Below are 72,089 nucleotides of genomic sequence, written 5' to 3' on the forward strand. Positions count from 1 at the left end.
TACCTTTTGAATCAGAGTTACTTGGGAACTTTTACACCCCTATTCATTAAAAACAGACAAACAAACATAAAAATGAAAGCACCATTACTCTATGGAATGTCAGTACATATTAATCTAATGAATAAGAGTATTAGACTTTTTCAAGAGTGTGGGTACAAATCTAAGGGAAGTTGTAAGTAAGAACTTTGATGACTCAGCAAAAAGAACATGGGTTTCTTTAGGGAAGACCTAAGGATCCTTAACAAATGGGGTGATGAATAAAAGGTGATGAGATAGTATGCACAAAACCCATTCCTGGGACTGATTTTATCTTTTGCTTATTCCTGTTATATACATCCATACATTAATGAAGATAACCATGGAACGTAAGTAGACAAATTATGGAAATATGCTATCAAATGATGATGATGCATCTTTCTTAGAAGAAATTTCTTCTTTAGTTCTATAGTTAAAATGAAGTTTATGCTCAGCATTTACATATTTGTAGAGTGATCAGAACTTCAGGACTCTAACTGTAGTCATTAACTTCTTCCTATTTGAAGGAGGGCATTTGCAGAATGGAAGAAAGAGTAAACAAATCATGTCAATCACCTCTAGCTGTGCTCTCCAAGTGCCATTCTAGCCATTCTTGCTTTTTTTTTTCACTTTAAGTATATCATATCAAGTTACAACTGCCATACCATGCATATCAGAGTTTAAGGTTTGAAGGTGTAATTGCTTAAATTCTACATATAACTATAGCCCTATATGTGTGAGATTTACTCTTAACTCTTCGCACAATGTGTTCGTTCCACTTACAATGTCAGGAAAAAAATTAAAAATGATAAAATGCAAATCAATGGGAAATCCTAAACATATCACAATTTTTTAAATTTTTTCTTATCCTAAAAAATAAAAATTAATCAAATATTGATAGAATATCCAAGAATATAGTCTTTTCATTATTTGCAATTAACTACCGCATTATAAATTTCCTAGCTACAAAAGGTGTTAACATGGATCAATGGCAGCAATCCCAGATTTAAAAAAATGTTGTGTTGTTATTTTTCATTCAATCATCTTACATTTTAACATGGAATATGATGTGATAACTATAGGGATTTTGTCTAAATTATATAAACTGGAAGGCTTCCCAAATTAAAATGTCATTTAATATTTCCCTAGGAGGAAAAGCTGAAAGTTCTTTTCTCTTTCTTCTATTTTTGTTTGTAACATAACTCATGTTCAATAGTCATTTGTGGTTGAATAGATATACTTGGAAAAGAATAATTGGCCAAAGTGATTTCTAGATCAGTATCACTACTGTTTTAAGTAGCAAAGTATAATATTGCATATATTAAATAGTTTCCAGGAAAGACTACTGATAACTGAGTGTCACCAACATTCTTGGATTCTCTAATGTTTCAATTCATAAGTGAACGGATGGAAGATTAGTAATGGTTTAGAAGCTTGTTATTCTAAGTATGGTTTATCACATTAGTTTCCTCATGCTTCTGAAACAAGTTATGATAAATTTACTGGCTTAAAACAACACAAATTATTATCTTACAGTTCTGGTGGTAGGAAGTTTGAAATGGGTCTTACTATGCTGTCAGGGATGTGTTTCTTTCCGGAGGCTCTAGAGAAGAATCCGTTTCTTTGTCTTTACCAAATAGGTTCCCCATATTCCTTGACTTCTTAACCCTTCAATCTTCTACGTTAGCAATAGTGAGTCCAGTCTTTCCCATGATGCCATCTCCTTCTTGTTCTGACATTTCTACTTCCCTCTTCTCCATTTTAGGATCCTTGTGATCACATTGTGCCCATGTGGGTAAATCCAGATAACCTCCGTCATTTAAAGTCAGATGATTAGTAACTTTATTTCCACTTGTAACCTTATTTCCCCCTTGCTAAATGACATAACACATTCATAGATTCCAGGAATTAGATGTATACATCTTTAGGGGGTCATTCTGCCTATTGCATCTGTAAATAGCATAAGCATCAACTGTGAGTTGGCTAGAAATGCAAATTATTGCACCCTATTCAAGTCCTAGTCATTCAGAATCTTTGAGGATGGGGCCCAGGATTCTGTTTTACCAAGATTTCCAAGTCATTTTTAGGACTAAATTTTGGGAAATGATGGTTTAGGAGACACACATGAAGAATAAGTGACCTTCTTTGTCTAATAAGAATTAACATCCTAAACTAGAAACATTTCAAGATATTCCCTTATGTATTTTGGATCTTTTCCTAGCTCTTCCTTCCTTGCTTTTGCATTGCTGAACAGTTTACTACCAAATCTCTAAATGAATTGTTGTTGCTGTGTCCCTTTCTCTGATCACCCTCCATTCTGTAGTTTATAGACATTTTATTTCTATCCTCCTTCTCTTCTCACCCATTTCAGGGACATCATTGCTGCTATTACTTCTCTCAAACCAAGATTACACCATGCCTATGCTTCTGGAAAATAAACAGTATCAGGGATTTCTAATCCAGAGTCTGGTGATTACTATCGCCTTTCTGGATATTGGTTTTGTCATTTCAATCTCTACTGCCAGAGAGCTGTAGTGCATTTTATGAATTGTAGCTGGACATATTGACATTTTTTCCTGATAGAAATATCCCAGAAACCAGGTAAAATCATAATTCAAACAATGTAAATGTTTGCTTTAAAAAATCTGTTATAAAAATTATACCATTTATTATATAAACAGTGACCTATAAGATTGTTACAACAAAGATCAGTTTTAAATGAAACTGAAGAAACAAAATTGCTTTCCCACTTTGCCACTTTTCTCTCATCATGTTATCAGATATTTACTATCTATAATTAATTCCATATTAGGCAGCATTATTTTTCTTAATTACTCAGGTAGAGACATTGATTTGAATCCTTTCTCAGAGATATGTTGATTTGAATTCTTTCTCAAAATAAATTGGTATCTCTGTGACATTAGGCAAAAGGTTTAGTTAGGGTTGGTAGGAATTTAAGAGGCAGAGACCAGCCGATGTTCATGTAAAGACTTTCCTGTCTATAAATTATTTACTAAATGTAGGGCCAAGTAATATTTCACACTGATGCTCTTGCTGACTGAAAAGGAAATCCCAAAATATTCATAAAAGTCCAGAGCATCTATCCTGCTTAGCATTCTGAGTGAAGGGGTATCTGTCACAGCCTGTGCTGAACGGATTCCCTGCTTACATTATGAGGCAAACACATTTATGACTCAAACCATCTGCTATGTTTTTTCTTCAAAAACTTTGGGGCCTGATGTAATATCTAATAAAGACAATAATCACATAGTTCAGGAACTATTCCTAGATTATCTTTTGGGGAAAAAAATAAGCTTGATATCTAACCAGAGGATCTTTAGCCCAGAAACACATATCATGGAATATTTTATGTAAAACCAACAGAAGTGTTTAGTCATTTTACCCCATCTAATCTCCACTGGCAAAAAAAGTTATTCTGTTGTCTTGAATTTTCCTGAATCTACATCATGTTTCTTAAATTTCCTTTGTTTCTATTCTCCAGTATATGATATAGAACTAATGTAACCTCATGCAGTTATTTTGAAAAGTAAATGAAATAATAATGTACATAAATTCTTTAAGGTTATATGTCATATGGCAATTTCTCAAATAGTAATCTCAGAGACAATATATCATTATTGTCTCTATTTTTTTTATTTTTGTGTTTTGAAATATTATTTAATTTTAAAATTATATATATTTAAGATGTACAACATATTTATTATACATATACATAGTGAAATGATTACTACAGTTAAGCTAATTAACAGATCTTCTCACATAGTTACATACAAATGGGCAACAGGTACATGAAAAGGTGATCAACATCACTAATCATCAGGAAAATGTAAGTCAAAACCACAATGATCCATCATCTTAACACTTATTAAAATGGCTATTATAAAAAATTGAAATTAAAGATAAATAAAATTTAGGAAGTGTTGGTGAGTATGTGGAGACAATGAAACCCTCATACATACTGTTGGTGAGAACATAAACTGATATAGCCATTATAAAAAACACTGTGAAGGTTACTCAAAAAATGATCCAGTAATCTCTGTTTTGTGCATATACTCAAAGGAAATGAAATCAGTCCTTTGGAGAGATATCTGTTTTTATTATATTAACATGGCAGTCTATTTAATCATGTGATTTCAGCCATTGGATTCTTATTTCTGTAGAGATTTTAGACAATTAGATAAAAGAATAAAATAGGAAAATTTAGGAGCTGAAATCATTGACCTTAACCAAAACTTTAACTCCTAATATCTCCATTCCTCTTGTTTTCTAATTTTTTTAACCTTTATTTTTACTTTTGAGAGACAGAGAGACACAGCATGAACAGGGCAGGGGCAGAGAGAGGGAGACTGAATCAGAAGTAGGCTCCAGGCTTTGGGCTGTCAGCATGGAGCCTCACCTGGAGCTCAGATTCATGAACCTGGAGACCATCACCTAGGCTGAAGTCCCAGGTGCCTGGTGCTGTTAACTGAGCACCCAGGCGCCCCTCCTCTTGTTTTCTAAATTGAAACAGGAAAACAACACAAACAAAAAACAAAGTGATCAACCTTTTCTTTTTTGTAACACAATTTGGAGACTCTTCCTTAGGTGCTTTTTATAACACGGTTTTCCCCTTTTCATTCCAATTAGATCTCAACTTCCAGCACTGGGGGCACTTTTGTCCAACACTTTTTAACTACTTCTGTTAGTTGATGTCATGTTTCTTCTCACCACTCCTAGGAATCAAGCTTCTAAAATGTAGTTTGAATGCTATAAAACACAGCATGCAATTGCTTAAACATGAAGAACAATTACTTTCTCATGTAGTGATCTGTAGGGTCCAAAATATGTGTTTAATTTTAAAGAATTCAATGGAATGTGCTTGTTTAAAAAATGTATTTCTTTCTCAATGATAAGTGCATATTTCTTTTAAAAAACACACACATGAAGAAAATATCATAGAATAGAGCCATCTCATTTGAATATCTATTTTGTCATGTCTAACAAGTAACCATACTCTAATTTTGTGCTTCTCTAACTTGTTTAGGGTATTCTATGACAGTAATGTGAACTCTGTGGAAAATAAAGAGTAATATTCAATCCTGAATCACCATGGTAAGATAAATAATATAAATGAACCTAAAGAAATACAAGTTTATTTATTATCTATTATCTCGTGATACATATTTATAAATAAAACACAAGCCAGATAAAGTATGTCTTCATGTAAACCAATATATTATCAAGTGAATACACTAAGAAAATATTTTTTTCACAAAGACATCATCAACATCAACGGCAAATAATCAATTTTTTAAAAAGGTTCTTCACTTTCAAGCTACTAAAATTTGAATGAGAAGTTCATATTTCAAAAGAAAATGAGAAAATGTTTTTGTCTACTCTACACATTCATTCAAAATAAAGGGTTGTCAATTAGTATGTGTATGTGGTAGCTATTCTCCCTGCTATACTGTGTGATCTAGGTGGGTAGAGATGATTTATTCCTGTTCACTCCTCAGTCTCACCACCAGAAAGAGTAAATGGACTGTTTTTAACTAAGAAAATGGGTAACATTTTCTTCTTTCTCACTTAAAGAACTGTAATTACTTACCAGGATTCTAAAGTTTTAAAACTATTCCCTAATCTAGGCAACTCTTTGGCAACCTAGGCCTTGGTAATATGTCTAAATTTCTGTGTCTTCCTTTCTTTCTCCACCCCAAATCTATCTTCACAATTTTCCTTTGATTTAGCCTGTATCTCTCTGTATTTTGTTATGACAATTAGTCAACCTATTGTAGCTGTGACATCCTTTTGAATAGGAGACTTCTTTAAGCTTACGGTGACAAAGTAAGGTTATATAATCATCATAAGTGAAACATATATTTTCTTATTGACAGGTTTTGTAATTATATATTTTTACATAAAAAATAAATCATTAAATCACATTCCCTATTTTTTTTTAATTTTTTTTTAACGTTTATTTATTTTTGAGACAGAGAGAGACAGAGCATGAACGGGGGAGGGTCAGAGAGAGGGAGACACAGAATCGGAAACAGGCTCCAGGCTCTAAGCTGTCAGCACAGAGCCTGACGCGGGGCTAGAACTCACGGACCGCGAAATCATGACCTGAGCCGAAGTCGGCAGTTTAACCGACTGAGCCACCCAGGCGCCCCACATTCCCTATTTTTTTCTGCCATAATTATCTAATGCATTGTCCATGGCTTGACATTTCATAAGAAATGTATTTTTTAAAGCATTACATTTTGATATTGGATTTCTGCAACAGTAGATTGATATTTGTCAGATTCTGTGTCACATCTCCATAAGACAGCACATTTGCTGGCACATATTCGATCCTCCATAAACATTCGATTATTGAATGACTTTCATTATTTTCCCATCAGTGTATCATTTAGGACAACCCTTCTGTGCACTGCCACTCTCAAACAGAGGGATGAGGAACAGCAGGATATGGTTGGGGAAAAGAAGCCAAATCTAAAAATCTGTTAGGCTCAGAGTGTTCTGGAAGATTCCATTGGTAGGCCTATAAGAAATTAAATATGTAGAACTAAATATGTCTAAAAAAAGTATTAGGTGGCGAATGTTGAACTAAGCAGGAAAGAAATTCAGTTTAGGAAAGTCAGGAAAAGTAAAATGAAACTACCAATCTGTCTACTCCTCTGTTTTAGTTTACTTGTGTGTTTACACTGACCAAAATCACTGAGATTTGTAAAAGGGAAAAATAGTCATCAGAAAAATAAACTAGGGGTTCCTAGGTGGGTCAGTCAGTTAAGTGTCCGACTCTTTATTTCAGCGTGTGGTTGGTGAGTTCGAGCCCACCTTGGGCTCTGTCCTGAAATCATGGAGTCTTCTTGGGATTCTCTGTCTCTCTCTCTCTTCCTGATCCTCTCTAATGTGCATGCACGTGATCTCTCTCTCTCTCTCAAAATAAATAAACATAAAAAAAAATAAAAATAAGGGTGCCTGGGTCGTTCAGTTGGTTAAGCATCCGACTTTGTGTCAGGATCATGATCTCTGCATTCCCGAGCTGGAGCCCCGCATCAGGCTCTGTGCTGACAGCTCAGAGCCTTGAGCCTGTTTCAGATTCTGTGTCTCCCTCTCTCCCTCTGTCCCTCTCTCTCTCTCTTTCAAAAATTAAAAAAAATTTTTGAAAAGTTTTTAAAAGAAAAATAAAGCAAGATCATTTCCCAAATTATATATTTGGGTCTGTCAAATTATACTTTTAGATCTATACTTTTAGGTAGGAAAAAAAAAAGTCACATAAATGACTATATCAATGCAAATCCAGTTACAGAAATGTAATTCTTCATTATATTGTGATTTTTAAATGAGATTTTGTGAAATTTTGTTATGGCTCTTCATAAAGATAACAGTTAGGGTAGTAACATTTATACTGACAACATTTTTTTTCCATTAAAACCGATTTATCTTTTAGGGTTTTTTTTGTATTAATGCAGAGTAATGAATAACAATCAAATGTATGCCAGTAAAAGAATTACTATTAGGGATTTATTATACAATCCATGTTAGTCTTCCATGATTATCTAGTTTTAAAAAACCACAGGGTGAAAATATATTAAAACAACATTTTCAAGACATTGGCAATGAGACAATGGAGGACACTGATAGCTGCGAGATGGAAAACAAACAACATGAGTCCTACAATTTCCCTAAGGTATTTCCCCTTTAGTACATCAAGATCTTAAGGCAGAGGAACAAAAAGCAGATCATAAAACAGGGAGGAAAACTCAAGTCTGGAGCCTGACAAATTCCCAAAGTGAGGCTATGTCACGGAGATTGTAGGGAGGCAAGGGTACTTGAGTTTGCAAGGCAGAGCGCCAGAGAAGAGAGAAATGAGCAGAGAGAGAAATCCAAAGATCTATAGCAAGTCTCCCTTGAGTAGTTAGAAGCATATAAATCAATGCAGGCATGTGAGCCAACTTCCTCAGTTTGGGGAAAGAACATCCATAAAAATTAGAGAAGATTTTAGGAAAGCTTGTGATCATGGCCCCAGGTAGGGCATTCAGAAGGATCTCAGAGGGGAGTGATTAGACATAGACTACAGCCTGTTCTGGTCCCACCTGACAAACTTTAAAAGCAAATCTCTAAAGAAGCAGTTTCCAGGTAACTTAAGTACACTTCAGAATAAAGTTCAATAGCACTTAAAAGGGAGAAAAAAAAATGCTCTGTAACTAACAAGGTGCAAAACTCATAGTATCTGCCATCTAACCAAAACTTACTAGACATGCAAAAACAGCAGCAAAATATATCCCATTCTACAAAAAACAAAACAAAACGAAACAAAACAAAACAAAACAAAACAAACCACATACACACACACAAAAAAAACAAAAGCAAAAAAAAAAAAAAAACCAAATAAATTAAAACAAACCAAGACTGAAACTGATGTTAAAACTGTTTTAACCTGTTCCATATATTCAAAACACTAGACAAAGATTGAACATGTTTAGCAGAATTATGGAATATATAAAACAAATCAAACAGATAGAGATGAAAACTACAATAATAGAGATAAAAGTATATTGGTTGAGATTAACAGCAAATTAGAGATTATGGAAAAAAAGATGGATTATCATGAAGATGTAGTGATAGAAACTAGTTCAAAATTAATCACAGAAAGAAGGAAATAATGAAAAAAGAATCAGTTAACAGTGGGATATCTTCAAATGCCCTGTATAATTGGAGTTTCAAAAGGAGAAGATAGAGGGAGAAACAAAATATATATTAAAAAAAGACCAAAAAAAGTCTAAATATGATCAGAATCATAAACTCACAAACCCAAGACTTTCAAAGAAACCCAACCACAAGAAATGTGAAGATAACCACACCACTGATCAACATTGAGCTTCTATTACAATCCCTAAACCAGCAACTTCTCTATGTTTTTTACTAAGAAATCCCATTAGGCCTCCTTAATCAACCTTTCCCAACCACAATGTTTATATATATTTTTTAACTATCATCCTGTTTGATAGAAAGTTCATATAGATTTCTTTTTCTTATCTAGGTTGAAAGATCTTTCAATTGTTATTTTCCGCTATTTTGTATTATGGTTAAAGGTAGTAGCTTTATGACCAGGATCCTGTATCTTTCCCTATTTTTTTTGTAGTTTCATGTTTTAGCTGCACTATTTTTTGTTTTTGTTATGTATGAGATCAATCTTATGCACTGTTTTAGATTGTCTTGACCTTATTTATTTTGGCTTTTTTACATTAGATAATCTATTCACTTCAGGTCTTTCTGCTTCCCCTAAGATATTCCAACTCTCCAGCTACTCCAATCATTTGCAGAATGTGATTAAACACTGCAATTCAAGGACTGGGATCTGGCTTCATGGCAGCTGTGAAGGGAAAAGTGATATCACCCCAAATTCTAGGAGCATCAATTCCCTGATGAGCGACTGTCAACCAATGGGAGCAGGAGATAAAAGGGAACTTCAAAGGGGTGCATGGGTGGCTCAGTCGGTTGAGCTTCATGATATCATGGTTGGTGAGTTTGAGCCCGTGTCCATGCTGACAGTGCAGAGCCTGTTTGGGGTTCTATCTTTCTGCCCCTCCCCCACTCACCTGAGCTCTTACTCTCTCTCTCCCTCTCTCTTTCTCTCTCTAAATTAATTAAAAAAACAAAAAACAAAAACATGTCTTCTCCATCATGATGTGTAAAGGAAAAGCGCAAGACTTGTTGTTTCTCTACCCCTGTCTAGTGATGTCCCACTTGGCTGAGCAGACATGCTATGTCTCTTTGTGAAGCAGTGGTCACCTGGAATGCATCACTTGTATGGTTTCCAGTCCATTCAAGACTGAACTCTTTTCTTCTTCACTTTCACTGCTTAGGTTTTGCATCTCCCAAGAAAGCACTGCCACTTGGGCTTTGCTTCAGGTCAAAACAGTGTTCAAAGCATATTTTAAAGTTTTAGTGTGTGTGGGTGTATGTGTGTCTCCCATCTCTGATTGCTTTAGATTTATATCCAGTTTTACACCTTTTACGTCTTTACATTTTACAAGTATTGAAATGTATTACATCAAAAATGCAATACTTTTTGGGGAACCTGGGTGGCTCAGTGGGTTAAGTGTTTGACTTCCGCTCAGGTCATGATCTCACAGTTCTTAGGTTTGAACCCTGTATCGGGCTCTGTGCTGACAGCTCAGAGCCTGGAGCCTGCTTCAGATTCTGTGTCTCCCTCTCTCTCTGCTCCTCCCCCATTCAAGTTCTTTATTTCTCTCTCTCAAAAATAAATAAACATTAAAGAAAATGCAATATTTTTCAAGGTATGGATTTAATATACAGTCATTTCAAAAAAATTTTTAAATAAAAAAGGAGAAGAAAATAAAACTCAGAGTCAAATAGTATATTTTAGGTATATTTCCTTCCAGTCATTGTATCTGTGTGAATGTATGTGTGTATGTGTGTATTAAATGGAGATGTATTTCCTGATAAAACTTCTATTATTCAACTGTATAGCTTATTTTTCTATTTAACAATATGTGGTAATTATTACATGCTATTAAATATGTCTTTAATATATGATTTAAAATTTGATTTCATAAAGTGAAGATGGCCTTAATTACTCATAATTTGTGTATCAGATTTTATATGTGTGTATGCACAAAGCAGTTCTTGGCAAAAGTTTCAAACTTTTTTTTACTTTTTTCATTAGGATAATTTCTCTAAAATTGGCTTACTTGGTCAACGATTAAATGTTATATCTATTCTTCAAAATCATTTATTTTTGAGAGAGAGAGACAGAGACAGAACATGAGCGGGGGATGGGCAGAGACAGAGGGAGAGAATCAGAAGCAGGCTACAGGCTTTGAGCTGTCAGTACAGAGCCTGATGCAGGGCTCAAACCCTTCAACTGTGAAAGCATGACCTGAACCTAAGTCAGACACTCAACCGACTGAACCATTCAGGTGCCTCTATTCTTCAAATTCTTAATACTTGTAAAGTACATTTTAAAAATATTTTCAGTTTATAGGTAAACATTCTATATAATATACATAGAGGAATAAGTATATTTTAGGTATATTATATATTTCATATAATATTTTATCTTATTATATTTATTATATATTTATATCCTTATTCTCTTAAGAAGGTAAATTTCATTTTACATGCTTTTTGCCACAATAAGAATAATCAACCAATCAAAGAGAATGAAATCCACATTCACTTCAAATCCCTTGTATTTTTATATTTTGAAACATAATCAGACATAATCACAGGTTATTATTTACAAGTAAAAAATAATTTTAGAAAAGAGAGATCTGATAATGCTACCTAGCCAAATGGCCCAATATTCTATGAGTATAATGGGATAATTTGATATCAATTTCCTCCTCAAAATATATATGCAGGACAGCATTGTGTAACACTTACACAGTATTCTTCCAAAAATGGAAAATCTACCTAATTATTAAAAAAAATTCAGATAATTTGAAATGCCTATTATTTCAAGCAAATTGTTCTGTGCTTTTCACAAATGTCTATTTCATGAGGGAAAAATAAAAGCATAGGAACTTCTCTAGTTTAAAGACCAAATAGACCTAACAACTAAATACAAAATGAGTAATCCTGGATTGTATGCTAGATTGGGAGGAAAATTCTCTAAAGCATATTATTAGGATAAGTAGCAAAATTTTAGTATGGATTGTAAATTAGAAAATACCATTGTATCTGTGTTATGTTAGATGCCTGTTAAATTTACTGTGCTTTTGAAAAAGAATGACTTTGGCTCAGGGAAAGATCTTAAGTTCATAGAAATATTTTCAAGTGGGATAACAATATTATTCTTCTATTTGTTTAGAGAGAAATAGATGAGATAGATGATAGATGATAGATAGATGGATGGATAGATAGATAGATAGGTAGATAGATACAGATAGAGCAAGCATATGTAACAAAATATCAACAACTGGTGAATGTAGATAAAAGGTATACAGATTTACTTGGACTATTTTTTTCAAACTATTTGTTTAAAAATAGATAAAACAAATAAAACTATCTAGACATTGTAAGCCACAAATATCATTATATTATATACACTGATTCAAAACAATGTTCTTCATCACAGAGTTACTGCTAATGTGGAAGATTACTGGAAACTTCCCCATGATACTATTTAACAGAGCAGAGAGAGAAATATAGAGCAGCGTCTTAACCTTGTGATATAGATATAAGTGGTCTAGCATGGACTAAAACTTACTAGTACTATATATACATATAATTACAGTGGAGAGCAGCAAGAATTTTATTCTTGAAAGGAAACATTCAAATTTGCAAATATTATCAAATAGACCTTCTGATCTATATTTTGACAAAGTTTCATTATGAGCATGTTATGACAGCTTGTAGGAGCATAGGCTATTTATGCAAATGTTGCAAGTACCAAAAAATGCCCTGGGGCTAATTGTGTCCCCCTTTTTTTTTTCAATTTTAACTTTTTATTTAAATATGAATATACATACAGAAAAGCATATATAAGTACATAGATGATGAATTTTTACAAACTGAGAACGCCTGTAAGAGCACACAGATTGGGATATAGAATTTTACCAGCACTCCAGAAGCCAGCCCCCTTATTACCAGAGTCACCACCACCCCTCTCCCACCCCAACACGGATAACCACGTTCTTGATTTATAACATGATATATATATGTTTTGCTTGTTTTGGTACTTTGCATCAATGAAAGGAAATCTCTACACTTGACTATCAAGGGCTGGAGCTAGCCTGGCTCTAACAGCTTGCCTAAGGTGCTTTCCTTTGAATGTATTAAAATATCATTTTAAAATGTCAAAATTGAATCAAAAGTTCCTCTAAAGATATATGCGTTTCCCTGGCTATCCCACAATAATATGTAAATTAAGAGGCCAAAAATATGTGTGGTCTTGATTATTTTTTCTTTGCCAGTATCATGGAGTGTATTTTCCACAGCAAACCTACTGTAGTTGTTTTAACAGTTAAAATATAAAAAGACCACTTCTATGTTATTATATACCATAATAAGGAGTATAATAAACATTATCACACTGACAGAAATAGCAATATTCAGATATAAAAGGTTTCTGATAAACCATGAGATAACAAACTGTTTAGTCCATGTGCTTCCAACCAAATTACTTTTACATATTTTCATATTTAAAGTTAATTACATTTATAACTCATCATTGAAAAGAAAAGGCTCTGAGAAAATTAACACGTAGACTTGACCAATGAATCAGAACATTTGGATGCTGACTTTCCATATTTATTTACTATTTGATGGCTCAGTTTCTCCAGTTTTGATGCCTTGTATAAGATTATTGTAAGAATTTTTAAGCTTTATGTAAAGTCTTTACAGAGCTACAGAGTTGTCTCAAATTCAAATATTATTATTAGAATATATTTCTCTTATAAGTGATTGTCCTTAATTTATGAACAATTTATAGAAACATATAAGACTGAGAATATTGCTAACAAACAAATAGAAAGTAATCCTTTAAATCAGTAACAACAGTTCACAGTACATGGAAGTATAAATAATTATGGAAATAGAAAATATTTAATATATATAAAATATATAATATATATAAGCCTAAGATGGATTTCATTCTTTTTGATTGATTCATTATTTTTATTGAATTTTTTTTTCAATTTTTATTATTTTATTGTGGCAAAAGACATGTAAAATGAAATTTACCTTTTTAATAGAATTTTAAGGATACTGAGGCACCTGGGTGGTTCAGTCGGTTGAGTGTCTGACTTCAGCTCAGGTCATGATCTCACGGTTTTTGGGTTTGAGCCCCATGTTGGGCTCTGTGCTGACAGCTCAGAGCCTGGAGCCTGCTTTGGATTCTGTGTCTCCCTCTCTCTCTCTGCCCCTTCCCTGCTCATACTCTGTTTCTCCCCGTCTCAAAAATAAACATTCAAAAAAGTTAAAAAAAAAAGAATTTTAAGTGTTAAGTACACTATTGCTAGTATACATTGATGTACAGCAGATCTCTAAAATGTGTTTGTGTTGCATGAAAAAAACTCTATACCCGTTCAAAAGAACTCTCCATTTTTATTTTCCCCCTCCCTCTGGAAACTTCCATTCTACTTTCTAATTTATGAGTTTGACTACTTTAGATGGCTCATATAATTGAAATCTTAGAACATTTATCCTCCTATGACTGGTATATTTCTTCTAGCAAAATGTTCATATTTCATCCATGCTGTAGTGTGGGATAGGATTTCCTTTTTAAAGGCTGAATAGTATTCCACTGTAATATATATTTACATATAATATATATGTATATATGTATAATTTTATTTATCCATCTGTTGATGGAAATTTACATTGTTTCCTCCTTTGTTGTGAATAATGCTGCAGTGAGCATGGAATGTGCACATCTCTTTGAGATCCTGTTTTCAGTTCTTTTGGATAAATGCCCAGAAATGGGATTGCAAAATATATGATAGTTATATTTTTAATATTTGAGGAATCTCCATACAGTTTTCCACAGCAACTGTATCATTTTATATTCCCACTAGCAATGCACAAGAGTTTCCATTTCTCCACATCTTTTCAGAACTTGTTATTTTTCTTTTCTTTCTCTGTCTCTCTCTTTCTTTTTGATAATGGTCATCTAACAGGTGTGAGGTGATAGTCCAACATGCTTTTGACTTGCATTTCCTTGATGACTAGTGATGTTGAACATATATTTCTTTCGTATGTCTCTTGGCTAACTGTATGTCTTCTTTAAAGAAATGTCTACTCAAGTCCTTTGCCCAATTTTTAATTGCGCGTGTTTTTTGTTTGTTTTTAATGGGGTTATTTTATTTTGTTTTTTTTATAGAGTTCCTCATTTATTTTGGAAATTAACCCTTATCGGATATATGGTTTGCAAATATTTTTTTCATGCTTCATAGGTTAACTTTCACTCTGTTGATTCTTTCCTTTGCTGTGTGGTAACTTTTTAGTTTGATGTAGGCACACTTGTCTATTTTTGTATTTCTTGCCTGTGCTTTAGGTGTCATCGCCATGAAATCATTGTTAAGATCAATGTTATAAACTGTATGATTTTTGCCTAGGAGTTTTAGAATTTCAGGGCGTATGTTTAAATGTTTAATAGTAGAAGCAGAAAAGGGAACAAGAAAGACAACACAGAAGAGAATATCCATGAGATATAAACTATGAGGGAGCCAGGAACTGACAATTGGCACCAAGGAAGGAAGTAGGAACTCAACTGACAACCTGAAAAGAATTAGACACCTTTATCCTAAAACTACGTAAGAATGGGATTTTCCAAAAAAATGACTAAGACTAGAGGTTGACTGTGCCCAAGAACCTCCAGGAAAGAGTCCAGACTGACCAACACTGCGATTTTTCCTTGTAAGATTCTAAGCTGATCAGTCACTTTGACTTCTGACTGACGTAAGTGTGATAAAATAAATGCATGTTATTTTAAGCCACTACATTTGTGGTAATTTATTCTGCAGAAATAGAAAACAAATAGATATTGTGTATATGTATATATGTATGGATGTATGGAAGGATGGATTTATATGGGATTAGAAATTAATTTTCCTTCTCTCCATTGGTGATTTAAGTTAAATTGGGCATTATTAAATTCTCCAGTCACAAGATCACTTTGTCATAAATTCTGCCTGAAACAGTTGTTTATGTATTATAGCCAGAAAATATTTTGACTTTATTTAAGCTGTTCTACCGTTTCCTAATTAATTATCTGTACAGACTACCAATCCTAACTTCCAATGCCTTCACAGTTGGGGTAAAATATTAAAAAGAACGGACATCATTGGTGTTTTTCTCAGCTCTATTGGGTTTTTTGTCAAAATCTTTATTCTTTTTATGCCATCGAAACCATTTTATTCCTTGTATATGCTGGAGGCACACAACTAACTTTCCTAAGCTGCTGCATTTAAACTTTAATTTGATTTACTTATATCTTATATAATATTTAATTACATAATTAATTTTGACCACTAGAGAGATGATCATTCATGTTCAATCAGTCATTTAGAACTCGAAGTCATATGTATACATTTTTCCCACTTTCCTGATTATTTTCAGATATCTGTAACTGTTTAGCAAAGGAGATGGGCTTCCCAGAATTCAGAAAACAGAAATTAAATTAATATAGTTTCTAATGAAATATGATCGTAACTTAAACATACTGTTGCACAACTGGATAACAACAAGGATAAAATGATTATTTTCAACCTTATTTATGAAAAATAAAATCTGACACTTTAAAATTATGTTTACATATTTTAAAATATGAGCTAATAATATTCTTGTATAACTGTGTATAAATATTTTTTCATTTTGTGTTTTGACACTGTATTTTTTGCTTTAGTTCTTAGAAATAATGCAATATTGTAATGATTTTTGTTTCCCATTGATATGTTTTAAGTATTTCCTATATATCTGTTTATATTCAAAGCAATCTTTTAGAAATTCATGTAGCATTTTCCCCCCTAGAGGTTTAATGCAAGACATTTTTATCTTTAGTGGTAAATAGATCTGACAACATGTTTAGCCACAAAGCCAAGAAGATTAATAATATCTGTTAAAGGAAAATTAAAAACATTCTTTTCCATCTAAAAAGAAAAAGTAAATTACTGCAACAAATACATTAATGCAGTTAATCCATTACATTTATAGATTCCATTATGTAAATTTATTAGATTTTTATCCAACATCATTTATTCAGAATAATGCAATCTTATAAGCCATAAATTGAAGCTTGCTAATGGATTCAGATATGTTTATATTTTTTAAGCACTGAGGAGTAGAAATGCAAATACTGTTGGGCCACAAGTGAGTCAGATCATTCATCCATGAATGAAGACAAAAACTCATCAAAGGCACAAAAGATGATCAGGTGTACATGAATATCGGCATAGATTTTCAAGGGAATGCTACCATCTAGTATAATCTGCATTCAATGTTAATGAATGGGAAAATGTTAAAAAATACTTTAGTATTGTGTCATTCATTCAGCTTAGTAACTCCCAACTTTGTGTGAATGTTGGTAGTTTTGGTTCAAAAGAGAAGCTCTCAGGTTATGTCCTGACAATTTATTTTTTTCTCCCGATTTGTTTCTGTTTTCCAAAATTAATGCATAAGATAATTACAAAATTTCTAAGAGCAATTGAAGATCAGAGATAAAAGAAAAGAAAACCTATTATTGATTTTCATGCTTCAGTTAGATCCCACCAGCCATTAACCTTGTAACAATCCTCACCTATATGCTAAGTAATTAGTATGGTCTCCAAATCCTGAAGCCCTTATTCTGAGAACCATTTTATTTACATGGAGCCAATAGTGTTGATTTAACAGTTCTATGTGATAGTTTAATATTCTAATTATTTACATTATTGATAACTAGAAATTATATATATGTTTTTTCAATGAGTATGTATTCTCACTCAAAATTTGCACTGTTTAGAATAGTATTTCTAAGTTTAGAATGCCTGTTAGAAGAAGTAATCTATAAAAATGCTTCCATTTATAAGATTTTTATTATAAATAATTTTTGGTAGAGGGTTTGGAGTAGGATATGAACATACTTATGCTAAAGAATATCTCAATAAAAACATAATGCCACATATATAGTTCTACTTGAATCAGTGCTATTTTCATAGGTCTACTGTTAAACATAACCTCATAATAAAAGTTGCCTCTTTCCTTTGAAGACTATCTTACATAAGGAAAGTCCATGTTATATTACAACCATGGAGAAATTTTCAGTGTGCATTGAGTGGACAGCTAAATGAGCTAATTTTCCTTTTAATTAGGTGACAAAAGAAAACATATCATTATTTCATTTAAAAAGGAAATCTCTCAATGACTGGTAGCAGCTCTAAATATGTAAATTAGTGATGGATCAGAAGCCAAATATATGTATGTTTTCATATGAATACATAAATAAATTGGTCTTTAGTTTTCTTATCATTAAAAATATATATTAACTAAATAATTATGGGTAGAAGTGCAAATACACATAGTGTAAATGAACATTTAAATGAATAAATACCTAAAGATGCACCTGTGTTAAATAACTCTTGCTTTCTGTGCTGATAGTGCTCTTGCCATTAGGTGAACCTTCCTAAAATCCGCTGGACTTGAGAGGAAGCAGAGTGGCCATGGTGGGCAAGCTGAGCTGATTTTCCAGAAAAAGGCTAAAATCACAAAGAAGATTGTTCTGAGGCTTGAATGAGTTGAGCCCAATTGCAGATCTAAGAGAATGCTGGCTATTAAGAGATGCAAGCAGTTTGAACTAGGAGGAGGTAAGAAGAGAAAGGGCCAAAAGATCCAGTTTTCACCTTCGTATTTTGTTACCTTATGAAAACAATAAAATCTTGAGGTTATGTTCACTGCAAAAGAAATATATCTTAATGAATATATGCACCCTTTATTCAACACACCCTATTCACATGTGGTCACTACAAGTTCTTGTCCCTACTGAAAAATGAAATAATATGAAGGAAAAAAAAAAGAAATAGGAATATAAGAGTTGCTATGTAAGTTCTAAAAATTGTGGAACGATGTCATTTTATAGAACATAAAATTCCTAGTAAGTCTAATGTAAATGGAAAATATTCCAAACTACATAAAGATCCTGAGGTGCAACTCACAAATAGTCTTTATTAGAACTTACTATTGCAATAAATTGGCTGGCCCTAAGAGGATTCCCTTTGGGGAATGTAGTGTAGTCCCAAATATGTACCTTCCTAAATCGGTAACCTGGGATACATTATTTACCTTAATTTCTACCATGGTATTAAAAATTGGATCAATGGTAGTATTCACCTGTGTTGGTATGAATCATCTGAGGAGTAGGATCAAGACCATTTAAATATGCAAAGATGTTAGAGGGAAACTGAGGAGAGAGCTTCGTAAGATTGGAACAGCCATCTAAGAACAAGTGAAGTCTGACCCATAAAGAAGGAAAATAAAAGACAGATTTAGTAGAAGGTTTGTAAACTGCTGTGTAATGGAGAAAATTTCAGCAAGGCTGTTGGGGAGTCTTTAAGCCAAAAATAATCACCAGGGGTACGTTAGGTCTCCCAGGAATGGGTCTACAGCAGTGTCCCTGCTGAACTCAGTTACTGCCTGGGAGCCGCCCGAGTGAAGTATGGACTGAGTACACATCCAGAGATGGGTTTCAGAGCATAGCAGCTGAGGCCTTGGGTTAACTTTTCTCCCTGTAGTCAAGGGTCTGTGAGGTGCATTTCTGTGGCCACTTCATTACCTCATAGAGTTATGAATTTTACAAAAACAATTTTATAAAACGCTTAAAAGGTTTTTGAGACCATGCTCGATAAATGCTTGCTATTATTTGAAACTGGAAAGAACCTGCCCTCAAGTAGTGAAATAAACTGCAGTTCACATGTGGATCCTTAGAGCTATGAAGGTTCACAGAATTCAGAATTGCTAAGCCAGAATGCCCAAGTACAAACTGAGGAATGCAAAGGGCACATGCAGCAAGGAACGAGGCTTTCTTTTTTCCTTCTTTTTCCTGACCTAGCAGTAGCATCAGGGAGTTGAAGATCAGCCTTCTAAGGAAGAAGATCAAGGGAAAATTGAACATTTCAGGTTGCTCCTGATACAACACATTCACTGATTATAGAGAATAAACTGCACTAAGGCAGTATAAGCACAGAGCACCCAGCCTCCAGGGGTGTGTGAACAGAGCAGTCTTACAGGGCTTTTGTAAACAAGTGAAGTATATAATTTGCAAATTCTGACAGAATTAAAAATGTAAATTAAGTTAAAACAAATACCTTATTTTTATATGACATACAAGATTTTATACTTAGAATATGACTCAAATGCAGAGTCCTCCTTATGTATACACCTTTCTCAGGTTCTATGCTGCAGTATTGGATATTAGACCATAAACGGACTTAACATTTCTATTGATGCATTTACGTTCAAGGACAGTATTTTATACCTGTTCTATGATACTTCAGCTATAACATACTATATTCAAATTTAAACCATGCTCAAAGACTTGCATCATCAAACTTGAATGAGTGTAGATGAGGACGGGAGGAGCACTCAACAATGAGAACAATATAAGAACTTAAAATTGCATGCCATTGTTGAGACAAAAGGACTGTTCATACCACACAGCACGGAAAAGTTTCAAGAGGTAAAGACATCTACACATTTTCTTTCTATAGCTACAGACTGCCACATGTGTTGCTGAGTATAATTTTTTAAATTTTGTTTTTGGGGTGCCTGGGCAGCTCAGTTCATTAAGCTTCCAACTCTTGATTTTGGCTCGGGTCATGATCTCACGGTTCTGATATGGAGGGCTGTGTGGGGTTCCGTGCTGGGCACGGAGTTTGGTTGGGATTTTCTCTCTCCCTTTCTCTCTCTGCCCTTGCTTTGCTCACTCTCTCTCTCTCTCCAAATAAATAAACATTTAAAAAAGTAAAATAAATTTTATTTTCATTTTGGAAATACTGGAAATTACCAGGAGTAAAATTTCTGATCAAGAAGCACTGTGACATCGATGAAAGGCATTGTAGTCATGAATCATTTCAACAACTTAAACTTTCTGAGCCTCAGTTTTCATACTCATAAAGCAAAGTGGAAATAACTTTCTCATTATAATGCTCTTATATTAAATTTATAATATATGTAAAATATTTACCACATATCTACATCAAAGTAAGAAATGATAAGAAAAAACCTTGAACTCATATAGTAGGCTATCACAGAAGGAGGCAGAATGTGTGTATTGATAGGAGCTTCCAGACTGGTGAAAGCATCCATGTGTTGGGACAGTCACCCACCCCAAAGCTACAGGGAGAGAAGATCCTATGCTCTATATCCTTCTGAACCTTGCCCTGTGTACCTCTTCCTCTGCCTACCCATCTATACTTTTTATAACAGCCTTTATAATAATAGCAAACATAAGACAACATCTATGAACATAAGAAGAGAAATCTCAGATTCAAATGAATACATGAGCTATTCAGATAGCAAGCGAAAATAACACTTATTTCCTAATGCTGAACTCTGAGATCAGTGGAATCACAGTTTTAGTCATATTTGGAGATGATGTCATATTTATGGAAGAGATTAACAAATTTTTATGATATAGATCATGTTTTAAATTTATCCGGCTACCTCAACGTACATATGAATACCAATGTATGTCAAGGAGGATAGAACTGAAAGTGTACTGTGTTTACCCAGAAGACAATAAAGCTTTTGAAGTTGGGGACATACATATAATTCTCAGGGTAAGCTTAAAAATTTTTAACTCTGTGGCAAATATTTATACAACATATGGGTTCATCCAATTCTGAAAGTACAATCTCATTCATGAAACTAGTGAAATAAAAGATTCCATTATTTAAATTGTGTACTAAATTCACTGTATCGGGGCACCCTGGTGGCTCAGTCACTTGGATGTCTGACTCTTGGTTTCAGCTCAGGACATGATCTCACAGTTTCTGTTTCGTGAGTTTGAGCCCCGCATTGGGCTTTGTGCTAGCAGCACAAAGCCTGCTTGGGATTCTCTCTCTCGGCCCCTGCCCTTCTTGTACCGTCTCTGTCTTCTCAAGATAAATTTAAAAAATTAAAAAAAAAATGTTCAATGTATCATACGCCTCATCACTATAAACAGTCCTATAATTTTCTAACATTAGCATTTTACTAAATTTTAATTAGTAAGGTTATGTTTTCAATTATTAACAGATGATTACATATGTTGTTAAACAGTGAAAGTTTTGTAAATATATACTGACTAAAATCCAACTTCTGTTGATGCAGGAATTGAACTGATCCAACTCAACTCATTTAAAGTATGTCTACCAGATGGAAGCAAAAGGATTTTTGTATATCTAATTTTTAGATGTTTACAAATATTCTTCATACTTACATATATTTTATTATCAAAGCACTGATGATAAATCATGTTCATTTAAGAAAGAAAATATTCAGAGAGGCAGGATATATTTCAGGCTTGTTTATTTCATTGAATATTAAATCACTGGAAAAGTGTTAAGTCCTGTTCAGAAAACCTATACTGTCCTAATAAGCTCTGCATTATGCAATTGAAATTTTGGATAATGACTATTTCTCCAAAGTTTCTGCTTAGTTATTTTATTTTTTCTCTTTTTTTTTTCATTCCTTTTTTTTTATTTACAAAGAAGTAAGTTACTCAAACATGAAAGTAAGGTAAAATGGCAAGTGATTATGTAATATTTTGAAGTGTATTTTTTATAAGCTTACATTCCACTCATCTAATTATCGCAAGAGATATCTCTGTATTTAACTGATGGTTTCCAGCCCCATAAAGGTAGAAACTAGCATATTGAAAAAAACTATGAGTTGTGATCATTTGTGGCCTATAGAAATGATAACTTACAGCACGTGATTTTTTAGCTCTGTAGAAAATTAATCTATCATTTAGCTGACTTGACTGTCTTACTTGTGCATTCTTTCTTTAATGAGTTCTTCAAACTCCTATTAGCATGATTTCTTGTCTTTCTGCTAGTGTCTTATTAGTAATTAGAGAAAAACTTTGAAACTGAGCCAAAACCCAAAACAAAATCAAGCCAAAAGTCTTTCAATATTTTGCATTTACCCATTTTCCATTATCTTCTTTCCCTCCCTAACTCACCTATATTTGTTCCTTCTTTTTTTCCTTCCTCTCTTCCATCTTTCCCTTATTGACTCTCCCATCTTCATTTCCTATTCTTTGCCTTCAATCCTTTCTCCCTTCAATTTTTCCTTTCATTTTTTCTACATTTACCCTTTTTTGACCAAACTGCATTCTAGATTATTACCAATTTTGTAAGCACTGATAATATTTGTATCTCATTATAGCTTTATTATAATGCACCATAAAATTCTGCACAAAGGTCTTAGTTTTGATAAAGTTCAATTTACCTATGTTCTTTTGTTGTCTGTGCTATTGATCCAGAAATTATTGCCAAATCCAATGTCATAAAACTTTTTCTCTGTATGTTCTCTTTAAGAGTTTTATTTACGGTTTTGAACCGTTTGGGGTTAATTTTTGTATGTCATGTAAGGTAAGGATCCAAATTAATTCTTTTGCATTTGTATATACAATTTTTCCAGCACTGTATGTCGAAAAGACTGACATTTCCCCATTGACTGTCCCTGGCACTCTATATTACTTTGAGTCACTGAAGTCTCAAATATGGTTTGAAGTTACCTTAGTAAGTAATGTGTCTTATAGGTCATAATGATGAATCACCCCAAATTATAAATATTTATGTTATAAAATAGTACCTCAAGGTTCTGAAATATGTAGTTTACTTTGAGGCTTCGGGTTCGATCATTTAACCGATTTCATTTTCCGTTTATTTTTCCGAGATAAGTGAAATTATTGATCGTAAACTTCCATCCTATAGATCACACAAAACCAGATTAATGTGGATTGTGAAATAAGAGAAAAGATATCATACTAAAGTCGATAGTCATTTTTAACTGACACAGACTTAAGAGTCTTTAGTAGCATAAATGGAAAACCTGCACAACACAGCCATGTCAATTTATGAAAGGTTACACTTGTTTGTGTCAAGTGCCTGAGTCTCCCTCTTATATTTTTGGTTTGCCTGATTTTAAGAACCAGCATATTTTAGAGGTCTCTACTTCTAAGACCTTGTTCTGATAGAAATAGTTTCCAACAGACTGGAAGAAAATGCAGGTGACTGACATTTACACAGTAAATTATTTCAACTATTGCTGTTTCTTTAATCACACACTACATGTCTGCCACTTCTAATAACAGCTTGGTGTCTGGCAGACATTCTGTTTTATCTCTGAATTTCACTGCTTATGTGATCCCTCGTGAATAACTTAGTCTAGTCATTATGCACATTTTTAGATTCATGCTCACTGTAATTTCATTGCTTCCACGTGTCTCTGTTCAAGACTAACTGGCACTGATGCTTGGTCTAATCTGACCTATGTGTTCCCTCTGCTTCTGTTAGAGTTTCCATAGACCAGGTACCTGCCACATTTATTTGTAGATATTGCTCCTTGGTTCAAAAACAAAATCAGAAAAGATCTTTCTTCTGTCTTTCGCACAGCTGTATTGAACATAACTTTGTGTTTCTATTTCTGAATTATTTCATTCACTGAATTGATGGTCTCTTATATTTCAGCCTAAGAGTCACAACCTGTGTCTCTATTAGACTTTTTCTTTCTCAATTCCCTCTCTCTCTCTTATATTAAATCAATAAAAAGTGGTGTATTTTATTAATCTATTTACTTTTAAATGGTGCTTAATATTCCATCTTCTTAATTTACAGTTGAAAAAATATATGTATATTTGCAATATAGTGATTCAACACTCCTACAACACTCATGCTATGACTGTAACCTCTTTCACTCTAAACTATGAACTGCAATATTCCTTCTATCCTTGCTCTATAAAAACTTGCCACCAAATGCTCTATTCAAATTTAATGATTTTTTATTGCATTCCTATACACCAATAATGAAGCAACAGAAAGAGAAATAAAGGAATCAATCCCATTTACAATTGCACCAAAACCCATAAAATACCTAGCAATAAACATAACAACAGAGGTGAAAAATATATACACTGAAAATTATAGAAAGCTTATGAAAGAAATTAAAGATGACACAAAAAATGGAAAAAATATTCCATGTTCCTGGATTGCAAGAACAAATATTGTTAAAATATTTGTTCAAAATATTTTTTGGTCATAATAGTTATTGGTCAAAATAACTATAACAATAACAATAGTTATTGGTCAAATAACAAAATTGGTCAAAATAACACCAGCATTCCTCACAGAGCTAGAACAAACAATCCTAATATCTGTATGGAAACAGAAAGGACCCCGAATAACCAAAGCAATCTTGAAAAAGAAAACCGCAGCTGGAGGCATCACACTCCCAGACTTCAAGACATATTACAAAGTTGTAATCATCAAGACAGTATGGAACTGGCACAAAAACAGACACTCAGATCAATGGAACAGAATAGAGAACCCAGAAATGGACCCACAAATGTATGACCAACTAATCTTTGATGAAGTAGGAAGAATATCCAATGGAATAAAGACAGTCTCTTCAGCAAGTGGTGTTGGGAAAACTCTACAGCAGCATGCAGAAAAATGAGCCAGGACCACTTTCTTACATGATACACAAAAATAAACTCAAAATGGATGAAAGACCCAAACGTAAGACAAGAAGCCATCAAAATCTTCAAGGAGAAAGCAGGCAAAACCTCTTTGACCTTGGCTGCAGCAACTTCTTACTCAACACATCTCCGGAGGAAAGGGAAACAAAAGCAAAAATGAAATATTGGGACCTCATCAAAATAAAAAGCTTTTGCACAGCCAAGGAAACAATCAGCAAACTAAAAGGCAACTGACGGAATGGGAGAAGATATTTGCAAACGACATATCAAATAAAGGGTTAGTTTCCAAAATCTGTAAAGAACTTATCAAGCCCAACACCCAAAAAACAAATAATCCAGTGAAGAAATAAGCAAAAAACATGAATAGACGCTTCTCCAAAGTAGACATCTAGATGGCCAACCGACACATGAAAAAGTGCTCAACATCACTGATCATCAGGGAAATACAAATCAAAACCACAATGAGATACCACCTCAAACCTGTCAGAATGGCTAACATTAACAACTCTGACAACAACAGATGTTAGCAAGGATGTGGAGAAAGAGGATCTCTTTTTCACTGCTGGTGGGAATGCAAACTGGTGCAACCACTCTGGAAAACAGTATGGAGGTTCCTCAAAAAATTAAAAATAGAACTACCCTATGATCCAGCAATTGCACTACTAGGTATTTATCCCAGGGATACAAGTATGCTGTTTTGAAGGAGCACATGAACCTCAATGTTTATAACAATGTTATCGACAATAGCCGAAGTATGGAAAGAGCCCCAATGCCCATTGATGGAAACACAATAGAGTATTACTCAGCAATCAAAAAGAATTAAATCTTGCCATTTGCAACTACGTGGATAGAACTAGAGGGTATTATGCTAAGCAAACTTAGTCAAAGAAAGACAAATATCATATGACTTCACTCATATGAGGGATTTAAGATACAAAATAGATGAACACAAAGGAAGGGAAGCAAAAATAATATAAAAGCAGGGAGGGAGACTAAACGTAAAAGACTCTTAAATATAGAAGGCAAACAAAGGGTTGCTGGAGGGGTTGTGGGAAGGGGGATGGTCTAAATGGGGAAGGGGCATTAAGGAACCTACTCCTGAAATCATCGTTGCATCATATGCTAACTAACTTGGATTTAAATTAAACAGTAATAAATTTTTTAAAAAATTAATGATTTTTTCCTTTGTGGGAATAATTCCTTGCAGTCAATAATGACTGTATCCTTTGCAGAATCTCTAAAACATGCATCTTTCTTATTGAATAATTTAAATATTATATAAGTTTGGTTTTTTAAATACTCTGTTAGAACTCATTCATTCTTCCTAGATAAATCCACCTACTAATTTTATATGTCAATCTGTGTTATGTATCAATCTGTGTTTCTTCTAGTCTAATCCACCTCTTAAAATTAATGGAGTAGAAATATAAGGTTAGCGAAAGGTATTTTTTGGTAGTTATGAAAGCTTTAAAGTCATGATTTTCTAATAAAAGTCAACGAACTTCTCAAAATATTACTCTGTTTGTTCATTTATACTCAGTTAAGTTTCAAAGCATATGAAAGTTGTTTACGCCAAAAGTTATACTTTTGGTATAAACTATTCATTCAAAGTTAAAAAACGAACATGCATCGATTCTTCCTATATCACATATAGGAGTTACTTTGAATTGGTATTTATTAAACAGTTTTATTTAAAAGAAAAAAATTAATTTGAATTGATTGGTTATATCAGAAAGCATTAGCCTCTTTTCTAGCTTTATGTCTCATCAATAAACTTGAAGTTTGAAGACAGAAAATATTTATTGGTAAGGAGTTTTATTCTATCACTATCTTGTGAGTGTCATATTACTTTTCCCTCTGAAATATGATGTATCCAACCACATAATGAACTAGGAAAATGGGTCAACAATTTTATAAGAAGCAAATAATTCTAAAGTAAGCTATCTATTTTTAAGTTAATGATATTTAAGTCCCAAGATTGTCAATGGCTACAAGGAATAGAACATACTATAATGTTATATAAATAGTGAATATTATCGTTCAAAAGAACATTAGGGCTTACCCAGGGGCTTCCTTCTTACTGCGGTGTACTGCTACTCCACAAAGAGACAGGAAGTATATAAAAGATAAGGCTGCTGGGAATCTTATACTCTGAGAGTCAATCCAAATGCTTTGAGCTTTGAATTAAACTGGAAGTCAGTTATTGGCAGCAAAGGAAATCTTTTGCATGGGAAATCCATTTAACATTTAAGAAAAGAAATAAAAAGTTACTGATTTTCATAGTAACAATTCTAAAGCTATTCTTTAAAAAATGAGTTTTTTTTTTTCATTTATAAAACTGAGTCACCATCTATCAGAAGGGAACTTAAAAAACTATTTGAATTTCCAAAAATATTTTTATAGAAACAAGTATATTACCATAAATATTATATCTATATATACAAACATATAATAGTATATCTAAATTCACTTTTTTAATAGTTTTTTTTAAATGTATGATTCCAGACCACAGATAATTTGAACACAGTCAAGATATATTTAAAGGAGTCAAAGACAAATTGTTCCACAGTGGACATACCAGTCCTACTGGATCAGTATTTACTGGGGAAACTCATCAGGTCCGGATAAACCACAGGTGTGTGGGTTTCCAGTTTTTCTTACATTCCCAGACATTCTGCCATATGTAGTAGTGGCATCTCACACATTATAAGGGAAACCTGACACTTGGGCAGTGGGCTTTTTAACAACATGCCATTTTTAACTCTAAAACTTGAAATTCTTTTTTTCTTTCAGTTTGCAATGTTGAGCAATGGCAAAGATTTGTAAAAAGAATGTTTTCGTCCTTGAATGTGGCTGATTGAATTGCCATGATGTTTTTAGAAATGATTTGCTAGAGGTACCAAAGCGAGGGTTTTTTTTAACTGCTTTTTAAAATTTATTTTTGAAAGAGAGAGAGAGACAGAGAGAGACAGAAAGAGAGAGAGAGAGAGCATGAGCAGGGGAGGAGCAGAGAGAGAGGGAGAGAGAATTCGAAGCAGGCTCCAGGCTCTATGCTGTCAGCACAAAGCCGGAGCGGGGGCTCGAACTCACAAACCGTGAGATCATGACCTAAGCTGAAGTCAGACACTCAACTGACTGAGCCCCCCAGACGCCCCAAAAGAGAGGTTTTTTTTAAATTTTTTTTTAACGTTTATTTATTTTTGAGACAGAGAGAGACAGAGCATGAACAGGGGAGGAGCAGAGAGAGAGGGAGACACAGAATCCAAAACAGGCTCCAGGCTCTGAGCTGTCAGCACAGAGCCCGAGGCGGGGCTCGAACTCACGGACCGTGAGATCATGACCTGAGCCGAAGTCGGACGCCCAACCGACCAAGCCACCCAGGCGCCCCCAAAAGCGAGGTTTTTAACACATCACTTATTTTATATGTTTAGTGACTAGAATAGTGGCTTAATCCAAATAATAATGGGGTAATATATTTTTTTATTCTGATATTTTTGATGTCTAAATTTTATAGGCTGGCAATATATACTGGACTGATTAGCAGAAAAGGAAGCACTCAGCATATTTATTTTAAGAAATAAGAAGTGTATCTAGTTATAAGAAAAACTATTCTGATAAACCCCAATGACTTTAGTAAGAGCCCTTATAGAGCTGATGGAAGAAACAGAAATGACCACCAGGTGGCAGTAGCACATACACAAACTTTCTTGGGTGATGCTGGGACAGCATGCATGGAGAAAGATCTTCATAGCACCAAACTGTCCAGAAGCTACGGCAAGGGCCACCACCCAGAAGGTGAGTAGGTCAAGGAACTCTGGGCAAGAGGGGTATGGAAAAGGGGCCTTGTGTGTCTAAGTGATGTTACCTGGCAGCACGATAAGCATTCTTTAAGTCAAAGGACTCTTAAAGGTAGTGGTGGTTTGGGGACCTTTATGGCACGCACGACTCCTATCTTACCGATGGCTAGCAGATTCTGGCACCATAATTTTGTGGGGTATGCAGAGCAATCAAGTTCTTAGTGGCTAAAATGTTGCTTCTTTGGACTTTATTTAAAACAAATACTTGTGTAAAAACTTGGCACCAGTGGGCTTCTGAGCTGACAGTTCTCAGTGTGTTGTGAACGAATATCGCAGCTTATATACAGAAGCCATCTTTGGCCATTTGTGTAACACACTGAAGTGTATCGCCTAAAGAAGACGCTCTGTAAAAATTTCATTTGCGTTCATTTGTTGAACGCATTCCGCAAACCAGCCACAGAGTTTGACCTGTGACTGGGTTCCCTTAACTTAGAGCCTACTCTTCTATCACTATTCTTCCTTCAAACACTGTTAATAAAGTTAGTAAGTTTACAGAAATATTTCCAAATCTTTAATTTATAAGTTTATTCACCTAATTCAACTTCTGATTTTTGAATGCTGAATACCAGTCTCTTTGTGTCATGTAAGGAAAGTGATAATGAATAAAACACAATCTTATTTTCCACAGACTTCTGAACATGGTGAAAATATTATCAGTTAGTCAACCTTCGATATTCTCAATGGGATAGATAGATAGATATATAGATGCATTCTGCAGAATGTTTAAATTTGGGATATTAACTTTATGAAGAAGGGAAGTTTGTATCTAAATATCATCCACTGATGTGTGTTACAGATGGTTTAGCAGAAAGAATTGAGTTAAAAGTTCTCTTTAACAAAATGTGAATTCTGATTAATTAATTAAGGAGGCCATTAGACCAACTTGCTTCTAATGCCATGGTGACCTCTGTATGCAAGCCAAAATTTAAACCTATAAATGCCTCCAGGTTACAGAATTAAAATGCTCCGGACAACCAATCACAAACAGCCAACTAGCCAATTAAAAATGGCCTTATTTTGTTTCTGACTTTTCTCTATAAAAGTCTCTTCCCACAATCTATTGGCATATCATCCTAACCACCTCTGGTGTGGCACTGCCCGATATAATTGATTTTTGCTCAAATAAACTCTTAAGAATTTTAATATGCCTCAGATCATGTTTCCACAGTTACAGTTCTGGCTCATCCAATAACACAAAAATTAATATTTTTAGGAAATGCTGGTCAATACATTCTAATCTAAGTATAATAAACCTCAGGGCATTTTTAATGTGTAGAATCTTAAAAAAAATAATGAGACATTTTACAATTTGAGGTATTAAATTTATAAGGGCCAGAAATATGTGAGGGGTTATATTGCCTTTTGTACCCTTAAATGTTGATTAATGCACATTGCATAATCTGCAAAAAATAAATTAGTATAATTGGGTTTTTTTACACTCTTCATTATGGTATTTGTTTGAAAACATATAATATCTGGTGGCATTGTTAGGAAATCTTTACTATGTACTATTATGACTTGTACTACAATAATTTTACATTGATTATGGTAAAATGAACATATACAAGAAGCTTTGTATGTGTGTCCCTATGCATCTTTCTACGGACCTGTGTTGCTACATAGAATACTAATTTTTAACAGACAGAGAAAGGAAAGTTGTTAGAATTCAGCTGAGTAAGCTAGTGCATCATAATTTTATTCACTTTTCTCAAAAAATTTACATTACTAAACATTATCCTCCCTGTGAAATATTTATCATAAAAGAAAAGTCATCCACTTCATTTTATATGAAAGGGACCATAATATCAATTGCCCATACACTTAATAAAGGTATTTAAAAAACAAAATTCAACTGACTACTTTTGAAGATCTTATTGGCTTTATTTAATAATTATTGAATTGGGCAGTATCCTATCTATCAGATAGAAAGGACCCCTGAAGAGATAAACAAAATAGAAGGCTTTTATGGGCAGAAAGGAGGTGGGATGAGGAAGTTTATGTGAAACCTTTCGGGTTGCAGGAATGTAACCTTCCTTTCATAGGGTCTCCCCCAGGTATCCTCACTAGTTTTGAACAGATAATTCCAGATTAAATAGTTAAAGGTTATATTCCTGTCAGAGGCTGAAACTGCAATTAGTTTAGATATTAAGTCTTAGTTTGCTGACATGGAGCTTAACACAAGTGACTTTATTTCGGTCCTGCTGTATTTTTTCTTTTTTCTTTTCTTTTCTTTTTTTCTTTTTTAGCAAAGGCTAGAAGGAGATAAGACTCCAGCAGAGAAACAATTTTGAAGATGAAAAAAATCAGTGTAAGGGAGGAATATAATTTTTATTCTACTTTTCTAGGTTCTTGGCTGAGACCACTGTGATGTAAGACAAATTAACAGGAGAAAAAGCAGAAGTTTAAAAACATGTATACCTTCTGCCTATGTAGCAGATACCCAGGAAAACTGAGTAACTCCCAGAAATGGCCCAAGCCACCACCTTAAATGTCATGTACAGCTAAAGACAAGAGAAGATATTGGGGGAGCTGTTACTGGAAGACTATCAGGAAAAGCATAAAAAAATAAGAGCTAGGTTGTTACCCTGATTTAGGTCATTGTCTTCTTCACTGATAAGAGTTTCTAAAGATTTTAGTCATCCCCCTCAGCCAGGTACAGAGAGGAGACACCCTTACAAATAGAGATTTCCCTAATAAATGTAAATACCTCTTACAAAAGAGTAACTTCTACTCAGTTTTCAGAGCTTTTCCTTTGTTGCTGTTTCTTAAAAATAATCGGTCTAAAATAATCCTATGTCAAAGAGACATAATTTAAGGTGGCAAATTCTGATCCCCTTCATAGACAATATATTCACTTGTCTAAAACAACAAATTAGATAGTATGTAATATGAGAATAATAATATAAAACCATCATGTTATATATTAAATAAAAATGTTTGATATATAAACAGAAACAGTTGTGTATAGCAAGAGATTTAAAAGACAGTAATATGGGGTACCTGGATGGCTCAGTCGGTTAAGCGTCCGACTTCAGCTCAGGTCATGATCTCACAGTTGATGCATTTGAGCCCCTCATCGGGCTCTGTGCTGACAGCTCAGAGTCTGGAGCCTGCTTCAGATTCTGTGTCTCCCTCCCTCTCTGCTCCTCCTCTGCTTGCTCTCTGTCTCTCTCTGTCTCTCAAAAGTAAATAAAAATGTTTTAAAAATTAAAAAAAAAATAAAAGATGGTAATATGTGGGTTGAAACAATAAATCTCTCATGCTTTTTAACTTGTACTATATATTTCAATTACGTATTTTTCATTGTACTATATTTTTCAATTTTTAGGACACCCTCCTCCTTGGAACAATATGGTGATGGGTAGGAGTTTTCCTAGGATGGTGATGATATAAGTTATATCTCTATACATAGCCTTGAAAACCATAGAGTTCAAGAAAAAGGGCAAATAAAACCATGCACGATCCACACCTAAGAAGGAAGTAGGAGACAGAATCCAGTGACCTTCTATTTGTTCCTAAGTGATAGAACAAGTTTCTGGGACCAGAGATGCAGACTCAGGATTCCATGGCAGAACATAGAATCTGGCATGAAAAAGAAGAGTTCTGGTGGTGGCAGGTGCACATAATACCACCCAAAGGAGTGTCCCACTGAGAGAGGAAAACAATGAGAAGAGGAGCAGGATTTAGTAGAACAGAGTACTGGCTGCTGAGAAATTGAAACAGGGTCTCATTGGTGCATGTGATCATAGGGGCAATTTGAGATGGCAGTGCTGATGGAGAGGAAAGTAAGTTGAAAGGTGAGGCATATCCTGTTGAGTTTGTGCATGATTAAAAATAAATAAATAAAGTAGTAAAAATAAGAGTTCTGCAGTAACAAGAGCATCACAATTCTGAAAACCATAGTTGTTTTATTTTTTTATTTTTGTTAAGTTTATTTATTTATTTTGAGATTGAGAGAGAGGCAGAGAGAGAGGGACAGAAAGAATCCCAAGTAGGCTCCACACTGTCAGTGCAGAGCCCGCACAGGGCTCGACCTCATGAACAGGTAGATCATGATCTGATCAGAAATCAAGAGTCAGAGGCTAAGGACTGAGCCACCCAAGGCAACCCAGAAAACCATAGTTGTCTTAAATGGAAGGTTTTATCCAAATAAATGCACTTCATTTTACTAATAAGAAGAAAATTAGTAAGCTAATGAAGCACTTCATACCATCCATAGAAACAGGGGTAACTCCTCTCAAAGTACTTAGCATAATAAACAAAAAAAGTGAAAAGTCATACTTGAAAAGTTAATATAAACAATATAGAAAGTGATCAATACAATTTCCACGTGGTGAAAATACTAAGCTACTAGGTAAAACTGTAAAAAATCTCATCAAGGGGCCTCTGGGTGGCTCAGTCAGTTGAGTGCCAGACTTCAGCTGAGGCCATGATCTCACGGTTTGTGGATTTGAGCCCCGCATCAAGCTCTGTGATGACAGCTCAGAGCCTGGAACCTGCTTCTGATTCTGTGTCCCCCTATCTCTCTGCTCCTCCCCTGTTCATGCTGTGTCTCTCTCAAAAATAAACATTAAAAAAATTAAAAAAAAAACCCTCAAGGTAAATGATAAATTTAAATATCATTAAATTAGCAATTGTAGCTAAGAAAGTACATAAAGAATCAGTGATTTCAAAAAGAAAAACAATAAAATGTGAGAAGAGAATTCAGAAAATTCACCGAAGGAAATCACCAAATCAAAAAAAGAAAGATGGAGTTACCAGTTGGGCAGGAAATAATAAGTGTTACTATGAAACTAAACAAAAAGTGAAGAGAGTAAAAACAATACAATGTGCTAAGAAAATGAGAAAGTGAAATATTTAGAATACCTTAAAAATAACCCTAAACCTAACCCTAATCCAATCCAATGTGCAAATTGAGTTCTCAAAGAACAACAAACAAAACAAAAGGATAGAAATAATATATGACTATCACTTAATAGTTTTTATCCATATATTAAAGGTTTCATTATGTAATTAAGAGTATAGTACATGATTGAAAATTTTAGGACATATAAAACTGTTGGACCATAATTCGTAGGGAAAAAAGATGCAAAACCTCCAGGCAAAATGATCACATCACTTTTAAAGAAAATCAGGTCAACGGCAGCTTTTTGACAACACACAGAATAAGACAACGGTGAAATCATATTTTAAGAACCACAGGAAAAAAAAAACATTTTAGAATTCAGACAAGCCATCGTTCAACTATCAAGAAGATGAGAATAATTGAATTTTCAAGAATGTAGAATAAAGTCCTTTCTGAAAAATCAACTAGAGGTAAAACTTTAGTGAAGAACAATGCTCAGCAATAAACATATTTAATTGTAGTTGTTAGAATCAAATTGGGAACAAAATGAACCAATGATATTTAAATTTTATAAGTTCTATAAAAGTAGAAATAATGAAAATGTGGGAGTGTAAAATAACCTCACTGATGATCACATTGCAAATGAGTGAGAATCAAAGATATACAAAGATGAAAGTAAAATGTAGAATCCCAAATAAATAGGAACCTAAGGATATTACGAAATATATTACTGCAAGATGATTATTTGCACAAAATCAAAATCCTCATACATTCCAGAATTAGTACAAAAGAGCAGAGGAAGCACACTATATATAGAAAGATATATTTAACACACACATGAAAGTAACGAAGTCTCATGAAAATATGAAACTAAGCATATCAAGCATATCAATATTTATAAATGGTGTTTGTTTTCTGCTTTTGGCTTTGCTCACTAATCAAAATTTAAGTTTATTCTCTATAAGATACTTACCTAAAAATAGACCCATCAAGGCTAAAGAGAGTAGACAAGATTTTCAAAATAATTTTTTTGAATAAGGGAATGCATGGGCTGGAAAGAGGATTTAGTCTAAGGATATAAAAGCTCATGTCCTGCTGCAGACAGTCTGTGTATGTAGGTAGGTATGGGTAAAGATGAATGAATAGCTAGATCAGATTTGGTTGAAATAAATTGATGTTTTGAAGTACTGAATAAGCCAATCTCAGAATTAAACTATAGATTTGAAAGAATTGAAAACACATGTAATATTATTTCATTTCATACCAATTAGTATTATTATAAAAGTGCATAATAGTTATGTGTTAATGCTTTTAAGGAACAAGCAATAAAAAATTCTATGCATATGTTAAAATTCAAAAGAAGTGAGACATTGAGGAGAGTGAAAAAAATCTTAATTTTATGGATGACACACATATGATAATTACAGACTGGATGTATTCTGCATGATTTTTCCGAAAAAATGTTACAAATCAGAAATGTTGCTAGTACAAAGGGAGAAATGGGAGCATTTTTATTGCTTCACAGTGTAACAGCAAATTTGTGGTCAAATTAGGCTTTGTACTTTCTGAAAGTAATATTCTAAGGCTTTCAGCACTGATTGAATGGTGTATGTGCACTTAGAAGATGATTACACCATGCTCAGAAGAACTCAGCACTTTGAATACAAAGATGAAAAGAAGAATTCTATCAGATAGTGAAGCTTTTGGTGGCAGAGTGGGGATGTATTAGTGGTAGTGATGGATGGAGCTCCTGTCCACGAAGACCATTAGCTTGCTCTGTGTGGCTATTCATGCTGCATTATTTCTGCCAGAGAATTGGTTGATCATGGAACTGAAGTGAAAGCAGATGTGTCACTAACATACATTCAGACAACTCATGACAAATACAGGCAAACAGAATCACATCTAGCCATTTACTATGGCAGGCTTTGACATAAATTATTTTAAAATATTTTGGTTGTGTTGCCCCCCTGTTTCCACAACAGGATTACACAGGAGAGCTTCAAGGGAAGGAAAACAAAGTGGAGATGAATCTAGTTTCTGTAATCTATTCTCAGAACCATCTAGTGAGTTGTATTCTCTGGCTTTGCCCACTTTGGTTCTATTTTATTTTTTATTTTTGAAAATAAAAAGTATATATAACTGGTACAATGTTACATTTAAATCTACCCCCAAAATCAAGAGCACACTGTATACATTGTATATTAGCCAACTTGACAATGAATTATATTAAAAAATAAAACATTTCAAATGTTCACAATCTAAAAGACTCAGTGAGAATTCCTATCTCTACAAAATCAGTAGCATTATACAGATGATGGTCTTTCTCCTGATTTCTGCTGACTGACATATAAGATCTATCAACAAATGTCTAGTGTATTACCTGAACAATTCAACATGATGTCTACTAAGGAGTCAAGCAAATATTTAGGAAAAGCAAATGGTATTATCTGTCAACTGCATTTTGTGATTAAATCATTTTTATTTACTCATCACTACAGAAATAAATTACCATTTTATGTTTTGTATGGCCTGATATTCACTGTGCAACACGAAGCAAATTTGATCATGGTTAAATCTTCGTGCTTCCATTGCTTTATAATAGATTGAAAATAAGGTTAGATGTGCAGAAACAAAATGTTTATCTTGCATTCACATAAAATCATGCTCAGTTTGCTTTTATAGTTAATAAGCAGTGATAGCATTTTCATGTTTTAAAATTATATATTATTAATTTTAATTATTCTTTTTGTTTACTTTTCCATATTTGCGATCAATCAAAGGAAATATTTTCAGTTATCTCTTCCATTTGGTTTTCAATCATTTTCTCCAATTTTGAAAAGAACAAAAAGGGCTTTCGATCTTGATTTAAGACAAAAATTTGACTTCTATGCTTGTTAGAACCATGATAATTATATAAAAAATAGTTATATGGTGTCCACTCTGTGCAGTATGGTGAATGTAAATGTTGTTCAGGTACAATCATGTTTTCTAAGATTTCAAAATCTAAAATATTTAATAAGATATAGACATAAATATAACAGAGTTGAAAAACATAGGTCATAAAAGAGTTAAAAAATGAGTCATTATTTATTTGGAAAAGGAAGAAACTGCTTTAGCACTGGTCTTGAGAGATGGAGAAATATTCTGTCCCAGTTGAGAGAGACGCTAATGTGCAAGTGGAATGTGGAACAAAGGAGATGCGTTGAGACCGAGGAGCATCTTTGTAGAAATAATGAAGATCTGAAAGTATAAGCATGTATTAAAAAAAAATCCTTACTTTGGACAGGTCTTGTGTTTCATTAAAAGGATTAGAAAAAGATGAGGCTGAGAAAGTCGAGTGGGGTTAGTTCAAGCAGAAAATTAAATATCAGCAAAATAAGATTGGAGTGTTAAAAAAAAAAGACATTGGCAATTTTGTTTTCATTGGTGCTATTTGTTTGCTTGGAAACTGAAATATCAAATCCTATGGGAGAGAAGGGAAAAGAAATTGCAGAGAACTTTATGGATATTCCAGGCAAGACACACTGGGATTAACCATCAACTGCAGAATTGACAATAGAGAGGTGCCAAACATAAATTTTGATTATATTTAAGAATTGTCTTTATGTCTCCTTATGGCAATTAAATGAAAAATATATGCTAGTCTTTGTGTGAAAAGAGACGCAAAAGTTTCAACTTAACTAGTAACACTAATTAGATTAAAGTAATCACTGGGGTCTACTGAAGCCAAGACTACAATGTATGTTAACTAACTTGAATTTAGGGAAAAAAATAAATAAAAGTTTTTGTAATTTGAAAAAAATATAGATACACTAAATCATAAATGATGTTATATTTTCAGTCACTGAGTCAAGTAAGAAAAGTATTATGATTCCAAAATAATTTCCACATGTTGTATTTAAAAAGAACCTCAGCATTCCAATTGATCTTAGGAAAAAACTCACACGAAAATAAAATGCTCCTCTTTCCAAGTCCCACCTTGACCTGATGAGGAGCAACAAATTCTTCCACAGGCTGAGGCTTACCTACAGAGTGAGGATGTTAAAATGCCCTATTGCTTTTCATCCCCACTTGAGACATAACTCAAACTCAGTTACTTTCCACATATGATCAAACACCAGCTGTTGCTGCTCTTTTCCCCCAAAATATACTCCCATTATATTGCTCACCAGCTTTATACATATACAGGAGAGGTACGCTGATAATTAAAATATCTTGCCTCAATTCTGAGGACTAAGTCAAGAGACACTAGAATGAAGGAGATACAAGGCACATCATATCATAATTTTATTCTGCAAAGCTTCCTCCTAGAATATTTTCAGGGACCTGTGGTATGTAAATTGGTAATAATAGCCTAAGTATAGGGAAGTGCCTCAATGTTTAGAAATGTTGCATTCTAGCTTTATAGAAATATCAGTTACTCCCATTTGTGACTCCTCTATTTTCTTTATTTATGATGTTCTTAGATAAAACTAAAATCTTAATTTTAATATTTCCATGTTAATAAATTATATATCTTATTGTTGTTACTTTCATGTCTTCTTTAAAAACATGTCTTCACCCAAGCTTATAAAAGTAGTGCAATGTGTTTTAAAATGTTCATAATTTTGTTTCTCATATTTAAATATAACCTACTGTGTATACTGTGAGGTAAACATCCAATTCTTTTTAAATTTGGGAACAAATGAACCTTTCTCTATTTCTTTTTTTTTAATATTTTTATTTATTTTTGAGACAGAGAGAGGCAGAGCATGAGCAGAGGAGGGGCAGAGAGAGAGAGGGAGACACAGAATCCAAAGCAGGCTCCAGGCTCTGAGCTGTCAGCACAGAGCCCGACGTGGGGCTCAAACTCACGGACTGAGAGATCATGACCTGAGCTGAAGGCGGACGCTCAACCGACTGAGCCACCCAGGCGCCCCAACCTTTCTCTATTTCTTAAGTAACTGGTCCTTTCTCCATTAATTAATTGTACTACCAATATATGATCTTCATGTGGTCCAGTCTGTTTTTAAGCACTATATTCTTTCCATTGTTTTATATTTCTTTTTGTATATCAATACCATATTATCTTAATTAATATAGTTGTATTACAACCATTGACATATGAAAGGGAAAGTCTCCTTCTTTGATTTGCTTTAGTTGTGCATTGACAATTTTTAATTGTTTACTCATTTATATATATGCCAGAATTATTCCATCAAATATATTTTGTTCCATGCAACAATATACGTTGAGATTTTCAGTAGAATTGTATTGAATCCATAGTTCAATTTGGGAAGGACTGACATGTTTTCTATGGATGAATATGATTTATATTTCAATAAGTTAGCTTATTTATAATATGACTCCATAAAATGTCATTATTAATTTTTAAAGTTTCTAAATATATTTTGTACTCTGAACTATTATTAACAACTCTTAGAAACTCTGAACTATTGGTGATATTATACACATGTCTTCATTTAAATTATGTTGTTAATTGTTTACACGTGTACAGACATGAACTTGGATATTTATTTTAAATGAAACTTGTAAAACTCTCTCCTATTACTTCTAATAATTCACCTGTTTTGGCAAATGAATTTATGAGAATAAGGAACTTCTATGACTAGTGTTTATATTTCTGATAATAAAAGGATATTAAATTTTATAAAATACTCTTTTTTGAACTATTGAGATGATTATATGAATTACCTTTTCCAATATGTTAACATGGTGAATTAGGCATGATTTTTAATACTTCAATAAACTAGTGTTTTTAAGTAAATATTATCTGGTTATTATTATAACTATTTACCTATACCTCCATTTATATCAATCACCATATTGCTTACTTCCTCTAGTAAGTTTGTTTGCAAATTATATGTTTAGTGGTTACCCTTAAAATTAAACATAGTTGATATTTTAAAAATTAAGTAATTCAAAACCACTAGCGTCATCCTCTCAATTAAAAAGACTAGGGGCGCCTGGGTGGCTTGGTCGGTTAAGTGTCCGACTTCGGCTCAGGTCATGATCTCACGGTCCGTGAGTTCGAGCCCCACGTCGGGCTCTGTGCTGACGGCTCAGAGCCTGGAGCCTGCTTCCGATTCTGTGTCTCCCTCTCTCTCTGACCCTCCCCCGCTCATGCTCTGTCTCTCTCTGTCTCAAAAATAAATAAACGTTAAAAAAATTAAAAAAAAAAAGACTAATCACCTCCAAACAGTCTGCATGTTTCTGTTATACATTTGAGTCTTATTTATTCTTCCTCACCACTACTTTAAATATCATCATCATATTCCTCATCTTCCTCCTCTTCATCATTATTTGGGTAAGTGTTGTGTTATTTTATTTAAATTGGTTTCATGCCCAGTGAGGAGCCCAATTTGAGGCTTGAATTTATGACCTTGAAATCAAGACCTGAGCCAAAATCAAGAGTCAGAGGCTTGGGGCACCTGGGTGGTTTAGTGAGTTGAGGTCTGGCTTTGGCTCGGGTCATCATCTTGCAGTTCATGAATTCGAGCCCCATGCTGATAGCAGAGAGCCCACTTTGGATGCACTGCCCCTCCCCCACTTGTTCTCACTCAAAAATAAATAAACACTAAAAGAAAAAGAATCTGAAGCTTAGCTGACTGAGCCACCCAGGCACCCCTCAAATATAATTTTATCAGTAGAGCAATCTAGTTTGTCAAGTATTGTCTCTCAGCTTTTTATTATTCCATTTTTAAAATGTTACATATACTGCTTTTGAAAAAGCTCTTGTTATACATTTTTTCTTGTAGTTAATTTTCCTTTTTCCCTGGTTGCTTTTAATATAATCTTTTTGGCTTTGTTTTGCTGCAAGAATTTATTATAAAGGAAGTGGTTTTTATTTATTTTCCGGTATGTGTTCTTCTTTTAGCTGTGGTTTTATATCTTTTACAGTGTGGGACATTCTGAGAATATTCCACTGACTTGCTGCTATTTTCAAGCCTTTTAATCCATAGTCCTGTTCATTTAACTGTTGTTTCATTTTCAAGTCTTCTTGTTTCTCTCATTTGTATTCTGAGTGATCTTTCTAAATACATTGTCAATATGTTGTGATTACAAAATTTGAATTCCTCTGTGACTAATGTGGTGCTTTACTCATCAATTGATTCTTGTTTCTGAGTTCATTTTCATATACATAATTCTATTTTTTTCCTTCCTCATCATTGAATTTGGTTTTATTTGCTCATTTTGTCAATAAAATTTGTTTATATATTTTAGCATTGTTGGCTGAAATGAACTAAGAGTTAAAAATATAGCATATCAATACTTCTGGGGTTCTGTGTTGGTAGATCTGGGGTTAGTGCAGACGAGAGACTGTAAAATCTTTGATCAGCATTTAGAAGAGAATGAAGAATAAAATATATTCCTGTCTTTCTGTAACCAAGATAATAGCTCTTTAGACCAGTGAGGGGCATGTAGCTTCAGAAAGTACAAACACTAAATACTAGGATTCCTTACCTCACCTTTTATGAAAGAATAATAAACCAAAAACAGTATATATTTGATTTATAAACTGGCGAGTTTACTGAAAAACTTCCAATTTACCTGACAGAGCTTAAGAAATGCTGCTGCAGTCCTGCATGAAAGAAGAACTTTCTCCAGGAGCAAATAGAAAGAAAACTGGTGGACGAGTAAAAGGTCTGGTGGGAGGTGGACAAGTACATAAGGAAGGCAGTCCTGAGGATTTGGGCATGATGTCAACCAATGTATTAAGGCTAAAGAGCTAGGACTAAGAACGATAGGGTTTCTCTGCAAAAAAAAAAAAGTTATGCTGATGACCTGACTAGAGGTTGAAAACTGAGAAAACTGTAACGTTTATAGGAATCCAACGAGTTCTCTGTAAGGGCTCTGTCTAGGCAATTTCAGCATTGCGAGGGAAAGAACCAAAACAACAAAACAATCACACACACACACACACACACACACACACACACACACACCAGTTCTCTTGGTTGAAGTTGGTTGAAGTAGAAATTGTCTAAGAGAGGAAGGAGTCCTGGGAGGACATGAAGAAGGGACATTATCACTTTACTGTGTACTAAGAGATAGCTGCTATTTCTTTAACATGCTTGCAAAGTCTTAGAGAATTTCAGTAAGTTTTTAAAGTTCTCATGTTTAGAGTACGAAATGCATACTTGGAAATTGACCAAGAACATACTGTAGAGTATGCTCTCATAATCCCGAGTTTTACCATATCCCAAGAGAACTCGCTGACATGACCTAAATTATAGAACCAATGTGATAAATACAAATCTCCAAGTCATTAATTGATGAAAACCTAGTTTAGGCTGAGATATCAAATTGTTTTTAAAAGTATACCAAAGATTATCCTCTATCCTTCTATTGCAAATGCTATTTTAAATAGCAATTCATCAAGTAAATATTTGAAATAATACTTCTCAGAGTTAATAGGTTTCTCAAAATTCAGAATCTCTTTTTATCATGGCGAAGAAAAATTTTGAAGGGGAAAAATTTATGAATACAATTTCCTTTTCCCACTCTGGGAAATCTGATAACCAGGTTGTTGGCTGAAGAGACTGGCTGTTGTCCTCATCAGGCAAACATAACCTTAATACTATTGGAAAGACCATGAAGAGGTTTCAGAAATCAGATTTTAGAGTAAAATGTGCTGTGCAAGTATATTCTTTTCCTTTCATTTTAAGATTGCCATTCTGGAACATTCAAAATTGTTACATTCATAACCAGAGACGGAACAAACATGCAAAGAAGCTATGGTTTTCAAATTTTGCTATGCATTTCAAACCAAGCACTGTTATGATTGCCAAAGAAAAATATAACAGCTTGCACACTGATACAGAATACAGAGCTGATATGGTCATTTCCTAGCGTTTTTAGATATTTATGAAGTGTTTTCTGAATTTTCATTTGGAACACAACTGGATTTCATTCCAATAAATTGCCCTGTTTTAAGTACAAAGCCCTATGTTATTTTTTTATAAAACTCCATGAGATGTATAAAATTATTACCCCCATTTCAGAGATGAAAAACCTAAGCAGAGTGTTTAAATACCTTTATAGAGTCACATATTTGTAACAGAGAAGAGCTAAGATCCAAACATAGTTTTTCTGCTCCAACCACTATCCTATAACCCATCCCTAAAAATAATTTGCTTTAATAGGAAAAGTAAATAAATGAATAGAAGAAATATTTCTAAATTTTAAAACACTGTGGCAAAACTATGTTTCATTATTGTTAAAATAAGTATCCTTAAGTATGTTATGTGATATTTACACACATCAAAAAATTGAAATGTGAACTTCATCCATACATGCATTTGATAATTTTATTTTCTCTTCTGATTTTGCATGTAAGGGTTAAGAAGTAAACAAGCATGACTTAAAGAGAATTTGTTCAGTATATGCAGAGAACGATCATTTACCTACTCATGAAAAGGAGTAATATTGGGGCAACTGGGTGGCTCAGTTGAGCTGATTCTTGATTTTGGCTCAGGTCATGATCTCATGGTTCATGAGATGGAGCTCTTGGTTGGTCTCTGGGCTGAGCGTGTAGCCTACTTGGGATTCTCTGTCTCTCTCTCTCTCTCTCTCCCTCTGCCCCTCCCCTGTTCAAGGTCTCTCTCTCCCTCAAATATAAACAAATAAACATTTAAACAAATTTGAAAAGGAGTAATATAAGGTGTCTTGGTTTAAAAGCTCTCCAGCCACTCTTAACTTACTTCCAGTTGACACAATCCTTGCTTGCTGACCTAAGGCCCTTGATCTGTAACAAAACTAATTTACTTTCTTTGAGATTTGCAGACCACCGGCCTTGGGGAATGAAGTACTACACCTTTCCCAGGCCAAAAAGGTCAGCAAGGCTTTTGAAGCCACCTTGGATTTCTAATTAGTCCAGCAATTTTTGAGCAAAATGTTTCTCTTTTTTAAGGCCACACAAATGACTTGACTGACCTCCATTTGCAAATCTATAGATTTTGTCCTTTTTTGCAGAAAGAATAGAGTACTCTTGCACAATTCCTTGGTACTAAGTAACCAGATCTGCTTGCACAACCTTGGCACACTGAGATAACTCCGTAGTTGGCATTACCGAAGCTGCATATAACCAAGAAATGTCACATACCACTGCAGTCCCTTAACTGATTTAATCACTTTAAAAATGTCTGGGCCAGGCAAAAACCTTGGATTTGGCTTTTGGACAAGAGTCCACCTTCTCCTCAGGTTGCCAACCTTCTGAGTAGAGTTCAAATTCCTTTCCAACCAAATACTGGCTCTTGAGTATTGGCCTTTTGAGTGACAGAAGCCAAACTTGGGTTTCAGTAACATTGGTGGATCTGGGCAGCTATAACAGAATACTATAGACTTGGTGGCTTATAAATAAGAGTAATTTATTTTTAGAAGTCTAGAAGTCCAAGATCATTTTTTAGGGCATGATGTCTAAATTAAATATTTTCCTGAGAAAAGCAGTATGTTATTGAATTATACCATTTAAAGTACTAACATTTATAAGCAAATGATAATTTTAGCTGTTGCATGTAATAGTTATGTTTTATTCTGTTCACTAAATGTACTTAGCTTTCTGATGGCTTGGAGAATTCATGGTAACAGTAGGAATATAAAGTTGACAATTCATGAGACAGTTCTGTGATATTAATGATTTCTTTAAGATTTGGTTTTTGATCAGTAAGCTAATGGAGGGATTTGTTAATGTAAGGAATAACTATCAGCTGCGTTCTGCTTCAATGTACCATTCTTCAGTGTACCACCCTTGTTGGTTACCAGTGGGTACCCAAGCCAAGGGATATATAAATTTAGCGTTGATCAAACTTTGTGACACCTGGTAGGCACATTGCTTGGTTCTAGTGTAATAGATTTTAAAATGTTGATGTTTGTTATTGATCTCACACACGTCTGTATAGACTTTAGTGTGTGCCCAATCATTTAATGAATATCTTAGATAGGAACACATCTACCTTCAAATTGACTTTTTATCCAGAAGCCTCCAAGAATTTTTATTTTAATATAATCCTACTCTGAATTTATATTTTTTATCTTCATATCCTTATGTAGTGATTATTGCATAATGAAAGTGACATAAAGCTAATGCTTAGGTTTGGATTGTGCTTTTTCATAATAGCATAATGGTACGATAATCAGATGATATGGAAACTCTGCCAAATGTTATTCTTAAATATTTTTATAGAAAAATTAATGCAAGTTACAAATAAGACAAGTGGCTATCAATGTATTTATCTCCATTTATGGCAGAAAATGGTCTCAAATTTGTTGACATTTCAGTATCTCAGATTCCAAGTGATTCTGGAAGCTCAAAACCAAAACAGTGCATTATTTACATTCATAATTTGCCTGCTTTTGAGGAAAATGACATCTGTGCAATTTTTTCCTTCCAAAACACATTAATTTCCACATAGGCTGAATTTAGAGCTGAGAAAGCTAATGCAGAATACCATTCCTACCCTGTCATGTATAAATAACATTACAAAATATAAATTTATTTTCTAGTAGACATACTCTTTGCATAATAGCACAGATCAATATTTCATACTATAATTTGTTAATTTCATAATCAAATTACTTCAAATATTTTTATAATTTTTAATTAAAACTAATGCTATTTATTTGAGGGGGGTTGGTGTCCAATTCTTTGAGTTTAACATATGCAGAGATTCATGTGTCTTTGTGTTTTCAATTCTCCCCTTATATTCTTAATCCCTGTATTCTTTTTACTTTCATTCCTGCAGCTGAAACATGAACTACATTCCTGTGCTTTCCTAAAATAATCACGTAATGAGAAGTGTTTCTCTTTTTTTCTCCCTGTCTTTATATGATTGCTTCATACATAAACAATACATCTTTTATGCCACAAAGTGATTCTGAGCATCCTAGAGTGCAGGATGCTGCATTTCCAAGCTTCTCAAAATGACAAGGGAGATGCAAGTAGACTGGGAAGAGTACTCCTCATATTATGGTATGTCATCTAATGAAGAAAGGTTTCTAGACTTGGGTAATTTATCAGCTTCATATTTTCATACTCACTATTTTACATGTGAAAATGAATAACAATTCTTATGTCCAGATACTTCAAAATGGTGAAAAGTAGACTGTTAATTTGGGTCTTAAAGGATAAAAAATCGAAAGATAAAGGTGGTTTTAGAACCCTAGTTCTGAGAATTTCAGATTATTTACTTTCTATAAATCTACCTCAATTTCAAAGTGGACTAGGTTTATGTATTCTCTGAGACTCTTAATGGTTGTGTCCTCATTTGCAATTGTGTGCATTGTTCCTGAGAGATAAAGGGTCAGTTTGGAACTCAAAGGGTCACATGCCCAAACTGGAAGAGCACATTTCCTGCTCATGGTTTATCTCTCTGACAGTGTTTTCCTGCTTTTCACTCCCTCCTCATCTGCCAACAGAACCATACTGATTTCTGAAAGCTTTCTATATCGACTCTGCTTTCCTTCTAATTCAAGTGATGCAGTTTGCATTCTTCTAGAGCAGATAGTGTAATGCAGTGAAAACTGCAAAAGGTATATTGAAGAGTAACACATTTTAAAGACAAAAGGGCAAGTAAGTAGAGCTGTGCAGGGCAAATAATCAGACTGTGATTCCAACATGACAACATCTGAGCCAGTCCAAATGAGAGCAAATACTACCTGTTAAAGAAATCCCTTTGTTGGGCAGAAACGACTGAATCCTTTTCTACCTTCTTGGTCAGCCATTAGCTGGGTGCCTACTTTCTAAGAGCATAGCTGCTGCTCTAAAACATAGGTGTACCCTGAAAGTCCTAAGCACTGGAGATTTTAACACATTGCAGTTGGACATTGTAGTACTTCTAGGATGAGATAGTCTAAGTGGTGTTTCTGTTTTTCCAAGTCTGACACAGCAAGCCAAAAAATAAAATAAAATAAAATAAAATAAAATAAAATAAAATAAAATAAAATAAAATAAAATAAGGTCTAACAAATTTCTTTACCTCACATTAATAACCTTATAAACCAATATATTTCTAAGTCTATCTATAATTAGAGCTGATAATTCAGAGTATATTATTAAAGTAAAACATAGATAAAGAATTATCTATGTCCATATTACCCAAAGCAATCTATGGATTCAATGTAATCTCTATCAAAATACCAACAGCACTTTTCACAAAACTAGAACAAATGATACTAAAATTTATATGAAGCCACAGAAGATCCCAAATAGCCAAAGCACTCTTGAGAAAGAACAAAGCTAAAGGTATCACAATTCCAGATTCAAGATATACTACAAAAATGTATAATCAAAACACTATGGTACTGGCACAAAAGTAGACACAGCTCAATAGAACAGAGTAGGGAATACAGAAATAAATGCACATTTATAAGGTCAATATATTTACGTCAAGAAAGGCAAGGATATACAATGGGGAAAACACAGGTCTCTTCAATAAATGGTGCTGGAGGGAGCCTGGATGGCTAAGTCGGTTGAGTGTTCAACTCTTGATTTTGGCTATAGTCATGATCTCAGGGTTGCAGGATTGAGCCCCATGTTGGGCTCTGCACTGAACGTTGGGGCCTGCTTAGAATTCTCTCTCTCTCTTTCCCTCTGCCCCTTTCTCATGTTCACACACACTGTCTCTCAAATAATAATAAAAAAATGGTGCTTGAAAAACTGAAGAGCTATATGCAAAAGAATGAAACTGGACCATATTCTAATACCATACACAAAAATAAACTCAAAATGGTACAAGACCTAAATATGAGACCTGAAACCATAAAAATCTTAGAAAAGAATACAGACAAAATTTCTCAGATAAAAATAGCAATATTCTTCCAGATATATCCTTTGGGTGAAGGGAAATCAAAGCAAAAATAAACTATTAGGATTACATGAAAATAATAAGCCTCTGCTCTGTGAAGGAAACCACCAACAGTACAAACAAGCAACCTACTGAATGGGAGAAGATACTTGCAAATTATATATCTGGTAAGGTATTAATATCTAAAATATGTAAAAAACTTACAGAACTCAACATCATAAAAACAAACAATCCAATTAAAAAAGGGAAGTGTGGACATGGAGGTGCATGATGATTGGCTACCAGGAGGAACTGGAGGGAAGCCAGCAGCAGGCAAACTGTAGAGAGGCTTCTAGCTCCTGTGAGTGAGGAACCATTATCCTTATGGGCCACCATCCAGGAAGTAGACTGTAAAGGAAGAAACTACTGGGGTTGCTTGGGAGGAACCGAGATTCTAGGTAAGGATTCACTGAACTTTTTTGGCATGTGTTGACAAGAGGGATTCAGAGGTTTTAGTCACTTAACCTGACATAGCTAATGTCTCTGCTGAGCCAGACTGTTTGTGGTGGGGAAGAAAGTGGCCCAGATTGAGCGAACCTCAGGTCTTCTGAAAAGAGTCCATCTGAAAAGGCCAGTCTCTGTGCCCTTTTTCCATGGCGACCTCTAGGATGAGCTGATGCTATAGTGGCTTATCATGGCCCAGTGGAGAGTGTGGCTTATAACTCATGAACTGGGAATTTGACTTTGCGGCACCCTGAGATTCTCTGTATGGTATCCAACTGCTGGAAAATGAGCCAAAGTCCTCACTGGAGCACATTATATGCCTATTCTGAAGGTGGTAACCTTTCTTAAAGCACTACTCTTTGAACTTACAATATTGAATGATAAGGACTTCATAGAGACTTATGATAGCTGTTCACACATTATAAAACATCTATCTAGGGTCTCCTAGTAGGAGGTGGAGAACTCTTGCAAGTTGCTGCTTTTCTGAAGAATAACATGACATATGCTTTGGTCCACTAGTTGGACAAACTTTATCCCCTCAAAATTACTGTAATTTCACAAGATTTGAACTTATTTGGGGGGCAAAGGATTTTCTTTACATGGGTCAAAAAAAAAAGGACACAGAGCTAAATACAGAATTGAACCAACTCCTGGATTTACTTCTATAAGCTTGTCCATTTGGAATTTAGTTAGATGCCAACTTAAAGAATTCATTGGATAGTATTAATTTTGCTTCTGTGACACATCCACAAAAACATCCATCCTGGAAAGTTAGAACATACAAAGGAAAACCTCAAGTTTCTATCACTGAAAAGGTAAAATCCATGTATTATGATAAACAAGATATAGCAGATACAAGGCAAGTCATTGGAACTATCACTGATAAGTGTCATTTAGAAGGAATCATGCAAGGGCCTCCTGGGTGACTCAGTGAAGTGACTGATTGGCTCAGGTCACAATCTCACAGTCAGCTGGCTCTGCTCTGACAGTGTGGAGCCTGCTTAGGATTCTCTCTCTCCCTCTCTCTCTGCTCCTCCCCTATTTTCAGGCACACATGCTCTTTCTCAAAATAAAAACATAAACGTTAAAAATTTTTTAGAAGAAATCATGCCAAATGTTACCATCAGCTTGGGTCTTTCCACCAATGGATCTCCACTTCAGATTATTCTAGTTCATCCTTGTGTGACTTCTCTGGACTCTGCCATTCTTCTACTAGCATTGATGCAATGGATGATTCTGTACTTAGTGGACCTTACAAATTTCCATTCACTCCTCCTTTAGAGTCATTCAGCTTATGCTACTATACTCACAGGTCCCTGTCCCACCAATTTTGGGTTTTTATCAAATGAAATAGGAAGAATTACAAGTAAAAATAGCAATTAATTTTAAAACTTCATGAAAGTGTGAAAAATAATTTTGAATTCTGTACAGCTCCTATACCTTATCAGAATAGAATTCCAATCACACATGTGAAATGCAAAGTTGGTTTTGGCCAGCTTGAAGTGTTTTGAAAGAAAAGCTTATTGATGTGGATTATTGAACACAAATTCCCCAAATCAATGGAAATTAGTGTTTCTGGAACTGTAACTTTGGGAGCCAAGAATCATGAGAAGCAGCCATTTGACCATATTTGCATTGGAGGCACAGCATATTTAAAGCTTCATTTCACAATCTTAGATTACACATTCACTGGTTGTTATGTGGATAAGAATTCAGTTTAAGTTTGTGCATCAGTAAAACCAAAAGTAAGTACATACCAGAAACTAACTTCTTCAATGACATCTGGAATTCTGAAACTTCTGCTCTAGTCACATATGGATCATTACTACTATAATTATCTTATATTTAAATAGGATTTATATAACAGTAACATAGCTTAAAATAATAATAGTCTTTTATTTTTAATGTATATGCATATAACCTATGAGTAAAAAACATCATATGAATGATTTAATTATAATAACACTTAAGTTTAATGTTTCTAGTCTGACATAGTTTGAAAGTACATTTTAAAGATTAATGTCTATTTTGCTACTCTTTGATTTTACTCAAATATGATCCAGAGCACAAAACAGGAGCTATTCATTTTAGGCTTATCTTAGACTAGTCCTGAGTCACCCTATCATCTATGTTCCTTCCCTTCCCTATGGTAGATGTAGCTAATCAGTCACAGCCTTCTTTCTCTACTGAGTCTTCCTGGATATGGGCTCAGGCTCCTTATCATTGCAGAGCTGAAGGCAGTCATTCTTGATGGATTGTAGATGATGAACAAGATAAACTCTTTGCTCTTTCAAACCTGAGTAGTAAGCTCTTAGCACAATGTGTTGTTACAGATTACCAGATACCATATCAGAAACCACTGTAAATCTCTTTAAAAAAAGTCAATTAAAATGAAGGAATATTGTTTAAACAGGAACCTGTTCTTAATCAAAATTATCTTCTTGACTAATAAAGAATTGCATAATTCTAAAAAAAATTAAAAATAAATAAAAATAAAATAAGGACAGAGGACTTGAACAGACTTTGACTTTTCAAAAAAGACCTACAGATGGCCAACATACCATGAAAAGATGCTCAACATCAGGAAATGCAAATCAAAACCAAAAAGAAATATCACCTTATACCTGTCAGAATGCCTAAAACCAAAAAGATTAATAATAAATAATAAGAGTTGGAAAGGATGTGGAGAAAAAGAAACACTTATGCACTCTTGGTGGAAATGCAAATTGATGCAGCTGCTATGGAAGACAATATAGAGATTCCTCAATAATTCAAGTAATTCCATTGCTGTGTATTTATCCAAAGAAAATGAAAACACTTATTTGAAAAGATATATTCACACTTATGTTTATTGCATCATTATTTACAATAGCCAAGGTATGGAAGTAACCCATGTGTCCATGGATAGATAAATGGTAAAGGAGATGTGGTATCTATATATAAATTTTTTAATGTTTATTTATTTTTGAGAAGGGGGGAAGGGAGGAGCAGAGAGAGGGAGACACAGAGTCTGAAATAGACCCCAGGCTCTGAACCGTCAGCCCAGAGCCCTATGTAGGGCTTGAACTCACAAACCGCGAGATCATGATCCCAGCCGGTCAGACACTCAATGGGCTGAGCCACCCACGTGCCCCTATCTTTATCTATATCTATATCATCTATATCTATCTATATCTATATCATCTATATCATCTATATCATCTATATCTATATCTATATCATCTATACCTATATATCTATCATCCATATCTACATATCTATCATCTATCTATATCTGTATCATCCAAATCTATATCTATTTCTATATATCTAAACCTATATCTATATCATCTATATGTATCTATCTATCTGCTATCCATCTATATCTATATCTATATCTATATCTATATCTATATCTATATCTATCTATCTATATCTATCTATTATCTATCTATGGGAATATTGTTTAGTAATAAAAAAGAGATGAGATATTACCATTAGCAACCACATAAATGGACCTAGAAGATATTATGCTAAGTAAAATAAGTCAAACTGAGAATGAAAAACATCACATTATTTCATTCATATGTAGAATATTAAAAAAAAAGGAATAAATAAACAAGCAAGCAAAAGCAGAATCAGCCCTATAAATACAGAGAACCAACAGATGGTTGCCAGAGGGAAGGGGATGGAGAGGAGGGGTAAAATGGTGAAGGGAAGTGAGAGATACAGGCTTCCAGTTATGGAATAAATAATAATAAGAATAAAGGGTACAGCACAGGAAATTAGTGATATTGGAATAATGCTGTGTGATGACAGTAGGTGACTATACTTGTGATGAGCATAGCATAATGTATAGAGAAGTTGTACACCTGAAACTTATGTAATGTTGTGTGTTAACTATATACTGAAATAAAAATAAATTAAAATAAAATTAAAAAGTAAGCCATAGATATACTCTGAAAAATATGTTGTTTGGAAGTTTTTTTCCCTAATGAAAAACAACCAAAACACCAAAATAAGCACAAAATAACTCCATAAGAATTTTTCAGCATATAAGCTTATATATTTTTGCTTTATTTGTTCTATAAAATTACATTATCAAGAATAATGGTGTGGGTCAGTCGATTGAACATCCAACTATTGATTTTGGCTCAGGTCATGATCCCAGCCAGGATGGTGGAATGAGAGCCCTTATCAGGCTCTGTGCTGACAGCGTGGAGCCTGCTTGGGATTCTCTCTCTCCCTCTCTGCCTCTCTCCCTCTTGCACTCTCTGTATCTCTCTCAAAATAAATAAATAAACTTAAAAAAACTTGCACCCTGAAAACCACAAAATATTGCTGAGAAATATTAAAGAATGATTCAGTAAATGGAGAATTTCCATTCTATATGTATGGACTGGATGAGCCAACATTGTCAAGGGAGCAATTCTGTGCAAGTTTATATTATAAATACATTGTTTTTCAAGATCTCAACAGACATTTTTATAGATATTGTCAAATTGAACCTAACATTTATATGGATTTGATAGGAATTCTATAAATATACAGTAATCAAGATAGTGTGTAGCTTTGGTGAAAAAACTGATTATGTAGATCAATCAAACAGAATTGAGGGTCAAGAAACAACCTTTGCATTTTTGGTTGTATCAATCTGTAATAGGTGTCATTAGGAAACGTTATCTTCAAATTGTGTTGAGGTAATTGAGCAACCCTTTGGAAAATAAATTAATTTGACACTTTATATTGTACATAAAAATTAAGTCAAAAGATGCATAAACTTAATACGAAAACTAAACGTATAAAATGTCTAAAGTCAGTCAGAGAAAGACAAATACCATATGGCATCACTCATATGTGGAATTTAAGAAACAAAACAGATAAGGGGGAAGGAAGGAAAAAAGAGACAGAGAGAGAGAGAAAGAGGGAGGCAAACCAGAAGAGTCTCCTAACTATAAAGAACTAACTTGAGGGTTTCTGGAGGAAAGGCTGGAGGGGGATGGGCTAAATGGGTGATGGGTATTAAAAAGGGCACTTGTTGTGATGTGTACCGGGGGTTGTATGTAAGTGATGGGTCACTAAATTCTACTCTTGAAACAAATACTACACTATATATTAACTAACTAGAATTTAAATAAAAACTTGAAACAAAACAAAACAAAAAAAAAAACACATGGGACAAAATATCCATGGCTATGGGTTAGGCAAAGAATTCTTAGACGAACCACCAAAAGTATGATTCTTAATGGGAAAGAAAAAATAATGACCTATTGGACCTTCTCAAAATTAAAAACTCTGTACTTCAAAAGACAACATTATGAAAATGAGAAGATAAGCTACAGATTGAGAGAAAGTGTTTACAAAACAGGTTGGATAAAGGAAACATATTCATAATATAAAAAGAACTGTTCAAACTTAATAATTAGATACTAAATAAACCATTAAAAATGGGCCAATGATTGAATAGACATTTTGAATTAGGAGAGTTTTTACCTAATCACAATTTTATATATTACAAACATAATTAATTTTATTTTCCTAACATTTATGTTTCCTTTAACACCTATACATCTTCCACTGATATTTAATAAAGCATATTTCTTAAGGTTGTATTTTTTTAAATAAAACATTATGTTATTTTAATTTACATATGTGTGCTGTTTGGTTTCATGGCTAGCCTATGTACCCAAAATGTTAGCTTGTATTCCTTGGTTATTTAGATAAATTATAACTTAAATTTTAAATAGAGGCATAAGGAGGAAGCATAATATTTGCTTATAATGTATTATAACATTTATTGAAAATATTCTATCTCATATAGGTAGGATGTCAGAATATATTTTACTTAAAAATACCTCCTGAGTTTTTTGTTCTGATTTTTTAATAATTGAAAGAGAATCTCATGGTTTATATACATCTAAATAATTATGTTTTATACGTGAAGAAGGCTATGGTTTTTTAATATATTTAGAAGTACACACCATGAATGTTAAAGCAGATGACAGGGAGTTATTTAATATTTTTCTAAAGTCTTAGTTCACAGTGTATAATGATCTTTAATGCAAATCAAAATCAATGATTGGTATCATTTTGATCACATTTGTCATCATGGATATACTCCACTAACTTTTATTGTGCAACAAGAAGATCACTCTTAAATGTAAATTGGTGAGAAAGTTATAAAAATAGGTCCCAAATGAAAAAAAAAATATATTAAAGAAAAAAAAGAGAGAGAGAAAAGTTTTAAGAGCTGTATCTGTTCCTCAGTGATGTGGGCTACATGTTGAGGCAGATTTCTAACACATGTAATAAAGAATCATGTATATTCACCTTGGAAATAGGGTAGTACAGAGTCCCAAAACTTAAATGTGTACAGAAATTTGCATAGTGATATAAATGAAAGAATCTAGCCATAGGTAAGATTAGGAAGATGATTGATTTTTTGTAATGTCTGGTTTTCATTGAGTCATGGATACAGAAAATGTGCTTTTTCCTTCATAAACTATCTCCTCATGAGAAAAGCCAAAAAGGAAACCTTGGTGATTAATGGCTGACACTGGGCCTGAATGTCAAAAAATCATTGGGGAGGAGTAGATAGTAGGAAACTATCAAGTGCTGTGATCTAGCTAATAGATGGCTATTATTCAGCTCTGCCAGAGTGTTGCAAAGGGGTAAACATGTGTAAATTTGTCCTTTTTTTTTCTTTTTTTGAGAAGAGTACGAATCTCGGATATTATGTGGTATTGCATATTTGGATACAAATTTAATTAACACACACATTTGTGCACCAATATTTCCTTATCCAAATGAAACCTCAATTTAGGCAATATAGAGCATGTGCCTTGCCAATTTGCAACATCTAATGGTAGTGATATCTGAATTGTATAGGTATTAAATGCTGTTGTAAAATTCTTACCATGTTGTAAATTAGATGACTCTGAGTTTAAAGCATTAACGGTTGATAATGTCTAAAACTCTCAGCATCTAGAATCTGGAAGCAATTGCTATCTCTATTTGCAATTTCAGTTTAATTTTTTTTAATGTTTATTTTTGAGAGAGAGAAAGACAGAATGAGTGTGGGAGAGGCAGAGAGAGAGGAAAACACAGAATCCAAAGCAGGCTCCAGGCTCTGAGCTATCCAAGCACAGAGCCCAAAATGGAGCTGGAACTCACGAACTGTGAGATCATGACCTGAACCTAAGTTGGACGCTTAACTGACTGAGCCACCCGGGCACCCCACAAATTCAGTTTAAAACATTAATATGGTATGTCATATTATTTGTCAGCTATTTTTTTTCTCATGTGTCTATGGAGCAGTTATCATTTTAGCGTTCCCCTAAATATTTTGTAATACATGAGTGAAGTCTACAAATTGATATAGCATTTTTTTATGACCTTGAGTAAATTATTAGGTTATTAAAAGCATCTATAAGATAAAGGACCTAAATTTATTATTTTTCCCCCAGATTCTCATTCTCAACTTTGTCAAGTATATATAGGGGAAATTAACTTTTGGAACCAGGCAAAGCATCTGTTACAGACATGAGAGTAGAGGAGAATGAGTCTCTATAGACCACTCTTTCTATTGTTAAGTGAATGTCATAAAGAAGTCATATCCATTATACTAAAGTAATGGTGTAATTCCTGAAATAAAACTTATATCCACAGAATGAAGAAATATTTAAGAATTGAGTATAACTAATTCAAATTTGAGGATTTTATATATTGGAATATCTTTATGTTTGCTGACTCATAATTTCAATTAAATATATATGATAGGTGATCATCAATGTAATGATTCAATTAAAAAATGCTAGAAAAATTTCAGTTTCATAGTTATAATAAAAAAACCTATTTAATCTAATTAGGCATCAAAGAAGACAACTGTACTTCAATGATTCCAGCTCTACTTTTTCCAAACTGTGTTGTCAAGATAAGATATTAATACAACTGAGCTGTGTGGCTGAGTATCACCTTATACTGCACCACACAAATACATGATTGCTTATGTCTTAGTTCTTTCAACAAAGTAAACAAATATTTAAAATACATTTCCTCTGAAAAATTTTGCCATATAAAAGGACAAGTAAGTTCATCAATCCACATTTCTATGTTAGTTGGTCTTAAGCTTCTTTATCACTGCCCAGTTAATTAGGCGGCCAGTAAATAACAGTTTTCAAAAAAGCCTTATTTTGGAATCTGGAAGGATGATCACTCTGGTCAAAGAACACTATCATACTAGAACCAGAACAAGATAGGATCGATTCACTGGTCTGTACAGCTACAGCTTGTTGTTTAAAGTAGAGAAAGTAGAAAGTAATAGATTTTTTTGTTTTGTTTTGTTTTTTAGTGTTCTCAAAGCTCAACACATTTGGCTTTAGATATAAGTTGGTCACTTTGTAATCCTATCTATTTAATTGGGGCTGCTGATTATTGCCCCACATACTTATGACAAATAAAAGAAATACATGCAGTTTAAATAGTCTTTCAGTGAGTTCCATATGAGGCAAATATATTATACATATGCATTCTAATATATTTTATATTTTCAGACATTTTCCATTTAAAAATAATACTTTAAAATTCTATTCTTAAAAACTGAGATGAGGATCAGAGATTAAAATGTTTTCATGTGTGATATTATAATCAATAAAATGATGAGAAAAATGCGTAATAACTGGAAATCACCAAGAGTTGAAAGAGTATGCTTCTGCTTCTGGGTAGGCTATCAGAACTGCAATTTATTCATTAGCCAAATCAAAAAGTGGGATTTTTTTTTTAAAGATACTTACTTAAATTAAGGATTTTATTACTTTGAAGTTTCAAGAGTCTGCATTTTGTTGTCTCTTGTGAGAGAAAACCCTGAGCAATAACTAAATGAAAATATCACTCAGAGCAATATTTTGAAGCCAATAATGCAAATTATGAATGAATATGACCAAACTGTTTTTGCAACTCAAAAGAGAAAATTCTTGGCTGGGAGCAATGCAATGAAAAATATAATCAAAAAGCAAATTAATTAAGTGCTTGGAGCTTCCTTTTAGAAAAGTTTGAAAATTGCCTTGATAAGTGAATTTTATGAAATAGATGAAAACTTGGCACAGCCCCACAAGTAGATATGTGTCATGTGTCAAAGAGGGAAGTCAGGATCCGAAACACATCACCTTAGGACATTACTTTTAAGTATGTAAATGAGTACATTTGCACATTTAAAAGTACACGAATCATGCTTGAAAATAATAAGACGACCAAGAAGACCAAGATTAAGCTAATCTCTACAACTGGATGAAATGATGGATATCATCTATTAAACTTAATTTCCATTTTCATTTACTTTATTCATATTGGTGACTTATAAAGCTGATAATTAACAAAGTACTTTATTATTAAAAGCAAATCTTTGAAGAAAAGAAAAAAATGACAGTTTTGGAGAATGCTGAATTAACAGGAAAAAATGAATGCCTGTATAGAGAGTTGTCAATTCAGTGTGTGAAACAGTATTAACAGTGCAAGAAGTAGTAACAATATTCCCACCAGAGTTCTTTTTTATTCTTTCTTTACTTTACTTTTTTAAGTTTCTTCATTTATTTTGAGAGAGAGCGAGCTGGGGAGGGGCAGAGTGAGAGGGAGAGGGAAAATTCCAAGCAGGCTCCGTGCTGTCAGTGCAGAGCCTGACACAAGGCTTGATCCCACAAACCCTGAGATTATGACCTGAGCTGAAATCAAGAGTCCGACACTTAACTGACTAAGCCACCCAGGTGTCCTTCTTTATTATTAATGACATAAGAGGCAAAATTTAAAAGACCCATGCCTTACATATTTGATTTCGCAGCAAATAAAAGTTTATGTCTTTATTTTGAAAGAAAGAGGAAGAGAGAGAGAATCCTAAGCAGGCTCCACACCATTAGCAACGTGGAGCCTGACATGGGGCTGGAACTCAGGAACCACGAGATCATGACCTGAGCCGAAATCAAGAGTTGGAAACTTAACTGACTGAGCCACCCAGGTGCCCTGATTCTGCAGCATTTTAAAGAAAAGTAAAATGTTTCTAGGATACTTGAGATAAATTATAATTTAAATCATTTACAATTTTAAGATAAAATGGTATTTAACTTTTAGAAAAGGATGGAAACATATGCCATATACTAAGTGCAGAGTGATCTAAGAATAACTTTATTTTATTTAATATTCGGCACATACACAGAAAGTATGATTTATTCCAATTTGAGAGGTGGCAGGAGTAAGGCTTAGAGAGGATAAATAAGTTGACCTAGCTACACCCCTATAATATCAAGATTTAATCTCCTCCGCCTGCAACAAAACAAATCCCTTCTCTGTTACATCAGATTGACTTCTCCGGTGGGGCAGATGTTACAATTCAGGTTTACTGAGAAATTTATTGTTGTTTGTGACTGTTTCTTCCATTATTTGGGACAGAGTTGTGATGATTATAAATCTGTGCAGGGGAAGCTTCTAGTGTTCACAGAGACACAGATAGCACTAGACAAGTGTGCAATATCCTTGTTAGCATTTGAGGGTAATATGAGGATAGCATGCCCAGAAATGTTTGTGTTATCTATATAGAGAAAGAAAATGTCTTCAATTCCTTGTACATGTGATTCCTGAGTGATTTCAATTACTTTCCAGTAACTATGTTAGCAACTATTTTAGATCAGGCTGTCAGCTAGCAAATTAATTTAGAAAGGTCCTCCTGAGGGTGGATTTTCTGACTCATGCTAGTTACTGAAGAACAATATAGTTAGGATTATAACTACCTGTCCTTACACTAGAAGTCAGCATCATGTGGCCCTTATTTTAAAAGTGAAGAAAAAAGGGGCACCTGGGTGGTTCAGTCGGTTAAGCATTTGACTCTTGGTTTCGGCTCATATCATGACCTCATGGTTTGTGAGGTCAAGCCCTGTGTCGGGCTCTGTGCCGGCAGGGCGGAGCCTGCTTGGGATTCTCTCTCTCCCTCTCTCTGCCCTTACACCCCTCTCAAAATAAATAAATTTAAAAAATTTTAAACTGATGAAAAAGACTTAGTGATTTGAGTGTTTATTTCCAAAGGAATTTCCAGATCAACTTCCCAACTGATGTAGTATTGGTAAAATGAATTTATATATCTTGTATTATATTATATATGTTCATGTGCATGAGTATATACACACATATGCATGATATGTGTGTATATTATAATATATGTGATATATATGAATATATAAAAGATGTATATACAGAGGTATATGTATTCATTGTCTAGTCTAGAATGCAAGCGGCAAGAGCCTTTGTCTGGAAAGTTTCGTGCAATGCAAATAGAATCAGAGTTTTAGAAGATAAATGAACATACCCCACAGGTATTAGGACAACCTCATTTGTTCTCAACAGATTGCATTTGCAAAGCACTTGGTAAGGAATGCATGTTGCCAAAGTTAATAATCTGGTTTCTTAAAATGTAAGTTCACAACAAAGACTTTTCCATTAGACTATACATACCTAAAGTTTATTATTTTAAATATTTCAATATCCAATGGGGGTTCAACTTAGCTGTGCAAACCCGATATATTTTGTTGCACTTTTTTCTCTCATATATCTGGCGTTAGATTTAAGTAGTTAGAATATTAATTTTTTAAATGATCATATTTAAAAATAAATATACTTTAAGGTTTCTATTGATTTCTCTTATATACAGAAGTATCTACTGGTAGGTTCTTAAATATATATTCATACTTGAATGATGGGAAGTCACAAGGATTTCTATTGCCTGTAATGGAAATATGTATGCAGATTCTGTCATTGAAATGTTCCTTTTACTTTATCATATTTCACAGAACTTTATATCCAAAGGGGAAAGAGAAATTTGCAAATATTTCTATTCAATGAATAAACATAAGGACAATCCTCACAGCGCTTTGCAGATTGTGCTAAGGCATCAGACTGGCAAGAATGTAAAGGCTCCAAATGCCTTTGTTGGTCTATTTGTTTTGCACCTGCCAGCATGTATGTGTTCTAGCTGCCGACACCTGCTCCTCCAATTTATTTTGCGAAAATATACCTAATTTTTAAATGGGAGGAAAGCAAACCTTAATATTTAAAGAAAATATATTACATGAAAAAAAACCCTCTGGCATTATGTCAAAATCCAAAACTTTTCATTCAAGACAATCGTATAAAAAGCCATATTAATGTAAGGCTACACCCCAGGAATGATTCCTGCATGCTGAATAACTGAGAATTCCTGTTATATGAATTATTAGGAATTCCATTTGCTACCTAGTTAACTGATACAAAAATTTGATTACATTTTGGATCACAGACTATTTCGGGGAAAAAATATATTTTTTTAATGGCCAAGAAAAGATTGTCAGCCATTTTTTCTCTGAACAAATATTTATTTTGGCAGACCCTATTCAAGCCACTTCATTTACGTCATTAAACAAACAAAGAGATCTTTGCTTTCATGCAACTTGTAATATTGAAAAAAAATGATAGTAGTGAAAAAACACCGTATCTCTGTTTGCATGTCATAGTTTCCATTTGTGGCTGTGTTCCTGACATGTTAATGGCAAACTCTTCCATTCTTCCAATTGTACAAGTTGGATAATACATTAAATGGTCACCTTACCAAAATCAACAATAACTAGGTAAATTATATGGAATGTTAGGTGATAAGTGCTCTAGAAAAAGAAATAGTGAAGGGTGATGGATGATATTGAGTGTGGAAGATGGTGGAGAGGAAGCTGTATGCCACTCTGGCTGTCAGACTAGGCCTCATTGCAGGTTGAATTTCTGCAAAGATTGGGATGGCTGTAATGACTATCTAGAAAAACCATGTCTACAGAGAGGAAATGCCACTGAAAACATCTTAAAGTGAGCATATGTCTTAAGTCGCCAAGACAGAATAGCTGGAATAGAGAGTAAGGATGTGCAAGAGAAGAGAGTCAGATCATGTAACTCCTTTTAGGCCATAATTATGTTTTTGGATGTAAATCTACGAGAATTGAGAAAAAGCTGAGTTGGTTTCAGCAGAGAAATGACAGAAGAATGTGACTGTTGGTAGGAAAGAGATTGAAGGAGGAAAGAATGGAAAAAGGGGACCTGTTTGGGGGATCTTGCTTTTCCTATTTCCTGGCCAAAGTTTGTAATGCAATGGACTGAATTATTAATAGTGGTATTCTTGGCATTTTTAACATTTAAAGAAGTGTTTTTATGTTTTCACTACATAGTACCATGATTGTCTTATCCTTTTTATTTCTATTTTGCCAAGATTTTTGATTATTTTTGTTTCATATGGAAGCCATTGCCAAGTGCTTCCCTCTGTACCTTGCTACATGGTTAGGTTTTTGTCCCTTTAATATGTTAGTGTGGTGACTCAAAAGCATATGAATGCATGCATGTGTGTGTATGTATATAACATCCTTTAAATACACTTTAGTGTTCCTCAGGGATCTTTGCATGTATTTTATGATATATTTGATTGTAATACTCATTTGTTATTAACTGTTTTAATTTGATATCATAAGGAGATTAGATTTGCAATAAGGTAATGAATGAGTTTTTGTACTTTTTATATTCTCTGAATAGTATAATATTGGAATTATAATACCTGGAATGTGATATAACTCATCCATAACACTGGGTTTTCTATTTTGTTGTTAGAATAATTTTTCAACAGTGATTCATTTTATTTTATTATTAAGTTTCCACATGTATTCATAAGTCTGCTTTCTTAAATTATATTTTTGTATGCTTTAATTTAATTATTAAATATATAAAATATACTGGCAAAATGTTCATCATATTTTCCTATTTTTAAAGTACATGCTACTTTTGTGAATATCTTCTCTTTTCCTTCTATACTATTGTTACTTGTACATTTATTTTTTCTTCTTTGAGAGAAGAAGGAAATATTGCAAAAGTACTTTGGTTCTTTTAACATTTTATTTTACCTTTTAGACATTTGACTCAAATAAATGCTTTTGTAGACTCACTCATTTTAATTTTGTATTCTCTTTAATTTCTTTTTTTGTTTTAGCTACTTGCTTTCTTCCTTGTTTGGATTACTCATTAATTTTCATATTCTTACGTATACCAATTTAAGTCTTTGACTTTCAGCCTTTCTTTTAACAGTTTCTGATTTAGTTTATAAGTGGTACTTGAGTTAGCATTTGTTACGTTTTTGTAAAGTATTATTTTCATGATTCTTTACTTCTAAATATATTCCCACTCCTGTTATGATATTTAACTTAAGACTTATAGAAATGATTTTTAAAATTATTATAATTATATAGAAACATTTATTCAGTTTCATATTAATTTTGAATGTAAATATATTGTCATCTGGTAATGTGTGCTTTATAACCAAGAATAACAAACAAGCCCCACAGGCCAAATCCAGCCCCAACTCTATTTGATAAAACAAAGTTTTATTGCAACCCATGCATGTCCATTCATCTACATATTTTCTATTTTACTTTTGACTAGAAGAGCAGAGTTGAGTAGTTGCAATTGAGACTATATGGCAAGCAGAGATGAACATATTTAGTCTTTGGATCTTTACAGAAAAATATTGTTTTTGACTCCTGTTATATAATGTTTTGAAATTTGATAGGACCTGGTTATGAAATAATACATAGAAAATGTATATATAAATCCATATATGCTTGAAACTGTATTTCGTAGTCATGTCCTTTTAAAAAAAATGTTTATTGTTTTTGAGAGAGAGCATGGGTGAGGGAGAATCGGAGGGAGGGAAGGAGGGAAGGAGGGAGGGAGGGAGGGAGGGGGAGAGAGAGAGAGAGAGAGAGAGAGAGAGAGAATATCAAGCAGGTTCCCCACTCAGCATCAGAGCCTGATGTAGGGTTCTATCTCTTGGTTGTGACAAATTGACATGAGCCAGCGTCCCAGCCATGTACTATTTTATTTGTTTACAGAATAAGATTTACTATACATTTTTAAATCTACATATTTGCTGATTTCTTTATATTCTCAGTTAATTGTTAAGTGAATTATGTAAAAAAAAAGAAAACCTTGATGATAGATATGCAGTTTTACTTTCATTTCTCTTAATTAGTTTAATTATGATTGTGCGATATTATGGTAGGGGCATGTGAGTTTAAAATTAAAATTGATATTATGATAGGGGCATGCGAGTTTAAAATTAAAATTTCCGTCATGCTTTCAACACTGCCTTAAAGGCTCTTCCTCTTAATTTCAATAGATATACATCAATTTTTTTATTTTTATTATATTTCATTACATCTGTATTTTTTCTCAGTTTATCTGTTTATGTGTTTTATACATTATTCTTGTAAACAGCACATAGCTGAAGTTGTGTTTCAAACTAACCTAAAACTATTTACCTTTTAAATTTTTAATTTATTTAACATATATAATTTGATAACTCATTTATTTATACTTACCTTTAAACCATTTATTTTATTCTATTTACTTCACTTTATATACCTAAGTGTGTGTGTGCGTGTGTGTGTGTGTGTGTGTGTGCATGTATGTGTGCGTGCGTGCGTGTGTGTGTATGTGTGTTTCTCCTCTTTTGGTTTTATTTATTTTGTTTTCTAATTCTATTAACTTTTTTCTACTAGTTTCCAAGTTTGTATATACTCTTTTGAATTTTCTTAGTCGTTTCCCTTAATACACTAATTTGATGAAACATGAAGTTAATGATAAGTTTACTACTTTTCTAAAAGATACAACTGCAATGAGCTCTCTTTGATGATGCTCTTTCTAAATGTCAATGTCAATGTTGTAAAATTGTTTAGCATTCCCTTTTATGCCACTTGTTAGAAATTATTTCCATTTTAATTTATCAAATTGTTTATTTAAATGTTTAATATTTTATTTAATGGATGTTCTTATGTGTATCTCAATTTCCTATGGTATTTGTTTTAGAAATTCCTTTGGGGGCGCCTGGGTGGCTCAGTCGGTTAAGCGTCCGACTTCAGCTCAGGTCACGATCTCGCAGTCTGCGAGTTCGAGCCCCGCATCAGGCTCTGGGCTGATGGCTCAGAGCCTGGAGCCTGCTTCGATTCTGTGTCTCCCTCTCTCTCTGCCCCTCCCCCGTTCATGCTCTGTCTCTCTCTGTCTCAAAAATAAATAAAAAACCATTAAAAAATTTAAAAAAAAAGAAATTCCTTTGATGATACACTCTGAATTATATAATGTTACATTTTAGTTTGTATTTAATTTTTTTTAAAATTTATTTTGTATTCATTCTAGTTTCTATTGTTATTATTAGAAGTCAGCTGACTTATAATCTAGTTGTCATTCTTTTGTATTTAACCTCCCCCCTCCTTCCCGAAAGACTTTTAACATATTTCATTGTCTTTGGTGCTTTTGCTGCTTCATGATGATAATGGCAAAATGGGAATTCTTTCCAGAATACATTAGTCTACCTTTAAGAGTTTGTGACTTTAAACAGTTTTGGAAAATTCTGAGTTAGTATCCCTTTATATTCTGTGTCTCTAAAATTTTCTCAATTAACCACTACTAAATTATAAAAAGACATGTTGAACCATCTCATTTTATCTTCCATATCTGGTATCTCTTTAACATTTTCCATTTCCTTGCTTATATTCATGCTGTTATTGTGGCTATTTTTGTGGCTTCTAATCTCTTTTCAGGTACTTCAGACCTGTTATTTAACTCATACACCAAGTTTGTAATCTCAATATTATGTTTTTACTTCTTAAAATTTTTATACTTTTCCAAATCTAATCATTTTTTGAAGATCTCTTGTTCGTTATAATTTTAAATCCATTTTTTAAACAAACACAACATGTTTGTCCTGACGCTTCTCTGACTCCGGCCCAGGATGGTTTGTTCTTCATGTAGTTATTGCTTTTTTTCATTGTGAGCTGATATTCCTGTATTTGTGTTAATTTTTGAAAGCCTGAATTTAAAGATGCTTTCCTTCATAAATGTGAGCCTGTCATTGGCCTTATGTCATTACTAACTCAGGACCAGTTTCCTCATCTTCTAGGATTATAGTTGATTGGGCCAGAAGAATACAGTGAATTCAGATCCCAAGGACTGTTTTTGCATTTTCTGGGAATTTTTCTGATCTTTCCAAGGAAAATGAAGGTCTTTAAAAGCAAATGTAGGTACAGTCTAGTTCTGTGTGGTGAATTTCCAGATTTGTTCAATTTTTATGCATGGCATCCCCTTTCGAAGATTCAGCATTTACTTGGGAATCTATAATTTGGCATTTACCATGTGTTTACTCTAGGGTTTGTCTTGTATCTTCCATATATACAGATAATTAAAACTCAAGACATAAGATTAAGTGATGATCAAATGCCTTAAGGCAGCTACCAACTTGAAAGTGGACTTTCTTCTTTGAATTCATGCTTTATCATCATTTTAGGCTCAGACATTTCCTTTACTTTCTTGCCTGCTGTGGATTTTTTTGGAAAATATTTTGTTCATATCACTCAGATTGCTAAATTGCCCATAAACATAAGTACTCCTGTTTCTAATACATTTTCTGAAAATGGAAAATTGCTGAGACAAATCATTGTTTATACTTTCTTATCAAATTTTTTTTTTCAAGTACAGTTTCTGTGCTTTTTATTCCTCTCTTTTCATTTTAGTTAATTGAGGAATTAACATTTTGGTACTGCTCCTATCTTGAGCTAAAGTACTTACAACTGCCACAAATCTATGACTTTTGTGTAGCACTCACTATAAAATCAGGAATTTGGTTATCTGGATGTTTCTATATCACTTTCTTTCCTTTGGTGTTTTGGTGGCAGAATCATAAGCAAATAGTTGATGCATAACAAGTTATTCTAATTATTGCTCTAAAATATCAGATTTCTTCTACATTATATAAGACAATGAATTCATTATTGACCTGTTTAGTCTTCCAAAGAGTTACCAAACTATGGTAATAATGTCTGTTGAAGCCATTTTCACAAATGTTATAAAGGAACAATTTACCTTTTTGCTCTTTCTGAAGCTTGATAATAAACTAGTTTTCTCCTGGAGCAATTTTGTTTCAAAATATTATAACTGACAGACATGAGAAAATGGAATGAAGGAAGAGTAAATTTGACCAGCAAAAGACATAAATGAAGGTATGTACACTGAAAGAGAGAGTAATTAGGTGAAAATAAAATGCCTAGAAATATATAAATGTTATCCTATAATTTCAAAAATATGCTAGAAGTATCAACTAGTGCTGATATCTCTTTCTAATCCTAAAACACAATAAACCATATTATGTAAATTTTGTAGTTTGGTAAGATAAAGGCACAAAGTTTTACTTATCAACTACTAATAGATTGTTAGCAAACCTAAAAATGGAACATGAAGAATATTTTCAGAAAATAAAAACATAAGCTACTTCCCTTCTCTTGCATCTATTTAGAAACTATTATTAAATAAATTAATAAAGCATGAATTTTTGGCAACCAACTTGTGACAAAAGTTATTTTTTCCTAATTTCCATAAAAAGGGCTCTCTAATGAACTTCTTTTTTAATGTTTATTTATTTATTTTGAGAGACAGCAGGGGAGGGGCAGGGAAAGGGAGAGAGAGAGAATCCCAAGCAGGCTCTGCCCTGTCAGCGTGAAGCCTGACATGGGGCTAATCCCCTGAACTGTGAGATCATGACCTGAGCCAAATTCAAGAGTCGGTTGCTTAACCGACTGGGCTACTCAGGCGACCCATGAACTTCTGAAATAAGAAAAGAAAATATGTAAAGATTAGCTTATAACTAGGACTGTCAAATGCTTGGTAAAACAATATGAAAATGGAGCTTTTTTATTCAACTGAATACTGGAGAAGAGTCAGTGACACTACTAGTTCAGGTCCTTGCTGTGTGCTAAAAACTGACTTAAATGTGTAAGACTGTAAACTAAGAAACCAACTTCCTCTACTCTCTTACTCTTTCCATTATGCTAAAATAAAGTACTTAGGTTTTCTTTTTCACACTAGTGAAGTTACTAAGGGAAGGAGTACTTCTTTTAATTTCTATTTCAAAAACCTAAAGTCAAAAGGAATATATGAACTTTATTATTAATAATTAATATACATATTAATAGAATTAATTAATAAATTCATATTTAATTAATTATTAATTGAATGTATTATTTAAAATGAAAGGGGGGAAGGCTCATCTTCCCCTAAAACACACACAGTGGTGGAATATATAATTTAATCTGGATTCAAAAAGATGGAGAGGGTAATATTCTTATTACTCTGGATATATGGAAGGGTTTTGCACCATACTTTGAGGTCTGTGCATGTAAAGGCAGGGGAGACGAGGAATCTTCTCATCTAGATTTATATTCGGCATCTTTTCACTTATTAGAACAGTTGTGAAGATAAAATAATGCATATGAAAATTATTTTGTAAACCAATAAATAAACACTTTTTAGGTAGAAAGTTGCTATAGCAGAGACAATAGCAAGGAATATGAAACTATTAAATTAACCAAAGGAAGTCCAAAAAATCCTGCTTTAATATTGATTTCTCTGATGTATTCTTGAGATTATATGAAGTGCTATACAGTCTTTTCTAAGTATTATTCAGATTTCTATTAGCTATGGGGTGCTAGCCAATGGGAAACATGCTGAGCAGATGAATGTGAGAAAAAATTAGGCACACTCTGTCATCTGAAGCTTATATTCTAGTGTCTGAGTAAGGCATCAATCAAAAACAACACACAAAATCAGTTAAAATTGTAAATATGCCATAAGCACTTTCCTTAAAGGGAATGGTGAGGTGAGATTTAAGAATGGGTAGGGGTTGAGTAAGTGAATGTGATTTAAAAAATATCCAGTGGGTTGTTTGTTTGTTTGTTTGTTTGTTTTCATCTTGAACACTCTGGTACCAAGCAGGCATGATGGTATCTTTCCTGATATTATATTGTGTCAATTCAAGAATAAAAGCTACAATTTAGCAAAGAGAGTCTTTTGACACAAATCCAGAAGTTCAATCAGATCATAAAATATATTGACACTTGTAATAGAACACTTATTTTTTTCATTGTAGGCATTATTTTTGTCACAAATGGCTAAGTTCTACCTTTTCAGTAACACCTAAATGTAGATAATACCTAAAACTCTATTGACGTATATTTATTTTTTTGATTATAAATACTTATTGTATAGAGTATATTAAAATGGGTATGAATTTGAAAGTTTGAAAGTTACCTTTTCTTATATCACCATTAAAGTTGCCCTAAACTTGCTTTTCTTAGAGAGAAAGACGGAAGAGTATTTTAACATAAAAAGAAGAATAATTATCAACCCGATAGTCCTAAATATCATACAAAGAGTTCAACATGACAAGGTGTACAATTTGTACTTTAATCAAAGCGCTTTTAATGACATCCATATAAAAATCTCAGCCAGGAGACTGATGGTGGCCACATATATTTGCAATGGGCAATTATTAGGTATAAGTTCCCAACATTCGTTTTGATTTTTGATCATTTCAGAGGACTCAGAGCATACCATGATGGCCTTGTTGATAAAGATTATCTGACTGCTTAATTCTTATTTTAAATATCATTCAGAAGTAGAACATAAGCCTATCTAGTATTCCAAATGTTGTTTAGAGATCATTTTAGACTTATACAACACATTTTTAATCAATACAGATCAACTACATTTACCATATCTATCTATCTATCATCTATCTATCTATCTATCTATCTATCTATTGTCTATCATCTAGATTTTTAAAAGTAGCATCTTTTGGGGTTAGTAAAAAGTTACAAGATCTTCCTTTGAGAATGTTGAAAATAAAGCAATGGAAGTAAATAACTTCTTCAAGGAAACGTGGATACAGGGACTTTGGATCTGAAGTTAGGTTCATTTTGAGGACTGTATTCATTTTGATGCACTAGTGCCTATCCTTAAACTAAATAATCACTATTTAGGCTATAATTCAAAGTTCTGTCAGAAGCCTTACAAGCCTAACATTGTATGTTCCCATATGCATTGTTCTTCTTACACACCATCTGCACCTGTGTCTATGGTGAATTACACAAGGAAAATATAAGCATGGTGGGTAAAAGATCGCCTGCAAAGACAGCATAAAGCTCAACTTAGAGAAATTTGGCATAGTTGCATACAGCTGGGAAGTGAAAGCAGCAGATGGGTTATGTTGACTTCCTGAAATCAGAAATGAGATGGTTTGTATCTAACAAGAAATTTGCATAGCCTCTAAGGCAAAGGCATTGCAGGCTTTGCAAATGATAATCAGAAGATAATAAGGTGACATTCTTGAAACTGAATGCCAACAATAGTATAATTGCCAAGAATTTTATAGATATAATGTCTTCCTCCCTCCCCCTTCCCTCCTTTTTCTTTCCTTCCTTCTTGCTTCCTTCTTTCCTTCTTCCTTCCTTCCTAGTGAAAAGAAGAGAGTACCAAAAAATAGGATCAAAAACCATTTTTATGTGACAAAGCTTACTTTAAAAATGAGTTTTCTCATCCATGTACAGAACATATAAACTATTGTGTTTATATCACTAAAATATCATATTTGCTGAAGTAACTAATAAAAAATTCAAGTGCAGGAATATGTATATTTCTATTTGTTTGGTTTGTGTGTTTTGTTTTCCATTTTTGTACTGAGCTATAGTGTTCCTAGAATGTAAGGAAAGATAATCAAAAAATACTGACACTTTGCAAAAAATACTGATTCAGTGCACTTTGCACTGAATTTATAAGCAACATTTAGCACTGGCTTAGTAAAGCCTTCTTAAGACTCCCTTTTCTGATAATGACCTGATCAATAATGGAAAATACAAGTTAAAGTACGTGATTTAACTTCTTCCTATAATAGAAGATTTAGTTATCATATAGTGATAACAGTATAGTATCTTTACCAAGTGCTATACCAAATTAAATTAAATATTTAATTTTATTAATTATGGAAATATATGTATTACTTTGTTTCTATGAGTTACTTTCAGTAACTATGAACAGCTAAACTTCTGCAGATCAAAATCTACATAGCTAAATTATCATATTAGTTATTATTATAGCAATGGGTTCAACTTTTAAGAGAAAATTTTAGGGACCAAGATATTAATATATTATTACCTGGTTTTAAACATTTTCTAATTCTTCCCTGCTTTGTGTGTTTATTTGGTTTTGTGTCAACTCCTGGCATCTCTGAGAGGACTGGAGTGACAAGGGTCAAATGCTGAGTGGTTTCCTGCACTTATCATTCCCCCCACTTATATCATTTCAGAATTGTTGGTTTTTATCTTAGTTACTTGACAATCTATATAAATGAGCTTCCCTTTTTAACTGTCCATTCATTTCTATGGCAAGGATAACTTTTCCCCATATCTAGAAGGAAATGTTAAAGTTTATATGACTGCTTGTGTAATAAAAAATGTCAAAATACACATTTCTCAAATTAGTTTCATATTCCACAACCGCCCATCTCTGTTTTAATGGTGATTTGGCTGTCTGGAATCAGTATCTCAGCCCATTTGAAACTGTTTAGTCCTTGGTAAAATTGCTCTGCTGTTCTTTCTCAAATGGTTCAAATGGAGCAATCATTGTCAAGGTGATCTTGAGTTTTTGAAAGAGAAAAAAAATAGATAAAAGTTGTACTTTCTGAAGAGCTATAAAAAAAGTAAAATACACATTTATTTAAGGAACACCAAACATGACTTCTCCATGGCAGGCCTAAAACTTCTCCTGTAAAGCCCTTACAAAATTTTCTCATTTCAATATTGATAAGGATCAGCTTACCCATTTTCAATTTTAAAATCACATTTGTTTTTAAATTAGAATAAACAGGGGTGATGTTAGACACAAGCAGAATGGGTAATTATCCGCATGACTCAAGGGGAGCTGAAATGTATTGTCTTCACAAGTATTTCTTCAAAACTTTTTGATGTTCTTTTGTGTCATTGTTTGATATAAATCCACTAAGTACTTTTGTGATGAAAGGCAAGTAAACAGGGATTTACAGTATATCTTAAGGTTATTTATACCTTAGTAAAGATTTCATGTTTCCTTTTCTCCTAATTGTTAGTTAAGTATAAAAAAAACCTCAATTACAACTGCGATGAATTATGTTGGAAATAGAAAGGTAATTTTAGAATAATTTTTTTTTTTGCATATGAAATCCAGGTAGATTGGCTAGGTCCTGTAATAGGAAATATCTTAGGATGTCGAAGAAATATGATTAATGGACAAGGAGACATGAACACAAAAAAGAAGGTAAAAGAACATCAAAAACACCATTATTGATTTGATAAATTTGCTGAGAGTTTTCCACATGACTACATTGGACAAAAGACAGAAATAATCTTTTTTTTAAATTTGCATATGCTGACCTGCTGGTAATGACCCGAAAGAATACTGGTGATGAGTTTTGAGGTTAAGTTGGAAAAACTCAATGATTTATGCAAATTGCAGCCAGCTCAGGAAAGCATTGTTGCAGAGGGCCAGCAGTGAATCTGTCTTTCCTTTTTATCTACCTTATTTATCTTTCCAATTATACTTTTCACTTATCTAGTTTTTTTTTTTTTTTACTCTTATATCTCTTATTACTTTCACCTAAGTTATATGATATCTCATTTAATTTTTTTAGGCTACAGCTTATGCCAAAGTATTTTTATTTCTGTAATTCTGCAAACTATGATTGATCAGCTAAAATTGCTTTAACCGTGACACTTCATGATTCATGACACTTTTTTAAACCAAGTTTCAAATAAATTTCTTTCACATCGCATACAAAATTTTTCTGGCTTTTAACTCATTCATTGTATATGTAATTGAATCAGTCATTTCATTTACAAATTAAATGCTTATTTTTTCCTATATTTCATATTATCATAGATTTATATTAATGAAAGTGTCCTAAAAGTTATCTGGTCTTACTTTCTTAGAAAATCAGGTAACTGGGTCCCAAAATA

General features: G+C 33.5%; 1 pseudogene; it reads left to right on the forward strand.

The window, feature by feature from the left end:
* The first annotated feature begins 48,388 nt into the window (after nucleotides 1-48,388).
* On the forward strand, nucleotides 48,389-50,032 carry LOC102954703 (annotated as a pseudogene).
* The last annotated feature ends 22,057 nt before the right edge of the window (nucleotides 50,033-72,089 follow it).

This window comes from Panthera tigris, chromosome A1 (assembly GCF_018350195.1).
Source record: "Panthera tigris isolate Pti1 chromosome A1, P.tigris_Pti1_mat1.1, whole genome shotgun sequence".
In the NCBI taxonomy this organism is placed as follows: domain Eukaryota; kingdom Metazoa; phylum Chordata; class Mammalia; order Carnivora; family Felidae; genus Panthera; species Panthera tigris.